General features: G+C 34.5%; 3 protein-coding genes across 4 annotated transcripts; 2 read left to right on the top strand and 1 right to left on the bottom strand.

Moving 5' to 3' along the window:
• The first annotated feature begins 28491 nt into the window (after positions 1 to 28491).
• Positions 28492 to 31424, top strand: LOC112706761 (sucrose transport protein SUC1). The gene is made up of 4 exons (XM_025758221.3): positions 28492 to 30332; positions 30475 to 30538; positions 30757 to 30800; positions 30969 to 31424. Exons 1-4 carry the CDS (start codon positions 29079 to 29081, stop codon positions 31146 to 31148), a joined length of 1542 nt encoding a protein of 513 aa, XP_025614006.1. The 5' UTR covers positions 28492 to 29078; the 3' UTR covers positions 31149 to 31424.
• A 5357-nt stretch (positions 31425 to 36781) lies between these two features.
• On the bottom strand, positions 36782 to 38466 carry LOC112706760 (dof zinc finger protein DOF2.1). Its single transcript, XM_025758220.3, has 2 exons — positions 38110 to 38466; positions 36782 to 38020 (listed from the first exon to the last, which is right to left on the bottom strand). The coding sequence occupies exons 1-2, from the start codon at positions 38137 to 38139 to the stop codon at positions 37079 to 37081; spliced, it is 972 nt and encodes a 323-aa protein (XP_025614005.1). The 5' UTR covers positions 38140 to 38466; the 3' UTR covers positions 36782 to 37078.
• Positions 38467 to 61886: 23420 nt separating this feature from the next.
• Positions 61887 to 70209, top strand: LOC112706759 (V-type proton ATPase subunit a1). Of its 2 annotated transcripts, none has more exons than XM_025758218.3 (18): positions 61887 to 62475; positions 63684 to 63728; positions 64182 to 64304; positions 64474 to 64581; positions 64846 to 64956; positions 65060 to 65233; positions 65372 to 65509; positions 65627 to 65734; positions 65851 to 65958; positions 66089 to 66237; positions 66969 to 67122; positions 67600 to 67760; positions 68124 to 68330; positions 68425 to 68608; positions 68700 to 68783; positions 69029 to 69222; positions 69312 to 69371; positions 69504 to 70209. In XM_025758218.3, the coding sequence occupies exons 1-18, from the start codon at positions 62317 to 62319 to the stop codon at positions 69706 to 69708; spliced, it is 2472 nt and encodes an 823-aa protein (XP_025614003.1). In that variant the 5' UTR covers positions 61887 to 62316; the 3' UTR covers positions 69709 to 70209. The 2 variants fall into 2 exon arrangements, with proteins under 2 accessions (XP_025614003.1, XP_072057053.1); XM_072200952.1 differs by having other exon boundaries at positions 62011 to 62475; positions 63564 to 63728.
• Positions 70210 to 72089: the final 1880 nt, after the last annotated feature.

Raw genomic sequence — 72089 nt, 5'->3', positions numbered from 1 at the left:
TTATTAATTTTGTCTACAACAAAAAATTTTAATAAATTTTTTCAAAATAAAATTGATTCAAAAATAGAGAAAAAAAGAACAACTAATAAAAATATTTATTTTGACATTGCCATCAAGAATAGGATAGCCATAGAAAAAATTCAACCAAATAAAAAGGACCTAACTCATACAATTAAACTACCATCATATCATCACAATAAACTATAACATCACCAACTAAAGAGACATATAACAAATATGAGAGAGATCATGCCAAAATTTCAACAATGCTTATGTTATCAACTAGTCTACGTTATACCATAATTATATTTTTGTCTTCCATCACATGAAATTGTCATGAATTATCTTGGCATTTATGATCCTGAACATTAAAATGGTGTGATGACATAAATATGTACGTATTTATTAAATAATTTTCATCAATATAAATAAAAGGAACATACCTAATTAAAAGTTTCATATTAGTTCTGAAAAAGGGATTGAAAGAGAACGAATTCTACGTGCGAAACGAAGAAGAAGGCAATAAAAGTAATTCAAACCGATTTTTTTAAATAAACTATTTATATAAAATAAACCGATTATTTTTAAACCATATAATAACACGTGTCAGCTATTTAAAAGTAAATCGACTGCAGGTGAATTTCTGCCCAAAAAATTACACGTCTATTATTATTTAACATTTTCGAACAAGTAATTTCGTAATACTGTCGTATATGATGAAGAAGAATAAACTTAGATGGCCATGAATATATCCATTTCTCAATTAGTTATACGATCCTTTTTATAATTTTTGGATGTGGTCCAAAACGAAGTACGTGCTGTGTATATAATAAATAAATATTTATTTTATTTATCGAGGTAGATTTGGTGTTGAGTACTAATATATAATATAATATAAGTATGATGAGTAGGTGAAAAAGCTAAGAAGGGTGGGATTTTGATGTGATACATTGACCTTTCAAGTGTGGTGGGATTGACTAATATCAACTGTAATGATGTCATTAGCAAATTTTGACCAGTGAAATTCAAACACGTGTAAGGTGGGACCCACGCCACGTAATCGCATACTCAAAAGATGATGCTCGGAGTCATCTGTAAGACCGACCTCCACTTTTTCAGTTCGCACTTTCCATTCTTCTTCCTTTTTTTTCGTTTTGTTCGTTTTTCCTTTTAATTTTTATATTAAAAAGTTAAAGGAAGCTTCTCTTAGCTTTTTCGGTTTTTCCCCCCAACAAAGTTTTTATTTTTCTTATGTGATAATGTAAAATGTGCTATTACTAATGATTCCTAAGAACTTAATTAGTGGAAAGATGAGTAGTCTCTTAATTGGATGAATTATAATATTAATATAATATCTTGTTTGTCAACTTCATCTGATTCTTCTCTCTCTCTTTTCTTTTCCTTTTTCTCTTTTTATTTTTAACTTTTTTTCCTTTTATCTGAATCCGATTCTATTCATTCTAGAATGAGACTATTACGCTCACAGCTTCCCAAGATTAATAACTAAATAAATAAACTTGCTTATTATTATCAAAGAATAATATTAGGTATATATTGTATATGTTAATAAAAATGTGAATTGTATGCAAAATCATGCTATTTTTTAAGGTAAAATTAGTAGTGCCAGCAGAGATGCAAACTATAATAATGAGGATCACATGTCTATTTTTTAATGAAAAATGTTAAAAGATTATCATTTAAAAAAATTACGTAAAATAAAAATATGAATTATTCATAAATTAAACACTACATTATATCATTTATTTCTACTTAACCATTTAACTAAAGAAATATGTAATGAATTAACAATTTAAATTGAAAAATTGTTAGAGGAGTAATATTTTTTTTATTATTTTTAGCTAATATTTTAGTCTAATATTTTATTTTATTTATATTAATATTAAGAATTTAAAAATTAGTTTTTAATGTCTAAAAATAATAAAGTGTTAGCTAAAAATGATAATTGTTTCGGGGTTTACCTAAAACCGGATGATGGTTGGGCTTGTTTGTGAGGCCCAAGCGTCTGAAGGAGGAAGCCTCTGACTAGGTTTGGGTTTGGAAGCCTCCGTCTGACTTGTGTGTATGAAAGAATGGGGGGTGGAACCTGCAAAGACACTCCGATGCCTAAGTCAGCATGGGGTTAAGCAGATTTAAAATGTATTAGAACTTAGGAATACTTGAGAGTTGTCAGTGTATTTATAATGGTGAACCCATAACCACCATTGGAGTAGTTCCACCTTTTACGGAGGATAACCGTCCCTTAATCTTAGAGAGTTTAGGATTTGACTCTTGGAAGTGAGTTGACAGATTTTAGGGGTAGTTACTTATTTGAATAAGTGCTATCTGCTAGCTAATCTGACTCCCGACTTCCTTTTAGTGGAGTTTGTGTAGAAACCGACCTCTTTGGTGGAAGTCGGTCGCGAGAGGGGGCCAACCTTCGGATTGGGCTTTTTGTCTTATTGAATCCTGGGCCATTAGTATTGGGCCAGGGTATGAACAGTGCCCCTACTCGAGCCCAAGCCATTTCATGAGTTGGGTTCGAGTATACAGCTCGGGGTCGTAGCCGACTTGTTGAAGAACCGACGTGATTTTCAGGAGCCGTCGTGATTCAAATTTTCTTAACCGTCGCGTCTCCTAGAGTTTTGAACATTTATGCACAGGGACGGTTACATTGGTAACGGTGCAACTCTTAAATGGTTGTATCGTTTTACCTTTATGTCCCTAACGTGCTTATAAATACTTATCCTCCTCTTCCATTGTCTCGTTTCTGAAAACTTATTTACGCACTCTGTACTGAAAGAAGGCTTCTTTTCTCTTTGTTCAACTGCTATCGTATCTCTGATCCCTCAAAAGTAAAGGTCAGTTTTTTCCTCCTATCCTCTTTTACAAATGCTTTTATTTGCATGTTTTTTTTTTAGAGGAGTGTTGACCGTAGGCTTAGTGATTTTGTTTTGTTAAGGATTTAACCCCAGGTCCCTTAGAGACCATGTTTTTTTATCCTTTTTTCTTTCACATTTGTAGGTTTTGGGATCCTTTTCTTTTTAGAAAAAAGATGTCTTTTGTAGAATCCCTCGTTCGATGGGTAGATGTTACTATTCTTGGGGAAGAACCCCTTGTGGATACTGACTATATTACCGATCTTCGTACATGCCATAGGATTTGTGCTTCTGATGAGGATGAGTCGAGATATGAACTGATAGCCCCGGGTCCGGAAGATCGGGTTTGTTTTGAAAGAGCTTCTGAGAAAGACCCTCATTTTATTTTTATGTATGAGAGTTTTTTCACCCGTTTGGGCGTTCTTATTCCTTTTTCCGACTTTGAGATAGCCGTTTTATCTCATTGCCGGATAGCCACTACCCAACTTCACCCCAACTCTTGGGATTTTTTGAAAATTTATCAATTTATCAGCCATGCCCTGGATTTTCCGACTTCTTTGAGGATTTTCTTTTTCCTCTTTCACATGACCAAGCCCTTTAGTGGGCAAAATAACAAACAACAATGGGTGTCTTTCCGGGCCATACAAGGCCGGAGAGTTTTCACCCTTTTTGACGAATCTTGAAAAGCTTTAAAAAAATTTTTTTTAAAGTGCGATCTGTTGAGGGTCACCACCCTTTCTTTCTGGACCAAAATTCTTTTTCCCGCTTTCCCTTGTACTGGCTGGAGGTCCCAAGTTATATGCTTGACCTCAGTCTCCTCAAAGCGCCTAAGATGCTCCAAGGTTTTGTCCAAGTACCTTTTCATGTTGGAATCTTTGGCCTGATACTCTCCGTTTATTCGGGAAGTCACCACCTGAGAATCGCTAAATACCATTTCTTTGGTTGCACCAACTTCTTCTGCCAACTTTAACCATGCAATCAAGGCTTCATATTCTGCCTGATTGTTGAAAGCTGGGAACTCGAACTTGAGGGAGACTTCTATTTGCGTTCCCCCTTCACTGACCAGTATTATGCCTGCACCGCTTCCAACCTTGTTGGAGGACCCATCTACATCTAACTCCCATGTAGTGAATTTTTCCTCTTGATCTCCTGCGTATTCTGCTATGAAGTCGGTGAGGCATTGGACTTTTATTGCCGTCCGGATTTCGTATTTCAGGTCGAGGTCGAATTCGAAGAACTCTATTGCCCATTGAACCATTATGTCCGCAATGTCCGTCTTCTGAAGGATCTGCTTCATGGGCTGGTTCATTCGCACCTTTATCGTGTGTGCTTGGAAATACGGCTGTAATCGGCATGAGGCTACTACTAAGGAGTATGCAAACTTTTCAAGTTTTTGATACTTTAGTTCAGGGCCTTGTAAAACTTTGCTGGTGAAGTACATAGGATGCTGCCTGACCTCATCTTCCCGTATTAGAGCTGATGCTACAGCTCTGTCTACTACTGACAGATACAGGACGAGTTCTTCCCCCGACTATGGGTCGGGGAAGAATTGGAGGCTGGCTCAAAAACCTTTTGAACTCCTGGAATGCTTCTTCGCATTCCGGAGTCCATTCGAACTGACATCCTTTTCTTAGTAGAGAGAATAGTGGAAGGGATCTTAATGCTGATCCGCCAGGAACTTGGAAAGGGCAGCGAGTCGGCCGTTCAATTGTTGAACCTCTCTTAGGCAAGTCGGGCTTTTCATTTCTAGAATAGCTTTGAACTTGTCGGGGTTTGCTTCAATCACCCTTTGTGTTAGCATGAACCCTAGAAATTTTCCAGCCTCCACCGCGAAGGTACATTTTGTGGTATTTAGTCTCATCCCATGTAACCTTACGGTGTTGAAAACTTGCGAGAGATCTGTCAAGAGGTCGGTCTCCTCCTTGGTTTTCACCAGCATGTCATCCACGTAGACCTCCATTAAGTTCCCGAGGTAGGGAGCAAACACTTTATTCATCAACCTTTGGTATGTGGCCCCAATATTTTTTAATCCAAAAGGCATTACCACATAGCAGTAGTTTGCTCTAGGTGTGATGAATGAGGTTTTTTCCTCATCCGGCTCATACATCGGAATTTGGTTGTATCCCAAGTAAGCATCCATGAATGACAAGTACTGATACCATGAGCTTGCATCTACTAGGGTGTCAATACTGGGAAGTGGATATGGGTCTTTGGGGCATGCCTTGTTCAGGTCAGTGTAGTCGACGCACATCCTCCACTTGCCATTTTGCTTTTTGACCAGCACTACATTCGCTAGCCATGATGGATACTTGACTTCTCTGATGAAGTCGGCTTCCAAGAGAGCTTGTACTTGCTCCTCCACCACTTGAGCTCTATCTGGTCTGAGCTTACGTCTACGCTGTTGTACTGGTCGTGATCCGAGGTGTACTGAAAGCTTGTGGGACATGAGTTGAGGATCTATCCCTGGCATGAAAGAAGCTTTCCAGACGAAGAGGTCGGAATTGTCTCGCAGGAGCTTTATCAGCCTCTGTCTTAAATCTCCATCTAGACTAGCTCCTATGTTGGTATTTTTTCCTTCTTCTTTTCCGATTTGAACCTCTTCAGTTTTTCCCCCGGTTGCGGCTGCAGCTCTCTTTAGCTTTTACCCCCCGAGCTCTATGGTGTGAACTTCAATGCCCTTTCCTCGGAGGTTCAAGCTTTCATTGTAGCACTTTCTTGCCAACTTCTGGTCTTCCCGTATCGTCGCTATTCCTGTAGGCATTGCGAATTTCATGCAAAGGTGAGGGGTTGACACCACTGCTCCGAGCTGATTTAGGGTAGTCCTGCCGATTAAGGCATTATACGCTGACCCGACATCGACGACGATAAAGTCGATGCTCAGAGTTTTGGAATTTTCCCCCTTTCCAAAGGTCATGTGGAGAGGAATGTATCCTAGTGGCTTTATTGGCATGTCTACTAGTCCATACAGGGTGTCCGGGTAAGCTTTTAACTTCCTTTCATCCAACCCTAACTTGTCGAATGCGGGCTTGAAGAGGATGTCAGTCGAGCTCCCTTGGTCCACCAAGGTTCTGTGGAGATTGGCATTCGCCAAGATCATGGTTATCACCACCGGGTCGTCATGCTCGGGAATGATCCCTTGCCCATCCTCTTTGGTGAATGAGATGGTTGGGAGATCGGGAGTCTCGTTTCCGACTTGATAGACCCGCTTTAAATGTCTCTTGCGAGATAACTTGGTGAACCCTCCTCCTCCAAACCCTCCTGAGATCATGTGTACATGTCTCTCTGGGGTCTGTGGTGGTGGGTCTCTTCGATCACTGTCATCTCGCTTCCTTTTTCCATGATTGTCCGACCTTTCTATGAGATATCTGTCGAGCCGACCTTCTCTGGCCAGCTTTTCTATTACGTTTTTAAGGTCGTAACAGTCATTTGTAGGATGACAATACATCTTGTGGAATTCGCCGTAGTCGCTATGACTTCTCCCTTTTTGTTCTTGATGGGCCTAGGGGGTGAAAGCCTTTCAGTGTGGCAAATTTCCCTATACACATCGACTAGGGAAACTTTCAGAAGAGTGTAAGAGTGATATCTCCTTATCCTTTCCACGCCAATCTCCTCTTTCTTTTTGGATTCTCTCTCTTTTTCTTTCGACAGGTGAGGGTGTCGAGGCCGCCAATTCGGCTCTCATAATCTAGCATTTTCCTCCATGTTGATGTACTTTTCAACTCCTTTCTGTACATCGTCTAGGGAGGTAGGGTGCCTTTTTGATATGGATTGGGAGAAGGAGCCTTCCCTGTGTCCATTTACTAGGCCCATGATTACTGCCTCCGTGGGCAAGTCTTGAATTTTCAAGCACGCTTTGTTGAACCTTACCATGTAGTTTCTCAAAGGTTCTCCGACCTCCTGTTTCACACCCAGGAGGCTCGGTGCGTGCCTTACCTTATCTTTTTGGATGGAGAACCGCATCAGAAATTTCCGTGAGAGGTCGTCGAAGCTCGTGACCGACCTTGGAGGGAGACTGTCGAACCACTTCATCGCTGCTTTTGTCAAGGTGGTCGGAAAAGCTTTGCAGCGAGTGGCATCAGAAGTGTCGGCCAGGTACATCTGACTCTTGAAGTTGCTCAGATGATGCTTTGGATCTGTGGTCCCGTCGTAGAGGTCCCTATCAGGGCTCTTGAGGTTCCTGGGAACTTTTGCCCTCATTATGTCCTCACTAAACAGATCGTCCCAAGGGTGAATCTTCTCGGTCACTGTGAGAGTTTCGGCATTTAAGGGAAGATTCTAGCTTCAAGAGTTTTTCTTCTAACTCTTTTCGTCGCTCTATCTCTTCCCTTAGGTTTCTCTCCGCCTCTCGTTGTCGTTCTAATTCCTGTTCTAGCTGCTCTAAACGTCCTTGGTGGCCGTGGACCAATCCCATTAGTTCAGCTGCATGGGGCGGTCCTTCCTTTCCTGATTCACGCCCTTCAGAAGAATTTACCTTTGGATTTTTTACCCCAGAGGTACCCTCTTTGTGTTGATCATTCGCTTCCTGGTGGAAAGTCATGTCCGCCTCATTGTTTCCTGTGTTCAGATTTTCTTGTTCTGAATCAGTCGTGGCGTGGCCATCTTCGGGTGAGTTGTCCGCCATCAACTGATGATCTCTCGGGTCTCCGGCAACGGCGTCAATGTTCCGAGCTTACCTAAAACCGGATGGTGGTTGGGCTTATTTGTGAGGCCCAAGCGTCTGAAGGAGGAAGCCTCTGACTAGGTTTGGGTTTGGAAGCCTCCGTCCGACTTGTGTGTATGAAAGAATGGGGGGTGGTACCTGCAAAGACACTCCGATGCCTAAGTCAGCATGGGGTTAAGCAGGTTTAGAATGTATTGGAACTTAGGAATACCTGAGAGTTGTCAATGTACTTATAATGGTGAACCCATAACCACCGTTGGAGTAGTTCCACCTTTTAAGGAGGATAACCGTCCCTTTATCTTAGAGAGGTTAGGATTTGACTCTTGGAAGTTGGTTGAGAGATTTTAGGGGCAGTTACTTATTTGAATAAGTGTTATCTGCCAACTAATCTGACTCCCGACTTCTTTTTAGTGGAGTTTGTGTAGAAACCGACCTCTTTGGTAAAAATCGGTCGCGAGAGGGGGCCAACCTTCGGATTGGACTTTTTGTTTTATTGGATCCTGCGCCTTTAATGTTGGGTTAGGGTATGAACAATAATATAATATTATTTTTAAATATTTAGCAAAACAATCAAATTGTGTATAAACTAAAATCAACTACTAAAAATATAAAATACATATTAAAAATAAATTAAATAATATATATATATAAATATAGATAATGACTAATTTTAATATATAAATAATATTTTTGTTAGTCAAAATATTTCATTTAAGACATAATATTAGAGTTTTTTTTTTTTTTGCATAAAAAGATTACCCAACAACTTAAACTTTTAAAAAATATGATTCAAAATAAAGTTAAATAATGATCATTTATTGGATATAAAAATTTAAAATTTCAAATAATTCAACTTATTTAGGATATTGTATTGACCATGTCAAATAAATATGCTAGGTTTTTCAAAAGAGCAAGAGATAATTCTGTCAAATCATTATGTTACGTGAAATAATTCCAATTTTTGTCTTGTATACTACCCGATTTTCTCATCACTCTTACCCCACGGCAAGTATTTCCTTGCAGTAGCAACTTACGGTGACCTATATATATTCCTCTTATATAATGACATTTCTGAAAAATTCTAACACATCATAACAATGTATAACTTACTTATTAATTTAATCAAAGCATATGTCAAAAGGATTTGGGCGGAAGACATGAAATACATTTATAAATCATAGCAACATGAGATTGTAAATAAAACATATAAGAGTACTGCTAGAGAGATAATAGACTATTTGTGCAATATGTACAATAAGTTATTGAGTTACAAAACGAACATCTTCTATATTATCTAGAATAACCATTCGAGTACTAGGATAATAAACATTTTCCTAAAAATTTAAAGCGATTTAAACTGATTTTGAAATTTATTAAGGATCAAACTCTTGACCTTTTGGATCTAGCGCTCTAATACCATGTTAAACTGATAGAAAAAAGTAACACTAATAGTTATATTTCTAATACTCTATAAATCTTCATTGTACAAATATTTCATTGGCTCCTCATACTTTCCCAACAATTAATTAGGCGAAAAATTAAACCTTGTGAACCAATAGAAAATTTTTAAATACTGTTAGCATAAAGATTTGACGCAGCATAGTGATTTCGACTATAATCAATAATAACATAAAATGTATTTTTTGATTGACATGATTTAGCTAGGGTCGAAAATAAATCTTAAGTCAAATAAGATTAATGCAAATAACACGTAAAAAATATAATAATTGATGAAAAAAAGCGTGAACTATTACTTGACCATCAAGATATGGTAAGAAGTAAGAACATATCTAGTTAATTAAATTTGTAAATTAAGTAGAAATAAGAAGGTGAGAAAGATGCAAATAACAACTCAGGACAATATAGCTTTTCTCTCTACAAATAAGAAAGTCAAAGGCATTATTCAAAAGACTTCAATTTCAACATCTCAAACCAAGCTAAATCTATACAAAATTCTCAATCATCATGCATGACGCTTAGAAAAATCATGGAGTGTTTGAAGTCAATTCTTTTCTATTTTCATTTATTTCTTTTATGTTATTTTTTTTTACAGTATTTTGTTATTTTGTTTACGTTCATATTCAAGCAATTTCTTTTTATTTTAGGTTCATAAGCAGCATTTATCTAAATTTGTTTGATCTCATTTTATTATCATTCTTTGTTTAGTCTTTGTTTGTTATGCATTTATATAATTACTAGTATTTTTACCTGTAATGTTATTATGGAAATATAATTTTTTTAAAGTTATAATCTACTTTATTCTCACAATGTAGATTATGCATGATACAAAATATTTATAAAATTAAATTATTTTTACAAAAAAAATTATAGGTTGACAAAAGTCTTTAGTTAAGAAGACTAAGGTCTCTGTAGATAAAAAAATCAAATTACAAAATTTTTTGTTATTATTTTTATATAAAAAAAGTTTATTTTTTATTTAAATTATATTATTTTGTTAATTTTGTTTTCTATAGAACAAAAAGGTAGAAAAAATAGAGAATGAGAGAAAAAAAGAGAAAGATAAAGATGAAAAATAAAAATAAGAGTGAAAGTTTGTTAATTTTAGAAGAAAAAAATTTATTTTAATTGTAATAAAAAAGTATCGGATAACATATTTTGATTTGTCAAATTATTAATATAAATTATATATAGAGTAAAAATGGTAGACAGAAATAAAAAAATGGAGAGAGATAGATGAGAGAATTTAGGAAGGGAGTTTATTAATTTTGGAGAAAAATATTTTCTCTCAATTTTAATAAGAGAGTGTCATGTGACACATTTGATTATTAAATTAGATAATAATATATATGATACATACATAATATAAGTATATTTTAATTTCAATTTTAATTTTAATACAATTAAAGAATGTCATGTTGCACATTTTGATTGTCAAAATAGTAATACTAATTAGTCATTGATATTGACAGTGATATATAAAATAGATAGAGTGATTGAAGGAATGAGAGAGATAGAGAAAAGAAGAATGAGGAGGGGATAGCTCTTTAATTTTGAAGAGAAATATTTGATTTCAATTGCAATGAAAAAGTGATGTGGCACATTTTGGTTGTAAAATTAGTATGGAGGAGGGAAGAATTTTCTTTAATTTTGGAGAAAAAGATTTAATTTCAATCACAATGAGGGAGTGACATGTTACACATTTTGGTTGTAAAATTAGTAAAGAGTAGAAGATAATTCCTTAATTTTGAAGGGAATGATTTGATTTCAATTACAACCAGAGAAAAAGTGACATGTAACACATTTTAATTGTAAATTAGAAATATATAATAGATAGATAATAGATTTTTTCAAGAATTTTCATTTACATTTTTTGGCAAGTCAATACTGACACTACAGTCCATAAATTCCAGATCAAGAACAAACTTGAACTGACCTGTGTCGAAGTATAACAAAGACACAAGACCAATGAAGTCAATAAGAAATTTAAGACTTCAAATTCAAAAAATTAGTTTTCAATAATGAAACCTTCTCCTCACATTTACCCCCACACATTCCGATCCAATCTATCATATGATTCCAACTAAGACAATGGAGATCTACAATGTAGATTACTCATCAGTACAGTAGTGAAGACCAGCAAGTAGTAACAAAAAGACATAATAGATTCAATTATATCATTGAATGCCAAAAAAAGACAAACCTAAAAGTGTGACTTATTTATTAATTATTAGCTACTTTGTCTCAAAATACTATTAACTGTGCAAATTGATCTCAAAAACTGCTACTAATAAAGATCAAGATTATATATCTTTTCCAAAAAAAATCCTACCTAGCTACATGATGTCATTTAAATAATAAAATTTAAAAAGATCTTATTATTAGAGAAAATAACATCTGAGGGACAGACATTATTATCAAGATGCAAGTTGGAATCGTAAAGCAATAAATAAGTGGTCCAGCCTTTGGTGTCGTGACCTAAACCATATTATTGTAGGTTTTTGTTTCATATGCATTGTGTCAAAAATGACTCCTGCGGTTCTCTTAAAGATTGGGTTGGTTTTCTTAACTTCATCTACAATCACCTTTTGTCTCTCTACTTAACTTCCAATTTCACTCAGCAAAAAAACAATTAAAAGTCCAAGCACATGTTCTTCCCACAGCCATATATATAGTCTTTTTTTGAAATGTCAAAGAAAATGATATTTATATATTATTATAGCAATATTCTTCTCTTACTATATTACTATATATCACTTTGTTCACACAAGCCATGATCATTCAAATTAAACCCCTCTTAGAATTGACTCATCTTCTTATTATTTGGACCGTCCAATACAATTTCATTACGGACAAATTAAAACTACTATTAGTAACACAAAATTGACTAAAAAATTTCAATGATATGGTAGAATTTAAGTCCAAGATCAAGTAAGTTCTTAGGAGACTTAATGTCACTAGGTAACTTTTTTTTTTTCAATTTCTTTAAATATAATTTCTAAATATGTCTATATATTTTGGTCAACTAGATGACCATGGATCAACCATATATAACATCCAAGTCAAAATTTAACAGCTATAGCTAAGTGGGAAGAATAAATTAAACTAAAACGGAAAGAATAGCATGCTAACTTCATTAGCTTTAGCAGTTTACAAATGTGACACACTGAAAATGATAACACAGTGTAGTCAATAGGAGAGGGACCATATAACATGTATATATAACTTGATAGAGTGTGAAATCGGCATTAATAAGCCATCCCTGTTTATTTAATTTCCAACTGGGTGGACCAGTTGATGATGTATGTATCTATCTATCTTTTCACTTGTAATTCTGCTAAGTAGACAATGAAAATTGTAAACAATGTGAATAATAGATTATATTTTAAATTTATTAAATATAAATAAATTTAATTAATTTAAAATTTAAATTTTAAAATTAAAATTATTTTTTTTAAATTTATTATTTATTACGTTATTCAAAAAAAATATTGTTATCCTATACTTTCTCTTTCATTTGAGGTTACGGTTAGAAAATTTTTATGGAAGGTATCTATCACCATCCGTGAACTTTGGTGGTGTCCACTACTTTTTTTTCCCCTAGCAATTATTTATTTTTATCACAAGATCCACCCATTAATTCGTATTTATTTGACGCCAAGGGAAGATAAAAGAGAATATTGCATCTACTTTACTTTGTTCAACCAAGTGTGGATAAAGGTATTTACAAATGGCAAATAATCTGTGTGTACTAATAAGATAAAATTTTGACTTGTCCATGAAAGACTTTTGTAACCAGATAAAATTAATTAGGATAAGTAAGCATCCATCTTATTGTGTGGCCTTAAAGAATAAGGAATTAATATATAGTATATTATATGTTTTCTATTTACAGCTTTATTTGAAATGTGTAAATCAATAATGGTTCTGAAAATAAACAAACATATTGTTATTAGTACTTTGCTTAGCCCACTCTAGATATAGAAAAATTTAGAAATGGGATAAAGTTTTGACATAATGTCCATGGAAACCTTTTTGTATATATAAAAGAAATTAAAACATTAGAATAAAGCACTCAATAGTGAGATCGTCAAAGGAATATAGATACACAAGTATTGATTCATTGCTTAGCTTGGTGAAAAGCTTGCATGTAATATATATAAAAAGAGAAAGTAACATTTCTTTTCTTTTCCTTTTCATGTAAGAGAGTTTTACGCTACTTAAAAAGGTTTATGTCGCATTGTTAAAAGATATAATTATTTATGTGTTTCTTTTTATTAATTTAAATTTTAGAGATAAATAATATTATAATATTATATCAAAACTTTTAAAATAAAAAAGGTGTAAAACTCAATTCTTGTTAGACCCTAAAATTTTTTTTAACATAAGATAAATTAAAAAAAATTATACAAAAATTTAAATAAACTCAAAAACATATTCTTATTTAAAGGAGCATATTAGAAATATAATTATTTATATTTTTTATTAATTTAAATTTAAAAAAGTAATATTATGTCTGCTCAAAAATATATATAGATTCCAAATGATAAAAAAGTTTCTGTAAGATAAAATTCAAACAGATAGGGCTTATATATATACATATGCATTATATTTTGCTTATCTACTTGACTTTATTCTTTTAACTTTCTACCTTTTTAATTATTATTCCTTACATGCTTTGCTTTTACTACTTTTTTTTAAAGAAAAATATTCTTTTTATCTACATAGGAATCCCTAGGAGTAAACTAGACTGTGTCTCGAGAATGATTATCCATACCAAGATTAACTGGTGTTTTAAAATTCTTAGTTAGCCAAACTCTTAAAACATTATGTTATAAGTTTAATTTGACTATTAATACTTGTTTGTATATATCCGTACCCGTAATAATGCAAGTGTGTTTATCAATTTATACTTCTTCCGCTTTTAAGGTTTTCTGTGTGGATCTGGACGCTCTGAGGTATAGCTCATTCTGTTGGAGTTTAGACCGGCTTTGCTTGGAGTGGCAGGATAAAACGTCGTCTGCTTGCTGAGAAGGTAGCGTTGGACACTTGCAAAGGGACTCAAACGCTCAAATAAGTAAAAGTGAAAAGTAATTTAGAGTAAAACTGAATGTATATTGTACCTGTGACTGAGTAAGTCATCTATATATAATGGAGATATTGAAAGTAGTTATCCGTATATTTTGTTATCGATTTTGATGTGGTCCTTGTTAGCGGCCCGAGATTAGGGACTTTAGCTTTTACGTGGAGAGATTTGCGGGGAGGTTATGTGTTGATCCTAATTCCGAAGTTTCTGGTATAGACTGTTATTGGGGTAACGGATCATAGCCCCAAGATTGACCTATTTTGGAAGTCGAGTTATAAACAGGTTAAGCTTATATGAGCTATAACTCGGGACCAGGACCTATGGTAGATTTTCTGTCTGCTTTTGGTAATTTTGGGACGTGGTTTTTTAGGTGTATCGAGGGGGCCGGGCTATGGCTCGGTGTGGTTGGAGCGCCCAAGCTTAATTTGTTTATTATTAAATTTGAAAAATAGGTCAATCTTTTGAATTTTGGTGGTAACCTGTGAAGAGTGTTTGTAGGAGAGAGAATATTGAAAAAGACAGGTGCATTTAATATGTATTGGTAACTGGAACGGTGGTGAGATCTGGCCATTGATTTGGGTGTTTTGTATTTTTTATCGACGGTTGGGGTTTGTTGCTGAAGACGTAATGTTTGCTGGAGATGTGGGGTAGTGGGCTGGTCGGTGGTTTTTTCGGGACTCTTTGAGTATCCATTTTGAGTTTTTACTTCACGTTTTTGGCGGAAGATGAGTAAAAATGGTTAGTTGCTCTTTTCTTGTTTTCTTTTTGCTTTTCTGTTTTGCATGTTTGTTTTCGAAATGGAGAAAAGAAAAAAAGTTGAGATAAGGACGGCTGCTAGTGGTAAAAAAGAGGCAAAAATTGTTGAAGATGTGTGGGTTTAAGATCCTGCAAATCCATTTGCTTAGGTTGCAGAGTCAGTCAAAGGGTATGCTTCTATGTTTGACAATGAGCAGAGTGTATCGTAGTTAGGGTTAGTGTCTTTATGGGTTAGGAAGGGTAGTGATATAAAACTTAGGTTTGTACCATGTACTGCTACTAATCGTGTCTTTCATCGCGGGGAAGGTTTTGAGTTATTCTTTATGTATAGTTGTGTTTTTGTTGACCTAGGTGTGAAGTTTCCTTTTTCTGAGTTTGAGCATGGCGTGTTGATGCAACTTAAGTGTGCACCATCTCAGCTACATCCTAATTCTTGGGCATTTGTTAGGGCTTTTCAGATTCTAATTGGGTTTTTAGAGATTGAGCCTTCATTGGAGATTTTTTTTGCGTTGTTTCAGTGTAAGGGGGTTAGACGTGGTTATTGGTTGAATCTGGCCAGTGCCCCTGGTCGTTCCATTTTCAGTTTTTATATGTCTTCTTATAAGGGTTTTAAGTCTACATTTTTGAAGATTGGTGTTGCTGAGGGTGACTTTTCTTGGTTTGTTGATGAATGTCTATTGGAGAGGTTTCCTTTATTCTGGGTTCTGAGGCCTAGACAGATATTGGGTATGGATAGGATGGAGTACAGGAATGAGATGATTGTAGAATTTTTAGTTAACCATATATCTTCTTTGGGCTTGTTGTCGGTTGTTGAACTTCTTGAGTTGGAAACGAATAAAGATGCATTAGCTGGATACATAGGTAATGGTTGTGTGTAGTTTGTTTGTATATGATTGGTTATGGTTTGTAATTCCTTTGCTGCTTATTTGTTTGCAGTTGAGAAAGCTCTGAAGGTGACTTCGAGTAACCTGCGAACTTATTTTCGGACAAAAAAGGTCGAAAAGCAGGGTTCTAGTAGTCATATTATGGTGGAGAAGGGTGCCGAGGTTGAACAACCATATCCTTCTAAGAAAATTAGTTTTAAACGAAGGAGTGAGGGAAAAAAAGAGAGGCCTTTGAACTTGGCCGAGGATAAGTTCGGCAGGAAAGATATTGATATGGAGGTGGTGAAGCATACTGAAAATCAGAGAGTGCTTCATGGCTATAGATGGGATGAGAACCTGACTTCCCTTTGGGGTGAACACTTTCCGTTTAGTATGGTGGCTGATGAGTATTGTCAAAGTTCGGCTGATGTGAAGCTCGTTCAGAAGGTTGGTGATATTGGGGTTTGTCAGTATCTTCAGGTATAATATCTTTACTCATCTCTCTTTAGTAGCGTTAGTTTGTGTTGGTTTAATTTGTTTTGCTGGTTATTTCAGGTGATGGGAGCTTGGCTGATGTCTATCGGCCGAACACAGGAGTTGAAGCATGCGAGGGATTCGTTTGATAAAGCTACGGTTGATCAACTGATGCAGGATAATTTGGAGAAAGGGAATAAGCTTTGTACTACTCTGGATTTGGTGGATTCTTTTTAAGAAAAACTGACATTCGCCGAGGATGCTAGTAAAAAGCTTGGCAAGGAGAAGGCTGCTTTAGAGGCTAGGTTGATAGTTCTCAGCGTTGAGAAGAAGCAGCTTGAGAATGAGAAGGAGGATCATGGGCTTGAAATGTTCGTTGCTGGTTTTGAGAGAGCGGTTGAATAAGCAAAATTTCTGGCGCCTGCTGCTGATTTATCTGTGATGGATCCGTGTAAGGTTGTTGTTGGCCATGAGTTGGTTGATGATGATGATGGTGTTGAAGAGAAGGGTGAAAACCCAAATATTTAGCTTATAGTAGATTGTTGTTTTTGCGTATGCATTTTGGAACTTTTAGGCTTATAGACGTTAGCTTTGTTCGATGTGTTTATTTTGAACTGCTCGCTTGTACTTAGCCAAACAAATTTGATAATGTTAAGATTTCATTGCATGTTTGCATTACATGTTTTATTTTTGTGAAAGATGTGTTTGAATACTTCGGATTTTTTGGATTATGATTATTTGTTGGTAGTACTCGGCCGAGTAGGATAGAGAGTGTAATATAGATAATAGGTAATGTTTGTATTGTAAGATAATGAATGAAAAAGTGCGGGATGGTGCGCCTCATTAAAACATATCTAGCAAAACCCTCTTTAGAGATAAAATTTGATAGTAGGAAAAAGAGTGCATTGGTGCGGAATTTATAAACCACAAACTAACCGACAAATGCATCGGGTCGTACCAAGTAATATCTCAGGTGAGTGACGGTCGATCTCACGAGGATTGATGGACTAAGCAATAATGATTAAGTGATTTACTCAGTTAGGCAAATAGAAAAGAGCGTTGAGAGAGTTCAAAAGCATTAACAGTAAATTCAAAAAATTTAAAAGCAAGCAGTAAATTGATGTGAATAATATATGGAGAAAACAGTTAAGGTTTCAGAGTTAGCTATTTTCCGGATTGACTTTTCTTACTAACTATTTTAATCATGCAAGATTTAATTAATGGCAAACTATATGTGACTAAATCCTAATTCCTTAGACCTTTTTAATCTCCTCTAAAATTCATCAACCGCCAATTCCTTGGTCACTTAATTCCAATTAGAGGGTGAACTTCAATTCTAGTTTATATGCCACAGAAATCCTAATTACCCAAATATAAGAGGATTATATGTCACGTACCTCGTTAAGTCCAGATAATTAGAAATTTAGGAGAATATATTTTCAAACTATTTTTCAAGTAAAGATCTTTTCCAAGTTATATAATAACTCAATTAGAAAAAGGGTCATACTTCCGTTCCAGCCAAATTCATAAGATAAAGAACGAAAACAATTCTTGAAATATAAATCAGTACATTAATTAAAATAGAAAAATAATAGTCTATACAATAGACAGAGCTCCTAACCTTAACAGTGGAGGTTTAGTTGCTCATGGTTCAGAAAGAAAAACTAGGATTCCTGAAAGCTGTAAATTGTGGAATGAGGTAAAAGAGAGAAGAGAAGAGAGACCGAAGGGCTTATTCTTTTCCCTTTTTTATCTAAAACTAAAATAATACCTTTTTCTATTTTAAAATAAAATACAAATTGAATCAAAATAAATTTAGCTTCATTCGCAGCTTTGTATGAATGCCTGGGGACCACTTGTGTATTGAGGGTCCACGCTGAACTTAGAAGTTTTCCAAGTTCAGCGTGGGATGGGTAGAGACTTCCTTATTGAGTTCTATTGAATCCTCGCTAAACTTGGAAATTCCCAAGTTCAGCGTGGAAGAGGCAGTGTCAATTCCGGGCTTTTCTTTTGAATTCACGCTCAACTTGGATTAACCCAAGTTCAGCGTGGACAAGGCCAAATTGAATGAAAAAAAGGGTACACTATTATATATCGTTGGAAAGCTCTAGAAGTTAGCTTTCTAATGCTGCTGAAATCATGTCAATTGGACCATTATAGCTCAAGTTATTTTTTTTTGAGTGCAAGAAGGTCAGGGTTGATAGAATCATTCGATTTCTTCCTTTTCTACTACAAAACTCTGTCAAATCAATCCGAATTCTACCTAAAATAAACGAAAATGCACACAACTCAAAGTATCTTTCATAGTGGCTAAAATATATTAAATATTGATTAAACTTAGCAATTCAAGTACAAATTCACTAGGAAAAGATAGAGAACATGCTCACGCATCATGCATCCCCTTGCCCGACTTAGAGACTAACTGAAGATATGTTCCATCAATCTTTTGTAATTTGTAGGCTCTTTTGCCGATAACTTTTTGGATCCGAAATAGGCTTCCCAATTGGCGCTTAGCTTGCCATGTCCTTGTAGTTTTCAGACGTCTTCTATTCTTCTGAGAATGAGGTCTCCTTCTAAGAATGTACTTGGTTTGAGTTTTTTTGTTGTATTTCCGAGCTATAGCTCGTTTAGCAGCTAGTTGTTGTAGTGCTAACTTATTTCGGCTTTCTTCGACGAGGTCGAGCTTGGTTCTTCCGTTTTTGATGTTGTCACTTTCGCTGACGTTTGTAGTTCTGGATTTTGTAGAGAGGTCTCAATGGGTATCATGGCATCACATCTGTATACCAACCTAAAAGGGGTTTCCTTTGTTGATGATTATTCTGTTGTGTTATAGCTCCACAGTACTTCAGGGATAAGCTCGACCCATTCTCCTTTTGAGTATTCGAGTTTCTTTCTAAGGCCCTGTAAAATTATCTTATTGGCAGCTTCGGCTAAACCGTTAGTTTGTGGTTGTTCGATAGATGAGAACTGTTGAACTATTTTGGAATTTTGTAAGAAGTTTGTGAACTTTTTATCTATAAATTGTCTACCGTTATTAGTGATAAGGATTGAGGAATACCGAATCGGCAAAGTATGTTTTTCCATACAAAAGTAATCATTTTTTCGGAAGTTATTTTTTGCCAATGGCGTTGCCTCTATCCATTTTATAAAATAGTCAATGGCAACAATTAAAATTTTAACTTGGTCTGGAGGAGGTAGAAAAGGTCCGAGGATGTCTAGCCCCCACCTGTTGAATGGCCAGCTTACCTCGGACGAGTGTAACTGTTCGGCTGGGTTGTCGATGATTGGTGCGTGACGTTGGCAATGATCACAATGTTTGACTTTATTCATGCAGTCTTGTTGTAACGTCGACCAATAATAACTTGCCCGGAGGATTTTGGAAGCTAAGCTTCGTCCTCCTATGTGTGTTCCATAAACGCCTTCATGAACTTCGTCCATCACTAGTTTGGCCTCTATCGTGTTCAGGCATTTTAGGAAAGGTCTTGTGAAACCTCTTTTTATAGCTCAGAGCCGTGTATTGTGTAGAAATTTGCTATTCTTTTGAATTTTATTTTATTTTGAATGTTATCAGGTATGACACCAATTTGCAAGTAACTCATGAAAGGTGTTCGCCAGTCATCTTCCTGCAAGATACTTGAAATTGTTGTTGGCATAACACTTGGTTCATCAAGTGTTAGTTGGGATAATATGGGTGTCTTAGTTTGACTTCTTGTTGTTGCTAATTTTGAAAGGATATATGCTCTATCATTTTGTTCCCGAGGTATGTGGGATATATTGAATTTTTGAAAACTGTTGACAAGGTTACTGACAATGGTGTTGTATTTTTCTAATAATGGATCATTTACCTGGAAATTAGTTGTTATCTGTTGTACAACAAGTAAGGAATCACATTTGATGCTTAGCTGTGTTATGCCCATTGTATGTGCCAGTCGTAGTCTTACTATTAGCACTTCATATTTTGCTTGGTTATTGCTTGCATGGAAAGTAAATTGTAAGGATTGCTCTAAGGCTATTCCTTATTCGTCCTCAAGTAGTATTCCTGCTCTGGAGCCCTTACTGTTTGAAGCTTCGTCAATGTATAGTGTCCATTTGTTATCTGTAGGGCCTGGTTCTTCTAAGGTGAGTTTTGCAATGAGGTCGGCTAGTGCTTGGGATTTGACGGCTCCTCGGGACTGGTATTGGATGTCGTATTCTAACAGCTCGATCGACCATTTGATTAATCTTCCTGCTAGTTCGGGTTTCGTCAGTATTTGCCTTAGGGGTTGCTCGGTTTTGACCACAACGGTATACCTTTGAAAATAATGCCGCAAGCGTCTGACTGTTGTTACAAGAACTAGAGCTAGTTTTTCTAGCTTCGGGTATCGGACCTCGACATTCTGAAGAGATTTGCTGACGAAGTATACCAGGTATTGTTGCTTTCCTGTTTCTATTACTAAGATAGAACTTATAGCATGATTAGGAACAGATAAATAGAGATAAAGTGGTTTGCCAACCTGTGGCATCTGAAGGTTTGAAGGTTCTGATAGCATAATTTTGAGTTCGGTGAAGGCTTCCTCGCATTCTTCGGTCCATTGAAACTTTTCTTGTTTTCTTAGACTTTTGAAAAAATGATGTGATCGGTGAGCTATGCGAGGTAAAAACCTGGCCAATGCTACAAGTCGGCCAGTCAATTATTGACCATCTTTGGGCTTCTCATGTTTAGGATTGCTTGGAATATTTCGGGGTTGACTTCAATACCTCGAGAAGTTAGCATGAAGTCGAGGAATTTTTCACTCTGAACTCTGAAAGCGTATTTTTCTGGATTGAGATTCATGTTGTACCTTTGAAGCTGCTGGAATATTTCCTTCAAATCGTTGACGTGGTCTGCTGTATGTGCCGATTTTGCCACCATGTTGTCAACATAGACTTCTATATTCCGGCCAATTTGGTTTGTAAAAATTTTGTCCATAAATCTTTGATAAGTAGCACCTGCATTTTTTAGTCCAAACAGCATAACCTTATAGCAGAAATTGCCATTGCCAGTGATAAAAGCAGTTTTATCTTGGTCAGTTGAATGCATTAATATTTGGTTGTAGCCAGAATAGGCATCTATGAAACTTAAACATTGAAAACTAGAAGAACTGTCAACCAGTTTATCAATGCACAGAGGGGGTATGCCTCCTTTGGACAGGCCTTGTTAAGGTCTGTGTAGTCCACACACATCCTCCACCTACCGTTGTTCTTTTTACCATTATCATGTTTGTTAACCAAGTGGAGTATCTGAGCTCCTTGATGAAGTCAGCATCGAAGAGCTTTTGGGTTTCCTCCAAGGAGGCTGCCCTTTTTTCTACGCTGAGATGTCTTTTCTTCTGAGCTATAGGTCGGATTGATGGGTTGATAGCTAGCTTGTGACAAATGACGTCGTGGTCTATCCCTTGCATATCTGCTGGGGTCCATGCAAATAGTTCGGCGTTGTGCCTTAATAGCTCGGCTAATTGATCGCGTTCGTCATTTTTTAATGCGTTGCCGAGGTATGTATGTTCTCCTTCCTCGGTCGTTAGCTGAAACTTAGTAAGGTCGTCTATTGGCATCGGTCGTTCTTGATAGTTGGTTCTAAGGTCCAGGTCGGTCAGGGGAGGTAATTATTTTGAATTATATACTGCCTGAACATACTGTTGTTTGGGATATCTTGATTGTTCATTCTTCAGGCTGGCGTTATAGCACTGCTTGGCTTCCTTCCTTCTGGTCTCTGTTCTTTGTTATCCTATGAGAGAAACTTAACACACAAATGCACAATAGAAACAATAGCATTAAATACATTTAAGGAAGGTCTTCCTAGAATGATATTATAAGGACTTTTGCAATCGACAATGAGATATTGTATGTCTATGGTTTTATTGTTAGGATAATCTCCAAAGGTGGTTTGTAACCAGATGTAACCTCGGATGGAGACTTGCTCACCTGAGAAACCTACCAATTCTCCGGATGATGGTTGCAGGGTTTTGTCGCTTAGTTTCATCTTTTGAAATGTTGAATAGAATAACACGTCTGCACTGCTCCCTGGATCCATCAGGATCTTCTTTACTAGTAGCTGTCCAACCTGTGCTGTGATAACTACGGGATTGTCCAGGTTACGATCGGTTGCCTTATAGTCTTTAGGGATGAACGAGATCTCTGGTTTGTTCTTGTTGACAGGTTGGGATGAGGTTGACTCTGTTATGGTCATCATAGCTCGGTACGACCTTTTTCTTGCCGATTTTGTCTATCCTCCACCTGCAAAACCATCGAAAATACAATTTATTACTCTGCGAGGTGGATTGATATCACAGTCTACGTTTTTCCCTTTATCTCGGAAATTGTTAGTTGTTTTAGATTGATGGCCGAAGTCTTCTATGTTCTGCTTCCGTCTGCGGCTATCGATATATTTGTCCAATAGTCCTTGGCGGGCTAGCTTCTCGAGGACATCCTTTGCTATTACACAGTCATCTGTGGTATGTCCTCACTTCTGATGGAAGGCGCAGTATTTGGATTTCTCTACATATAGCTGGTTCTTATATGTACCGGCCCTGTTTGGGGGTTTGATGAGTTTTGAATGCAGGATGTCTTTTATAATGTCTTTCCTTTTTGTATTAAGGGGAGTGTAGCTCTCGAACTTAGGTGTCAGTCTGAATGACCTCTGGTCTATTCTACTACTTGAGTGTTTGTTTCGTCTTTCATCCTCCCTATTCAAGGTAGGCTTTTCTGCTCTTCGCAATGCTCAGAGTTCCTCCATTTCGATCTGGGTTGTCGCCTTTTCTCAGAATTTGGACAAAGTCTTCAGTTTGGTTATGACTATGGTCTCTTGGAATTTTTCTGGGTGAAGGCCGCTCTTTAGAACGTGAAGGTGTACTTCAGGGTTTAAGTTGGGTATTTCATTGGTTGCTTCTACGAACCTGGTCATGTAGTCCTTCAGGCTTTCGTTCGGTCCTTGTTTGATGGTGCTCAGGTAATTGGAATTGTGGACATATATTTTGGATACAGCAAAATGGTTGACGAACTGGTCGGCCAGCTCGTCAAAATTGGACACAGAGCCTTCAGGGAGGTTGGAGAACCAAATCAAGGCGGCTCTATCCAGGAAGGTTGGAAAAGTGCAACACAGAATTGAGTCGGATTCTTTGTTCATAAACATCATGGTGTGAAATTTGGTGACGTGGATATTTGGGTCTCCTATTCCTTGGTAGGTGAAGTTTTTGGGCATTTCGAAGCTCATGACTTCCTTTATGAAGGGGTTAGTTCTCTTAGTTGTTTTTTTCGGGGGATTAGATATAGTGTGTTTTGTCTGCGATGTGTGCTCATCGTTGTTGTCTTTGTCTTCAGTGTTTTTGTATTTTCTCCCTTTGCTGTGGCTGTGTCGCTTCTGGCGTAAGAGTTCGGCCGTTCTCTAGTTCTCGATCCTGAGGGCCTTATTAACGGCCAGAAGCTCGGCCTAGTTAGTATTCGAAGGAGCGTGACTGTGCTCGTCCGCCATATGCTGTGATCTGCAAAAAATGGGTAGGAAATGTATAGAATAAAAAGTTGTGGGGTTAGAAGAAGTCGGGGCCTCACGGTGGGCGCCAAATGTTCCTGTGTGGATCTGGACACTCTGAGGTATAGCTCGTCCTGCTGGAGTTTAGACTGGCTTTCCTTGGAGCGGAAAGGTGGAATGTCGTCTGCTTGCTAAAAAGGCGATGTTGGACACCTGTAAAAGGACTCCAACGCTCAAGTAAATAAGAATGTAAAGTAATTCAGAGTAAGACTGAATGTATATCGTACTTGTGACTGAGTAAGTAACCTATATATAATGGAGATATTGAAGGTAGTTATTCGTATCATTTGTTATCGATTTTGACGTAATCCTTGTTGGTAGCCCGAGATTCGAGGCTTTTAGTTTTTACGTGGAAAGATTTGCGAAGAGGTTATATGTTGATCATAGTTCCAAAGTTTTGGTATAGACCGTTATTAGAGTAACGGATCATAAGGTATTCTTTTTCTTTTCCTTGTATTATGTTTTGGACCTACATAAATTTCTTTGTTATCTTTGCATCTATATATACTACTACACGTAGCTGTAAAAGTAGGAATAGTGATTGTGAATGTTCATTTAAATTCACATAGAGAAAGTTTCTTGTGTATAAAGTTTAGGTGAAATTTGGCGTAATTAACTAATTATCAAGATTAAGCTCCGCGCGACCTTAATTAGTTACTTCAATTCAAGCTTAAAGTGCATTATCTACAAAAGAAACTTAACAATTTGATTATCAATATAAGCAAAGTAAGCACATACAAGGGTAATTTTCAGGGAGTTTTTGGATCTACTGGGTCAATTGCATACAAGGCTCGCAGGTGCATGGTGGATTTTGAATATACAATTCAGAATCGAGTGTGTTGCATCCAGGGATTAAAATCTCTGTCTTGGTCTCCACCAGAACCTGGTGCTTGGAAGTTAAATTGTAATGGGAGTGTGAACTTGGGGGATGATTGTGCTGGTTTTGGGTGGGTAATTCGCGATAGCTCCAGTCAATGGGTAATGGGATGCTTAGAAAATTCCTTTGGATCTAGTGTCATCAAGATGGAGTTGTGGAGTATATGGAAAGGTTTGTCTTGGGCTTGGGAGGCGGGTCTTAAGCTTGTTGTCTGTGAGACAGATTGCGCAGCAGCTTTTGAGCTAGTGACTGGTTGGCAAGTTTCACTCTGGCATCTTGAAAAAGAAGTGATACAACTGATCTTTGACTTGAAGTTAAGAAGGGATTGGGATATTCGTTTTGAGCTTATCCCGAGAGAAGCTAATGTCGTGGCAGATCGGTTGGCAAAAATGGGATCTGGAGGTAGCGAAACTGATGAGGTTCACCTTTGGCACCAGCCACTAGAGGTGGTTTGTCCTCTCTTGTTGTTAAGAACCTAATTTTTTTTTTCTTTTCTGCTCTTTTGTTTTTCCTCTTAGTTGTTCACCAAAAAGGTAAGTACATACAATTATATTAAAATTAGAGTAGTAAGTAGTAACTAATCAAATCAACGTTCAAGAAAATTTTAGTAAGATATTACTTTAATAAGATATTACTTTAATCCCACACAAGTTTTAATTATTAAAATTTTTAATTTATTTTGTTAGACAAATCAATTTTACTGTTTTATATGTATTGCTAAATAAGCTTAACGAGATAAATCAATGATCATAATTACTTAATAAAATATAAAAATTTATAAATTACAAGATTTAAATATCAATTTTTGATGTGGACGAAAAATTTGATACAAAAATTAAATTATTTACAAAATAATAATTTAAAAATTAATTTGATAATTAAAATTTATGGGAACTAAAGAGCATATATATAATAAAAAATTATCTAAAACTAATTTGGGATTATTGCTCTCAAAATTATCATTGAGAAATGTGAAAAGGCAAATTAACCATAATGAAAAGGAAATAAACCCTAGTAGTGAGTATATGCCTTGGAATTTCATTAGTCATGCAGTGATGATGCTGAGACATAGGTTTGTTTTAGTCAATGCACATGCAATTTTGAATGAAGAAGGAGCAAGCCTCTTTTCACTAGGGTCACAGTGCTAGCACCCTTGTCTCCCTCTCAAATATTAACCTCTCATGGCATATATAGTACTTGGTCCCATTGCTTCTGTTTTCTTTTGCCTTGGTCTTTCCAATTGGCCTATTCTTTGAGGACAAGAAAATGATTGAGGTGGCTGTAATAAGAACAAGAAAATTAAACTAATTATAAGGATAGATAGAATAATATATCTAATGAATTAAATTAACACACATATCCTTTCAATACAGTGGTTTAATTTAGTTGATTTTTTTAAAAGAGGAACTCAACACAGAAAGTAGAGCAAGTAATAACAACAAATACTAAATAAAAGAAAAACAAAAATTCCAACCACCCATTAAGGTTGAAGCACTTTTATGTTATTTTTGATATTGTCATCAACAACTAAAAAGGTCCGTACCTAATCACTCAGAGTAGCTCTGAAATGACATGTTAATAATCTTCTTAATTCGTTTTTCTTTATTTTGAAAGATCCTCCTATTCCGCTCTAACCATATGTTCCACACAATGGTACAAAAACACATCATCCATCTCTTGCACTCCTCCTTTCTATATGATATCTCAGTCCAACTCTAAAAATGCTTCTTAACCGTACTCGGATAAGTCTATAGTACACCAACATATGATATCCAAGCACACTATACCTGTCAAGAAAATGCATCCAAAGAACAAGCAGTGACCATTTTTATCTCATCTATTGCATAAAACACATAAAGTATCATCACTTAATTATTTATTTCAATCTTTGAAGGAAAAGCCAATCAATTTTTATATAAGTCGGATCCATCAAAATGCAACTTTTTTCCTTTTCTTTAATTTTGGTGTATTGTATCATATATGGAATGCAATTTTTTCTTCGTTAACTCTAGCTAAATTGTTTAGTAAATCAAAGTATATTATGACATTTTAATATATGACATTTTAATAAACAACAAATATAAATATGACTATGTGGATGAACCATATTAATCTTTTTCCGTACAAATTTTGTGGTAAAGTTAAATTATGAAGCGAGAAACTAAAAGAATCAAACGACATATAAAATGAAAGGGAAAGGTACGAAGAAAAATGCTAGGCATTAGAATATGACACCACTTTTTAAATTCTACTAATATTATCATTATGCTTATGAACCTGAATGCACCCCAATACAATTTCATCGGGTTTTTTCATCCACAATATTCTCCTAACTAATTGCGTCCGTATATTCGTTCCACAATCATCAGTTTCATTATGTCACCAACTCATTTTTCCACCTTAATTAATATTATATCAATTTCTAATTACATTGCTATAGCCATTATCTTGCTTCTTTCAATTTGCTGCCACAACCTTTCTTCCATGATCAACAGAACTCGGTGTCACAATCCTCATAATTTCATTCACTTATTCAGTTTTTTATGATGATCATCATCATTCAAACAGTGATGACCGAATTTTATGATATATGCAGAACAAGAAAAGAAATCTTAATCATCGTTATATATACAAACATATATAATGTAGGCTTTATATACTCATCACATATACACATTTACTAATTAATATCATTTACTCAATGTAACTTTGTATATATTACATTAATAATTAATTACGGAACAACAAATAAAACTAAAAATTACATGTCACATATCATAATATAAATATATATAATAATGTAATTCCTATATATTCATATTTCATATAAAGTAAAATATGGTAATAAGCACTACCTAATGCTGCCAGAAAAAAAAAAAAAAAAAAAAAAGCACACTATGATCAAGTTCTATCAAATCCAATAAGATAAGTAAAAGTAACTATAATAGCACGCACGCCGGAGGTGTATCAAATTTTTAATTTAATTTTATTAATGTCTCTCGAGTCCAATAAATATAAACAGTGTGTGTCTAGAAATTGGGATCGTGTAACACACACACACACATAAATGTAATGATGATGGTGGATGAATTGGGAAGAAGAAATTCAAAGAGGGAATCCATGGAGGAGCAGAGGGAAAAAAAAATGGATAAGTGCAATTATAGAAATGCACGTTTATCAAAGCCAAGGATTTCATAAATCTGCGTTCCTCCAATACCCTTCAGTCTCAGTGGTCCTCCTCGTCAGCATACCTAGGTTCCTTCTTAATTCAAATTCATACATACACAAAAGTCAATGACTTTAATTAGTATATATATATAATCTATATATCTTTTTCTCAGCATTAAATTCTCTTCATTTATTTTCAGAGATTTTGTAAAGTTCTAGAGTAGTATTTACTTCCGTCATTGAAAATTTAGTAAACACTTTGAAATATAGGATCTTATTAATTAAATACTTATTAAAATTTAAAATATTTAATAATAACAATATTAATTTTTATTTAATATTTATTAATTATTATAATAATTAATAAATATTAAATAAGATAACTTTTTTTGTTTATTTAGCATTACTGATTAAAATTATTATCTTTTGTTAGATACATTATTATAAATCCATTTTAAAACATTTATATAATTTTTTAAGTTTAATTAAAATATTCTAGCTATATTAAAAATTTTAACAAATATTTTTAAGGTATTTGTTACAAAAAAAAAGGTTTATAATATATTTAAACATTGAATACGACAATACGTGTTCTAAACACGTCCGAAATTTTCTTTTCATATAGAAATTAAAAATTGGATTAATTAATGGATCATGTGAATGACCTTCTTGGTACTCATGAACATTAACCCTTGTGTTCAAGTTTCTGCCTCACTACTATTCTCCACTTGCTTTTATTATTTCAGATAAGGCTTGGTGGTTGGTGAGACCATTTTTTTCACCTAAGTATGAAAATATATAGATGTATCTAGTAATGTAGGTGCCGTAAAGGCAGAGAAAAATGATTCATCAGTGTATATGTGGAAATAATGACAAGTTAACAATAATAGAAATATATTTGACATAAAAGATAAGTATACTTAATTTTGTCAAAATAAGTGAGCTGTAATAATAATGCAAAAGATAATGTACCAAAAAATTGGGATGTAGAAAAGAAAAATGAGAAAGAGTGTGGAGTTAGTAGTGTCTTGGGCGGAGACTACAAAGAATGCATGTTATGGTAAATTAGTAAGAGAATTGAAGTATATGTTATTAATGATATATATGAATATATGACGCATGACACCATCATATAACTAACTATAAAGTGTATATAGTAAATCACTGAATAGTCACACACACGTTAATAAACGCAACATAACATAACCCCTCACCCTCTCCATCCGCTTATAAATTCACCAACCCCAACTCCCCTCTCTCTCCATTCAAACACTGCACGTACCATTTCTTCCATTATTCTCCTTTCTTTCTCTTGCCATGAGCTCCTCAAACAAGAACACCATTAAGAATGGTGACACCCAGAACTCCCTTCATCTGGAATCGGGGTCACCAGCGCAGCCAAGTCCCATTTGGAAGCTGGTGGCGGTAGCCTCCATCGCTGCCGGTATCCAGTTTGGCTGGGCTCTACAACTCTCCCTCCTAACACCTTACAGTCAGCTTCTCGGAGTGCCTCACCAATGGTCCTCTTTCATCTGGCTCTGCGGCCCCATTTCCGGCATGGTTGTCCAGCCAATAGTTGGTTACTATAGCGACCGATGTACCTCCAAACTCGGCCGCCGCCGTCCTTTCATTCTTGCCGGCGCCGCTGCTGTCGCCATAGCTGTTTTTCTCATTGGCTTTGCCGCCGATATTGGCCATGCCTTTGGGGACAACCTGAACAAGAAAACCCGCCCACGCGCCGTAGCCATATTTGTGATCGGATTCTGGATCTTGGACGTGGCCAACAACATGCTCCAGGGACCCTGTCGAGCGTTCCTGGGTGACCTTGCCGCCGGTGATGAACGGAAAACGAGGCTGGCAAACGCGTTCTTCTCGTTCTTCATGGCCGTGGGAAGCGTACTCGGTTACGGTGCGGGGTCCATTGACAGCCTCCACAAAGTGTTTCCATTCACGCAGACAAAAGCGTGCGATGTGTTCTGCGCAGACTTGAAAAGTTGCTTCTTCTTCTCGATCCTCCTACTGCTGTCGTTGACAGGTGTAGCTTTGTTCTACGTGCCGGATAAACAAGTATTACGTGAGAAGTCACCTGTGGGAGAAGAAGATGAGAGATCGGCAGCAGTTGTATGCTTCGGAGAAATGTTGGGGGCGCTAAAAGGGCTGAAGAAGCCCATGTTGCTACTAATGGCGGTTACGGCAATAAACTGGTCGGCGTGGTTTGCATATTTCTTGTACAACACTGACTGGATGGGTAAGGAGGTATATGGTGGAGAGGTTGGAAATCAAGCGTATAAAGACGGCGTCCAAAAGGGAGCTTTGGGTCTTTTGATAAATTCCGTGGTTTTGGGTGTTATGTCTTTGGGTGTGGAACCCATTGGACGTGCGGTTGGTGGTGCTAAGAATCTCTGGGGAATTGTTAATTTTGTCCTTGCGGCTGGCTTGGCCATGACTGTATATATCAGCAAGGTCGCTATGCACCAGCGTCATCTTAATCCCCACTACATTGGTCATCCCTCCACTGGCGTTCAGGCTGGAGCCTTGTCCTTTTTTGCTGTTCTAGGCATTCCTCTTGCGGTAATTAATTCATTATTATTATGGATAATACAAACTACATGCTATATCTATTAGGATATATTCTTATCTTAAATGATTATTTATTTTACTTTATTTCTTACTTTTATCCATATTAATTAACCGCACTTTTTTTTAATTTCAGATAACATACAGTGTTCCGTTTGCATTAGCATCCATCTATTCAAGTGAAACTGGCGCAGGACAAGGTATCTCACTACAAATACTAAGATGACATACATTACACTTTCAAAAAGAAAGTAAAATAAAATATATTTTATTTACAAATAAACCATAAACATTAAGCAATATATAAGTCACTAATATTCTTTAGAAAGGAGATTAGAAATCAATTATTTTTTAGTCAAAACCACCTGAATTGTAGAAAAAGAGAATTGACCCGTTCTTTTGTGTTAAAAATTTTCAGGTTTATCTTTGGGAGTTCTTAATCTTGCCATTGTGGTTCCGCAGGTCAGTATATATTTATTAGACGACATATAACATATATTATTAATTGGAGCAAGTGTGTTATTTATGTGGTGTATTTGAATATATTTTTATTTCACATATGAAAGTTAATTTTTTTATTTAGAATATGTAATTGAATTAGCTAACATGATATATATATTTATGATGCAGATGATAGTGGCAGCAATTAGCGGACCATGGGACAAATTATTTGGAGGTGGCAATTTGCCGGCGTTCGTGGCAGGTGCGGTGGCAGCCGCCGTGAGTGGTATAATGGCAATTTTCATGCTACCTTCTACAAAGCAATCGGAAGCGGCTAAAGCTGCTCTCCCCATTGGTGGTTTCCATTAGCTTGCAATATTTTTGTGAATATCAGAAGGGAGCATTTAATTTTCAAGGTTCCCTTCTGTTTTTCCTTTTTTGGGGTGGAAGCCATAGAGGACACAAGTCATGGGTGTCTTTTACTGTAATTTTAGACTGCCTTTGGTGCTTTAGTTGATTAATTAGGGATTGTGCTTGTTGTAATGTAGATAACGCTGTTCTTACAAGAGTTTGTGTTTATGTTCATCACTTGTTTTTGTTCTCTTTTTGGGTTCTCCTATCAACTAATAATGCACCTTATTACTATCTTCTTCTATCCTCTTCTTCATAATCCTCTTATCTTTTTTGTACATTTATAATTAAATAAATTTTATATCTGTTTCGGAACAAGTTTCAATTTTCAAGTTGTTCAATTTTCCTTTTCAACTTTTACCAATAATTTTTATTGATCCGTTTGGGAAAAAATTTAATGGCAATTAAATGACAAGATTCCCGAATCATCGGTTTCCATGTTCTAATATCTGACTATTTGCTACACAGAATTCAAAGAGTGATTGGCACCTTTTTACGCCTAAAATAGGGAAAGACAATTAAATTCAACCCAATCCGTTTATGTGTACAATATTTTGATAGGATTAAAATTTGACTAGTCTTGAGTTTAATAAAAGGGAATTATACAAGAAATATTAATTATTTAATTAGTATTCTTTAAAAAATATAATGTTGACCATTTTTATACGTATAAAAAACTTTTTAACTTAGCTATCTTTTAAATTTAGCTCAGATGTGTTCAATTCTAGTAATATGATTCACACTGATATATGAGGAACCAAACTCTCACTGATAAAAACTCATTTATTGTTACAAATATATTTCGACAAAAATTATATAAATTTCCTCTTAAAACCAGAGAGTGATAAATGTGGTGAGATGAGGTTATGAAGTCAAATGATAAAAGCTTTAAAAGGTAACGCGTTTTCTTTATTAGCTAACAAGTTACTATATTCTATATGTGTGAATCGTGGATTAATTAAAGCGCATCCCAGTCACCAATTCATGTTACTGTAACGTAATTACTGAGGTCTACATTAGTAATTCAGTTACATGCTACAAGGGCAGTTATGACATTTCTTGCTATATGGTTATTCAGTATTCACTGTGGCCAAATATTGGATCGGGTAGATCTGGTGGCTGTTAATTTAGCATGTTTAAGGATCATATTAGTGAAAACTCAGTTTAAGGGGTCATCAATTTGTGAAGTGACTTCAGGGATTTGGATTTATTTGTAGTAGTATCTCACACAGCTGTATATGTCTTCTCTATCAATAATTTCAAAAGAAAAGTATATTAATAAATAATGAGAATTATTTTCTCAAGTTTTTCCTTTTTCTTTTTTTCTTTTGCATGCATTTCAGTGCCATGTTTGACTGACTGATATATACGAGTTTGTGATTAATTGATAACATTTTGTGATTCCTATGTTAGAATTGTATGCTCCCTACTTTTATTATTTATTTTTTTTATTTCATTTCTATCCATAATCAAGTTAATATTAAAAATGAAAATATAAAAGAGAAATATATCCAAAGATGGCACACATAACATTAATCTATCTAATTTTATTAGCATTCACATGTGCGAATTCTTTGCCTCTGATCTGCATCTGCTATTGTGTATATATCTATATCTCTCTGGCTTGTTCCACATATGGTTGGATTTTGTTCATACAACACAAGTACATATTAAAGAGAATCATGAGTATCTTGTTCCATGCTGACCCTTATACGTTACTTACTTTTGCTTTCATGATTGTTCCTACAAAAATATATATAGCATTTTCATATGTAACCACTGTAGAATCACATGTTAGTTTTTCTAAATGCATCTAGTAAATTTATATTTTTGTTTAAGATAATTCTATATCTTGTAAGAAGAAACTTCAATTTTTTTTTCATGTAGATGTATTGAAGTTTGATGTTGTTGTAGACTTGTGGTCATTAAGCCCAGCAAATTTTCGGCATGTGATAGTAAATATTTTTGGGATGTTCTCGAACACATCTTTTCCCCTTTTTTTTTTAATCCAAATTAGGGGCACAGGCGTTTGAGAGGGAAACCGGAAATTAGATGTGAACAAGTCTCATTCAGTGTATGTGAATTTTATTTTTGTTTATTTTATTTTGGTCCTGCATCCGGTGTTTATGTAAACTATGCAATTATATATGTATCCACTAAGAGAACAAATTGTGTATAATAAGCCCACAGTAGAAACATGAGTTAGGTACATTGGCTTTTTTGGAGAGCGAATAATAATAAATGGGCTTTCTTAAGAGAAAAATCAAGGTGCATGGCTTTCCTAGATTCAATCTTCTAACTCCATGGCCCATTAAAAGAGGCTAAAATCTTCTACAATTTTTTTTCAGAGCCAAAAAAAGAAAGAAAAAGATTTTCCCATATGTTTTTGTAAATATCAAACATCCGTGAATAGAGAGTACAAACATACAAATACAATTTTCGGACGAATTATTTTTTAATTTGGCGAATTAGGAGATGTCGTAAACAATTAAAAATTTTTGTGGTATTTAATTTTTTTTGTGTTATACCGTGACTAAAAATTTAAAATGTAAAATTATTTTAATATTGTTGATTTTATTAAATTGTAACATTTTGCTATACGGAATACGATCATAACGAAAAGGAGAGAATAAAACAAAGATCACTCATGAAATTAACTATTTTTAATTTGAAGATAGCTCCGATAAGCGATTTATCTTAATTTATGCTTTGATTCTACGGAAAAAGTTTTAGTAAGACAAATAACGTATTTGATATAAGGAATGAAATCGGAGAAAAACAAATATAGTCCAAAGTAATCATAAAATCTTGTGAAGGAATAGAAGTTTCTTAAACTACTAAGAAAAAGAAAGAATAAAAGTTTGATTTATATATGTCACTTTGTTTTTTCATCCCCATGTATCTAGTGGAATGTTTATCTATAGAATGTTTGCAATATATTATATCGGCACCCGTGTGTGATTAATAATTAATTTGACGTTGCAACGTACGGATACAAAGTTTTTTCATAATCCAAAAATGGAACATGAACAATGTAGTATTGCTTCGGTTTCGGACCATATATGATTGAGGAAGACATGGCCAGACTGGTTCAAAACTAGGCATTCAAAAACGTGGCATAAGTGTATGTAGATGATAGTGTCAACACTCAACAGTGAATGGACAAGTGGATATGTGGATGTCAAGTTTGGAGGTGGAACTTGTCTGCATTTGTGATGGGTGCGATAGTGCTATCTAGTTTTTTTTTTATGTATATCAAAGTATGGGAAACATTCCAAGTGCATCGAGAGTATCGATACACCAGTTGTTTTAACCGTTGATTTGAATTATAAAAAATATATATAATATATATTAATTGAAATTAACGGTTAAAATAACTGGTGTACTGGTAGTCCCCAGTGTACTTGAAATGTTTCCCAAAGTATGTATCACTATGACAAAGGTCCAATCTTACTGTTCCTATTATTTCTCTAAATTAAATGTTCTATTTTTAAGAAAATCATATAAATATTATTTCTTTTAATTATCTCCAAACTTCATCCTTGGGTTGCTGGCAAACAAATCAGAACTTTCATTACCAATAAAAGAGATAGCAGTACAAAATATCCCATATATATATTTTGTATCACAATTCTTTTATCAAGTTGTGCATGCTTCAACTTTGGGTTTTGAATCTTGAGACTAGTAACTGGTCCCACTTAGCCCAGCAATAATGTGAGCCTGATTGGTATAACCCCCTAAGTGTGCTACCTTGGGCCGTTAGAGCTTTTGGATTTTGTAGAAAATTAATCACATGTTTTCTGGAATGTGGAATCTGAAACATTCTTTGCACAACATACTCAACATAGTCCTTTTTATGAGCTCTGTCTGGAATATTTTGTACATCAGCAAATCTTAGAAGGTGAGCAACCAATTTAAAAGACTATTATTTTGAAACCATGTAGATGTAAAGAATTTAAGCAACTAAACTAAGCATGGAAGATTAACAACCTTACAATAATAAGGGGTGTGTTTAAATATTTGATCTTGAAATGTGCTCCCCCATTAATACATGAATCCCAAACCTAAGTCCTCACAAAGTTGTTGAGGTGCTAAGAGTTTAAGACAAACACAATGACCAAAGTTTATGGAGTTGTATGATTTGTTGTTTTCCAAGTCTGGCCCATATGGTTTATGTGAGGACAAAACTCTGTGATCTTGATCTTATCTGAACTACATTACAACACGAGCCAAAAGATTTCTTCAACTTCACTGCTACTATTTCACACCATTAAGAAAATAACGACAAACCAAACAAAATAGTAAGTTGTCTCTTTTCAAACTTTAATATCTCTAAATCAAAGTAACCAAACAAAATAAAAGCAAAAGAAATTCTGAGTACAAATACGCCTTTTAAACACACAACAATTTGATTTAAGCATTAGACAACAATAATTGAATATCAGGAGAAGAGGAAAGTCCTATTATATAAAATTATTATGAAATAGACTTATAATAATATTACTTTATTTTGTGCCTCAAAATTTTGAATACGAATTCAAAACTGATAAATTAGATTAAAAATAGGACCTATAAGATATATTACACGAATATAAGTCATACTTTTGTCTGTTTTTCTGTATTTAACAGGTTACAAAAAATAATATGCATTTTCTTTTTTTCTAAGTTGTGAAAAATAGAGCAGCTCATATTCCTTGTACATCATTTCAGCTATCTTTTAGCAAAAGAATAATTTAAAATGAATTTTTATTATTTTGTGGATAGAGAATAAAATAGAATGTATTGAAATTGATAAATATATAAAAATATTGTGGTTGTGAAAAAGAAAGTCCATAGGAGAAGGGAGTGTGTAAGTGGTTGCAATATAATAGTGAGGCAGAGTCTGACATGCATATAATTTTGAAAGTGATTAGTGGCTGTGTTGTGTTATTTTTGTCACGCCCATATCCAACGTTGGATTTGGTCAGACATTAAAGCCAAAGAGAGATAAAAATCATTCCCGAACTTGCCGCTCATGCCTTCACTGAATTTTCTAAATTCCTTTTGGAACACGAGAAATTCTTGTATTCTCTCAAATCTGAATCCTACTTCTATCTAGCACCTACCACTGTCATGTCATATATACACTACTATACACACACCCCATTATTTCTCTCTTTTCTTATTTTCTATATCTATACAGTTTCAGTAAAATAGTAAGTTCTATTTCTCCATGCATGTTCATGGAATCTACTTTGGCCTAAGTAATTTGCTGCAGTTATGACAGAATTAGAATTTCTTGAAATACTATATCACCATCATCAATAATTCAATACCCGAAGCACCTGAAATAATATATCTGATTCGATTCTAACAGTTCACACTTCAAACACACCTCAGATTCACCCTGAACCAATTTAACTATTACTACTATATCAAAACATCACTCTCATTCTCTCTCTCTTACATGTCAAATGAGGAAAATGCTGCTTAAGGTAGTTTATAAATTATTAAAAAAAATGTTCTATTCTTATGTATATCTCTCTTATACACTAAAAAGAAAATCATATAAATATTATTTCTTTTAATTATCTCCAAACTTCATCCTTGGGTTGTTGGCAAACAAATCAGAACTTTCATTAGTCTATCCACCAATAAAAGAGATAGCAGTACAAAAAATCCCATATATAATTTAAGCAAGCTACAAAAGAAAAAGAAAAATAAAAAAACAACAAAAGAAAAGAGAGTGGATTGATCATTGGTGAGATCCAAATCCCTATTTAACTCAAACCTACTAATTAAAGATGATTTAAATTAACTAATTAAGACTGGTCTTTTAGTCAAAGCTAATAAGGTGAGAGGAAAATCATCATCACATACAGCAGTGCCTTCTGATTCATGAGCATCTCTTACATTAGAGGACTATGGAGAAGGCCATGCCAATTTGAAGATGTGAAACCAGCATTCCAAGTAGCTCTTGCTGAATCAAATTCACCCATGTTTGTGTCCCCATTACTACTGTTATGCCATGGAAAAGCGCCACCACCAAGAACCTTAGTAGCTTCACTGCATAGTTCTTGCTTCATGGTGCTGACACTCACTGCTTGAGTTGCTGCATTGCTCATCTCTGAATCATAATGATTAGGTAGCAACATGTCTCCAGCATTAACAGCACCATTGTCCACAACCTCACCCATGTCCCCATTCCCATATGAATAGTAGAGATTCTGATGATGAAGAGCGTTATTATTACTATTGTTTCCTTGGAATCCGGTTCTAAGTGCTTCCAAGAAGCCAGTTGATGAAGTGTTGTGGGTGTTAAGGCCTTGATTTCCAAGAATATCACAAAGGGAGCTTGTGGGGTTGCCCAAGATTGAGAGATCATGATCATCAAAAGGCATTGTTTGTTTCTGGAGCCTTGCAAGGGCTAAGGTGAGATCACTGGTAGGAGAAGAAGAAGGATGATGATCATAAGCCAAGTGAGGGAAAGAAGTGATAAGAGGATTATTAGGTGAGATGAATCCATGATGATCTTGAGGCCTCCTTGAAGAGGGTGCAGGTGAATTAGATGAAGAGGAAGTAGTTGATGAAGAAGAAGAATTAGAAGATCTCTTGTTCTTCCTGCATCCACCACCAACAGGAACATTCCTGAGTGTTCCACCTTTGGTCCAGTATCTTCTGCAAGATTTGCAGAAGTACCTTGGCTGAGAGAGGCTGTAGTTGTTGTAGTAGCAGAATTTGGTGTTGGTAGAGTCACATCTTGGACATTTGAGTGCTTGTTCTGGTTGTGGCCTTGGCTTTCTCTCTTGTTGCTGACTCTTTGTGGAGCATCCTATCATGTTCTCCAGTTCCTGAACCAAATTCAAACAATTGCAAGCTATGAACTATGATGCTATATACAATAATAATAATAATATATACATAGGGATCATTGAGGTACCTGATGGTGTTGTCCACTAGAAGGATCCATCCATACAGAGAGAGTTATAATATGTATGTGAAGGTGTGAAAGGGAAAGAGTAGAGAGAAGTGATAGAAAGTGATGATGAGGTAATGGAAGAAGAGGGTGGGGGTGCTTCTCTACTTATATATAAATTAAAGCAAGCAAGCAATGCAATCCAATCCCAAGAGAGATAATCATGGTTTCTGCCGTACAAGAGGGTCGATGAGGTTGCCTTGCACGCAGAGAAACCCCATTCTATCCATCACACACAAATAAATAAACAAATCAAAATATTCTTCTATCCATGCTATTCAATACTATTAGACTAATGCTAGAAGATAAACCGAAATTAAAAGAGAGAGACTATTAAAAAATATAAAATAAATTAAATTTATGTATTGTGTTTGTTATAAAGTGCATAAAATTGTTAATAAATTATAACTCAAATAACATAATTTTTTATTTTTATTTGGGATTTTGAGTTTCTTAACTTTGAAAAAAAAATACAAAATTAAAATATGTCTCAATATTCTATTAAAAAAATATGGGATTAAATTTAAAATTTAAAAAATTAAATGAAGATAATTTTAAAAATAAATGTTATTATATTTTTAGTTTCTATTCTTAAAAATTTTAATTTTTTTAGTTTTTATTTTTAAAATTTTATATCTTAAAATTAAAATTTTTATTTCAATCTCTCTCAATCAAATATAATACTGATTATTTGTCTCTCAATCTTATTTTCTATCCCTAATTTCAAGCATTACTTTAGTAATTGTATATCTATTTGTGTGTCAAAGCAAGGATTATTTTCTATCCCTACTTTCAAACATTACTTTAGTAATTGTATGTACCATAATTATATAGATAAACAAAAATATTATGTTTATATAAAAAAATTAATTGTCAAATTAATATTTATATATAAATAAATATTATTTTATATATTTTTTAATCAAATAATTAGTTATTAGAATAATCAAATTTAGGTCAAAACTCAGGTGCAGTCGATTTCATACGAAGTTAATAGTTGAAAACCGTTAAATGTCAAATTATTTAAAAACTTTTAAGTATCAACTTCACGTGAAATCTACACCTGAATTTCTACCTCAAATTTATTATATACAATAACTAAAACTATTTATAATAGTACAATAGAAAAATTTTATAAAATATTAAATATGTATATCCAGTAATTACCTGCTAATAGTAGTTGATGTTTGATATATATGGATAAATAAAACCTCAAAACTCACTATACATATTTGAACATACACTAATATTAAAACATCATATAATCTATGATAGATAATTACAATATTCTGTTATTAATTATAGATATGATGAATTCAATTAAGGGAAGTGAAATTGTATAAGAGTGGGGTCCAGGTGTGGAGTGGATGCAACTATTAGGTGGAGCCCACGGCGGTTGGACTGGGCAGGCCACCGGTGGTCCCCACTCATCCACCACTGTGTCTCCACTTCTTCCCCATTCATCAATTTGAACCTCACCTCTCTCTCAGCCCCCAAACATGACAAAAACCTCGCCAATCTGCATTTATTATATACAAGCAAGTAAGTATTTATTCAAGGACACGGAAGAACAACAAAGATTTGGTCTAAGAAGAGCAGAGTGGGTGATATGATCCAGGATGTTACATGTTTTTGGAAGTGTATGATGCATGGGGCCCAATGTGATATTAATTATTCTTTTCGTCGTTTCTTGTAACATACCATTAGGGTTTTTTTTAGCTTCCTCGAGTTTATCAGTAACTGAAATATTGATCTGTCGCAAATTTAAATTTTATTTAAAAATTTATTATTGACTAATAAATTAATATATACACAAAATTTAAATTTTCGACACTTATTTAAGAAGATGAACGAATTAATAACTCGACCAACACAATAATAAGTTGGTTACAATTAGGGTTTATTGCTTTATTACATATTATTGTTTCATGTAACACGTTGCGGCCTTGTAATTAAGTAAGTACATGTGTGTGTATGTAATGTAATAGGGTTATGATGATAATACATGGGCATGAATTCATGATTCATGTAACATAATATGTCATGATAGGTATGGTATAGCCACGTCACTATAGTCATAAGTATCATATATTATACACATAATATGCTTTGGTTGCATTGGATTTAGGGGTCCTTTTGGCCCTTCAAATTGGGGTACCTGTGGTCCCTTCTCATCCAGGAACCCCTGATCAGTGATCATCATCTTCATCGACAATTATCTGTCCATAGGCTTCTGACTTGTCTTACTCAACTTCCACTTATTCCATGGAACCTCCTACACTTTATTTATTTGCATTCTCACTCCTCACACATAATTTCCAATTATAGTCATTTCACACCATAACCAACCACTTTATTCACCAAATATTATAACCATGTATAATAATGGGTAACAAAACAAATTTTCTTTTTACTAACATGGCTAAAGCTCATCATGTCTGCCTCTACATCAATTCAAATTTTACTCGCAAAATATTATTTTATATATATAAGAATTACTCATATACGTGTAGGTCACAAGATATTAATTAATCATATGTATATAGATTATATAGACATAAATGAAACCTATTTTTCCAAATGATCCAACAACTATATATATTAAATTAGAAAAACAAAGGAAAAAAAACATGTATATAGAGGAGGAAATAAATAAAGAAAATATTACATTCTATATGACAATAATGATCGTTATTTGACGGTGCAGAATCAAATGATTAGTTTCGTCTAATTGTTTATTTGATTGATCAACAGCTAATCCCTTAGATTATTAATTACTATTATTAATATTCTTATTCCTCACACATGGACATTAATTTGTCGCTTAGCTGTTGGAAAAGAAAACAAAAAAAAAGGCACCCTCTGCGATCAGCGATCTGTATCCATTCTTGGTACTAATTAAAAAACTAAGATTAAAGTTAACAGCCATCATTACAGTTTCTGAAAATTTCAATCCTAAATTAATTAAATAAATCATAGGCCATATTTTTTTTTCTAGTTACAAAGAAGATATGAACATGCAACCAACCCAAACCTATCAAATCTTAGCTATTAATGTCCATATCCCCATAATTTGGATTTAAAGATAAGGTGATGAAATTAAAAATGAAAGAAAGAGTGCATGTGATTATATATGGTCAGCAATTCAACTAAATCCGACATATATTATCATAGGTGGCTTTTATAGGTTGTAAGTTTAAACCCTCTGAAAAAGAAAAAGTAGAACCTGTTACCTATGTATATGTAACGTAATGTGAGTATTCTTACTAGTAAGCTTTTGATTTGTTCCTAATTTGGGTGTTATGCCTCTCCACTTGATATATTTGCGGGGCAAGAATCTTTATAGTGGATGGCGGGAAAACTTATGTAATAATTATATCTATTTAATTTTGATATACTATTAATATAAAATAATTTTATATATGTATTCAATCACGTAACATCACATTATTAAAAATAATTATTATTTTTATTGATTGTAAATGATAATTTAAAAAGACAAATATAATTATACGATTATATAAAATATTTTATATTATCAGTATATTAAAATTAAACTCTAATAATATACCAACTAATATATATATACATATATATATGATTATGTTATACGTAAACTAAAATTAATCACTAAAATTAATTATTAGTATAAATTAAAATATATATTAAAATATAAATATAAATTAAAAATAAATTAAATTATATATATTTATATATAAATATATTAGTAACTGATTTTAGTAGTTAATTTTAGTTTATAAATAACATTTTTTATACAAGTATGATATTATTTCCCTACTAACTATATGATTTCGTGCTTTTATTATCTTTCTGGAGTACTTGACGGAAATTAATTAGCAAACAATGATTGATCTCTATTAACGCACTGTTAATTAGATATACTTTGGATCCTATGAAAGATTTTAATTAAGCCTTAATTGGTTTCCACCCTCCTATTAACTGATTGACGCATGAAACGTGTTTGAAAATGCATGGATGATGACGATTTTTAAGATATAATTAAGCTAAATCAAATATTGGGATTGGAGGGTGCATAATGTGTTGTGGTGGGTCATGGAATGTTGGTAGGGTCAGAATCATGTTGGTTGACCGGTCAAATTTATATCAGTCAAAGGAAACAACACTACTGATGATGAAAAACATAAAAGTAAAAGTGAGTAGTGACCATGGTGATGGGAACCGTGCCCAACATAAGACACAATACATAACGGTGATGTTGTGTTACTTGTATGTTTATTAGCATTTTTGTTAAGAAAAGAATATGAGATTTCCCACTCTCCTTTCTTCCACAGATTCCTTTGTGTATAAGGACTTCATCTTGAACTTCATAAATTTTTTTAACTAACTTGACACATGTTATTATATGATTTTTTACAAGGTTTGATTTTGGATTATTATATAAGATAATCACTTAGCATTAGTAGCATAAGTTAATCACTTTCTATTAATATCTAGAGTAATTAACAGACAGGAGGATTTATAATGCTAATAAATATAAGAATCAATAATTCTTCAATGTATCGTATCTTAATTTGCAAATTAAATAATTAATTTGAATTAGTCGAGTTAATACAATTTATGTGTTTAAAATAAGTATTAAATATTTAAATCACATTTTATATATGTAGTAACATATTTTTTTATAGTCAATGAATTATAACTCAAATGATATAATCTTTCTATACTCATCTAAAAAGTTACATATTTGAATTTTTCTATCTTTAGTAAAAAAAAAAAACACATTCTTTTATAATAAAAATTTTAAATAGTAACAAATTAGTCATTCACAAATGAAGTTGATACAAAAATATCATGAAAAATTCGAAAGGATTTACAACTTAAGTTGATCTTTCCAATTTTGTTTGCTTGAACCTCACAAAATATTTTCAACGCATAAATAATAAATTTGTTAAGAAGGATAAGAATCATCCACCTTAGAAAATAATTAAAAAGTTAAAATTCCTTTTTCTTAATCACTAATTTATTTCACTGTACTTTATTGTAAATTTGAATATTCTTCTCTAATAGTTCAAAGTCCCTAAACTTTCTATTTTTTATTTTTGGTAGTATAAGGTTACACATACTTTGTTTAGCAGAGATGATCTTTGTTTAGAAACGGTAAAGTGAACATATACACATGAATAATTATAATAATTTTCATGATTTTGAACATGAAGGAATTAGTAATTTGATAATCAATAATTCATGCTAGTTTAATTAGCGAAATTATAATGCAATAAACCAAAGTATTCCATGCACTTGCGTTTTGACCGCACACTCTATTCTCGCCCAGTATTATCATAATTATATTGTGCGCACTTAAGTTGGTTGATATAATTAATTATACTACCAAGACGTAATATTATTAATGCATCAAAGACTACTACAACACTAGTAGATAGTAATAAGTAATAACTATATCATTACAGGATTTTTTTTCTAATATAAATTATAAAAAATATTTATTTTTTTCAAAACTCAATTTTGAGCTTTCTCTTTATTTATTTGTATACGTTTGCATACTTTAACAAATTCTATGAAAATGAGCAAGTTCGTCTTCATAGAATTCGCGCAAACTCTACCTTAAATATATTAAATTGAGTTTAAAAAGTTAACTATGATATTATTATCATTGTCTCTCTAGAATAGATAAGAATACAAAAAATATATGAGTAGTATTTTATTTTTGAAAAATAGTTATTTTTTTAAAATTTATAATTAAATTTTTTTTTATTAAATATGACTTATTCCACTAATTAAACTCTATAAAATTTATAGAATTCATCCGAGAGTAAGACGAACTTACTAATTTTCGTAGAGTTCGCCAATATGTACAACAAACTTGTCCAAATACAAAAAAATACATTTCAATAAATAAAATTCAAAAATAAGTTTTAGGAAAATAAATATTTTTTATAATTTATATTAAAAAAATCGTATTATTGCATGCATTTATTGCATATAAATAAAGTAATACTGTTATAGCATATAGATACATTAAGACAGAATGTGGTCATCACACTAGGTTGAGTCCACGTATTGTCTTCTCTAGCAATTTAAATCTATTTTTAGCTACGTTAATAATATTTATACACATAAGTATTTAATTATTCGTGTGCTTGCAAATATTTATTAGAAAAAGGTTTCCTAAACAAATTATATTTGTAGTATTGTTGCATTTTAGCATAGTTAATTATGTTACTATTTTTCTGTGATGTAGTACCCTGCAAGGCTGCAGTTGCTTTATTTAATTAGCTTTGGACTGTTAGTCCACACTATCATGGCAATGACCTTCTGAACGTAATAAATAGAATAAATATTCGCAATATAAAATTTTACTTTGATGATGTATTATAATTATGATTTATTTGTTTTGTGTTTATATTAAAATTATAAATTAAATTTTTTTATTAAAAATATAAAAAATTTAAATTTTAAATTTATTTATTTTATATTTATTAAATAAAAAATTAAATTTCTTTTACTAATAATAAATTTATTATATATTTTTAGAGTACATGTTAATTAAACTCGTATAATTAAAAAAATAAAAATAGAAAATTATCTTTTAATTAATCAGTATTAATTAATTGTTTATTGTAATTTTTTTTATTCACATTTTAGAAAATTTAAAATTTTGAGTTAGATTTAAAATAAAAAATAATTCAAAAAAATTGATTGATAATAACTATAAAATAAAATATTAGCTCCTTAATCGAAGTCTAATTAATTAATGATGAGAATACTTGTCCTTTTGAGTGAATAAGCTAAGATTTGTTGTTGCATGTTGTATAGTAACTTTTTTATTATTTACTAAAATATACAGTAATACCTCGTACTAGTTTGTAAGAAATTTAAACCCATAATTTAAAATTCTGAAAGAGGAATTCGGGGGTGATGTTGAATAGGTATAAGAGGAAATAATAATTTTAGGGTTGAATGAAAGTAGATATTAGATGCCAGGAGATCGGAGAGGTCGGTGAGATGTGGGTCTCTTTAAGAAGGTGCGAGATGTTTGTACCGAACATGTGGCACAAGAAATGCGGCTGTGATGGGAATATTTCAGTTTAGGAGGAAAGAACAACCAAGCACCAATGGAGACAACACCAGCATAACCTAGCACTAGCTTATTTATAACAAGAATATTAGTTAATAGGGATTTGGATACATTAAATTTTAAATTTTATTTAAAAGATAAAGTGTGAGTTTTTATTATTTATTTTATAAATAGGATTTAAAAAAATATAAAAAAATTATTCAAAAATAAAAAATTACATTTTACTTTTTAAAATTTAAAAAATTTAAATTCAATTAATAAGAATACTTATGGTTCGAATCAGTCCAAATTTAAATATTTAAAGGTAAAATTTGTGTGATTTTATTAAATTTATGGTTTTAAAGTATGATAAAAATCTTAAAAATATATTCGATCATTATTTAGATTTAAATCCAAATTAAGATAAATTTGACTTTATCCAATTTATGTGCATTTCAAAAAGGGCAATTTACGTTTTTAAATTATTTAAACTCCAATTTTACGCAAATACATTGTTTCAAAAACAGATACGTAAATCCATTGTTTCACTATTTTATATAAACCGCTATTGGCAGTAGCGGTTTACAAGTGCACAAAAACCGCTAGTACCAGCCGCGGATTATGTATATTTTTGGTTGTTCATAAACCGCTGCTGCTAGCAGCGGTTTATGTTGGTTGGTATGCGTGCGTAAACCGCTGGTGGCCATAGCGGTTTACGTTTATTGTGTGTCATTGGGGTCCCTATATAAACAATAGAGGGGCCAAATGTGGAGAGGTAGAGTGTTATTCACAAATGGATGGGGAGGATAGTTTTGTGGCTCTGGTCCATTGCTCTAGAAAAATTCAAAAGAGCAAATGGCATGGTGTGAAATTCACAGATAGAGAACCGGTTAGTATTTTTATCCGATTTTCGAGTACATTGGCAGAAATTAAGCTCAGCATACTACAAAAGCTCGGTACCCGTGAGACGAAGCTGGTTAAAAAGTTGTTTTACGAGATTCCCATTATCGTTGTGTCAACCGGTGTTAGATATGAGACCTTTGTGATAGGGTCGGATGAAGACCTGCATGTCTTGTTTCACTGCAGGCGTAGTTTTCCGGAGGTGAGAATACCTGAGATGTTTGCGAAGTTGGAAGATCGTGTGGATAGCTCTGGGGCATCGGCACCGGGTCCTCAGTCGACCACAGTGGGTGGTGCCTCGACATCACTGCCTGTGGTAGCAGTGGTAGTTCCACCTCCCGAGCCCAAACGTGCTGGGGTTGAGTTTGAGGTCGGACCGGATCGAGTTGAGAATGCGCTGTGTGATGATGATTCCGATGAGGAGCCGGTCGATATTGGTGGGGACAGTGAAGATGATATACCGAGAGGTGTACGTACAGCCCATGGAGGTTCCGGTTCTGGATCACAAGAGTACCATCCCCACCTGTCGTCTTTGAACTTGGAGGCCATCGGCCAACACCAGAATGTAAAGGCAACATTCGATGGGCAGGGTATGCATGATGGGACAGGTTTGACTGAATTTCAGATTGGCCAATCGTTCCAGAGTAAAGAGGAAGCTGTGCTGAGCATGAAAGATTACAGCATTCGGCGTGGAGTTGAGTACAGGGTTATGGAGTCAGACAATCTAAAATACCAAGGGAGATGCAAGGAGTTCAGTAACGGGTGCACGTGGTTGATTCGGATAGTCATGCGGAAAAGGAAGAGCACATGGGAAGTAAGGAGGTACAACGGACCACACACGTGTATGGCCACATCGATTTCGAGCGACCACAAGCAGCTTGATTATCATGTGATTTGTGCAAGAATCTTTTCGTTGGTTAGAGCTGATGCGTCGGTATCGATTAAGGTGTTGCAAGAGGCAACAGAGGCAACATATGGCTTCAAGCCAAGTTATCAGAAGGTATGGTTGGCAAAGCAGAAGGCAGTAGCACAGATCTACGGTGATTGGGATGAGTCATATGCGAATCTGCCCCGCTGGATCCTTGGGGTCACATTCACCATGGACGGTTCCATTGCTCTGCTGAAGACCTCCCCGGTTAGAGTGGGTGACCAGGTTGATGAAGAAAGAGTCTACTTTCATCGCATGTTTTGGACATTCCCTCCATGTGTTGAGGCATTCCGCCACTGTAAGCCACTCGTCAGTATCGATGGGACACACTTGTATGGTAAGTATGGAGGGACCTTGTTGTCGGCGATTGCTCAAGATGGGAATTCGAATATTTTGCCTGTTGCGTTTGCACTAGTGGAGGGAAAAAATGCTGAGTCTTGGTCATATTTTCTGTCCAATCTTAGAAGACGTGTTACTCCACAGGAAGGTATTCTCGTCATCTCTGACAGACACAACGGCATCAAGGCTGCGCTGGAGTCACCAGATAGTGGTTGGCGACCTCTGCATGCTTATACGGCATTTTGTATTCGGCATGTTGCTGCAAATTTTGCCCTCACCTTCAAGGGGCAGGATGTCAGGAGGTGGCTGGTTAACGCCGCTTATGCGAAGACTGAAACAGAATTTGACTATTGGTTTGATATAATGAGGTCAGAGAACCCAGCCATGTGTGATTGGGCAAACAGGATGGATTATGAGATGTGGACACAACACAAGTACCCGGTTCGCACTCTTGTCCCCAAATAACTGAGTACATAAAAGCATCATGATGTAGGCACGTGCGTAAATGCGAATTGTCTCCTCGTTCGCATCTGTTGGTAGCACACTAAACCTCTCGTGGAACCATGTAAAGTGGACAGTCATCTGCTTGACCTTATTCGGTGGTGGCAACTCACCGAATAGGTCCTGAAACCACTCCCAGGCTGGTCGACCACCGTGCATGTATGTCTCAAACTCACCAAGGCAACCACTCACAACCTCCCCATCGACAGGCAACCCAAGCTGAAAAGCCACGTCCTGCAATGTCACTGTGCACTCTCTAAAAGGCATGTAGAACGTGTGCGTCTCAGGACGCCACCTCTCAACGACCGCACTAACCAATGGCTCATCCAACCAGAACCATTGGCTGTTTAGCCTGGCCAAATGATACAATCCAGCCCTCTCTAAATACGGGATGATCCTATCATGCATGGGCATATTCTGTTGCCGTCTCACACTGTATATACACATAGTGGGCTGCAAAAAACCGCACAATAAATGCAGGATACAATTAAATTCTCCAATCCATAAGGAAATTTCCTATCTAGTAATAACACATATCTTAAACCATCAACAAATTTTTTACCGGTAAACAAATTAATTCCAAAATCCTATAACTAAGTAGTCAATAATCCAGCGAGGTTCAATTTATAAAATACTTACTACAATAACACAAATGACAACACACTAGACTGATTACATAACACCCATAATTATAAAAGTATTACAAATCTTTAACAATAGAATTCAAAAAAAATTCTATATATTCTACCGTTCATACCATTTTTAAAACTAAAAGGGACTAATCTATAAAATCCGTATATACTTGCGTTCATATCATTTTTCTAGCTAAAAAAATCCTAAGCCTAAAAAAATAGCTAAATAATTAACCAACCTCGTCACCAATGGAACCGGCAACATGCGCAACACCGTTCAGTCGGTACATGCTCCTTCTGTCTGCCATGATATCCCGCTGGAATACCTCGGGCCCGTTCTCAACTTGCTCTGACCTCTCTCTAGAATTTCCTCTCTCTAACCAACCTTACAAAACCTCAAAATGAGTAATCCGCGGCTGGTTCAGCGGTTTATATAGACATTCATGCTCCACGTAAACCGCTATAGGCTCTAGGGGTTTACGCACACAAACCAATCCACATAAACCGCTGCTGGCAGCAGCGGTTTATGACCAATGCTTCTAAAACGTAAACCACGACAGCTCATCGCGGGTTCCATGCTGAAATAAACACACATAATCCGCGGCTGGTACTAGCGGTTTTTGTGCACTTGTAAACCGCTACTGCCAGTAGCAGTTTATATAAAATAGTGAAACAATGTATTTACGTATCCGTTTTTGAAACAATGTATTTGCGTAAAATTAGAGTTCAAACAATTTAAAAACATAAATTACCCTTTTAAAAAAACTAAAAAAATATATCTTTAAATTAATTTTAATATTATGTTATAATCATTATAAATTTATTATTTTTTTAAATCATATTTGTTGAATTAAAACATAGATTAAAGACGTACAAAATTAAAATTTATAAATAAATTTAAATTCAAATATAGATATTAATTTTTTGATAACTAGTATATTTTTTTATAAATATGTGTATTATAATTTTTTGATATAAAATTTATTAAAATTTAAATTTTATCTAATCTAGATTTAGTTTTAATGTGATTCAAAAATAGTGTAATTTTACCATATCTAAAACTGAATAAAAATCTGAATAATAAATTTAGTCGTTATTTAAAACCGAATTTAAGTCAAAACGAAACCCACTTTACCCTACTCATACACCCTATAAAAGAAGAAGAAGAATAGATATATCATAATTCACAAGTCACAACAACAACAAACTTCGTTAAATCTTCCAGACATGGGGTGGGGCCCACATTTAATACTTCTCCTCCATTCTCAAGCAAAGTATCATTCCTTCATTCATTCATTCACACTTTCATCGTAATAGTATGTGTGTAGGGTATAGGATTCCGATTATGTTCTCTTAGCTAGCTTAGCTTGTTATTTCCCTTCAAAGTTCACACACCACTTTTAATTAGTAAACCGCCCGGGGCCTCGGTCTATGTTTACTTCTTAAAATGACATGGTTAGTTTCCTAATACTAATTAAAGGGGAAAAGAATTACTTGTTCATATTCGTATTCGAATCAGTATGTCAATTAGTAGTAAACAAGCATACGTACATGTACATGTGTATTCGTACAAATCATTATATTCTTATGACAGAATAATGTTTTATCTTAAAATCAGAGATCACGAAAACATTAGAACACGGAAGAATTATAGTTTAGTGGAGCTTATACTATAATTAGTAGTTAATTACACAATAAAGTACATAAACTAAACAACGATCTTTAAAGTTTAATTCATATAGCTGGTGATAGTATAAATTTTTTTATAAAATTCACTGCTACTAAAAAAATTATTTTTGACCGTCATTTATTTTATTTTTAACAACAATAAAAAATAAATAACCAATAATATTTTTATAGAGAATTAGACATGAATTTCCTTATATTTTATCACAAAAAAAAGTTTTAGCGACAACTATATATATAAGTTGTTGCAAAAAAATATCTAATAATAGCTATTATAATATATAATATAATAACAATAAATATATAATTATCGCAAAAATATAAGTTAAACAAAATATATAGTGATTAATATATTACTACTATTAAAAATTTACTAGTAAAAATAATTTTTATTGTACTAACCATTTAATTCCATTTATATATTTAGATGACTTTTTGAGTTAACCATATTACGTATGAAAAACATTAGCTGCCAAATATAATTGATAATAGATTTTTAGTATAGGCATTAAAATTTTGGTTTTTTAAATAATAGATATAAAAATTAATCGCTACACCGATGTAACCCTTTTATACTAAGTAACATTGCAAATGAACTACATAAACTAAAGAATAAGCTTTATGAGCGAGCACACATATATTATAAGAGGAGAGGTGAAGGGTGATGAGATGGCACGTGAGCAAAATGATGGAAGACACGCGAGACACGAACCACGTCATGCTCTCTTTTGAATTAAGAGTTTGGTAATGGCAATGATGGATTATTGAAAGGAATATCATGAAAATGAAGCGCTGTATCATCATGTCCGTTATTCATTGCTAACTTAACTTCCAATTCCAAACTCCAAACTTGGTTCCTTTTTTCTAACGTATCCCTCCCTACTCTCAACGTGGCATGCCCTAACACACCAATAAAAATTCACACCATGCACTGCACACGTCACACAAACATTTTTGTAAACAAATATTTGTTTATAACTGAAATTTCTAAGAACAAATAAAAGCCCTCGATCTCGATCCCCATGGCATGAAGTGGATCCTATAATTACTCGCATATTGGTGTGCATATCAACCACAATGTGCCAAATCGCTTGATGGGATTGAACTTTAACAGGAATTGTACGATTATGGAGAAGGTTAAGGAAGCAAACAAAAATAGATGGCTGGGTCTATTCTTCATCACTAAGTCTTCTTCCATGTCCGCCACGTGGCAATGATGATATAAATACTATTACATGCATGCATACGAAATATGTAGAATATGGTTTAGTCGTACAAATTAATAATAAATTGATTGTATTTGTGTCGGTACAGCAAGTTGTTCCAAAATATCATTATTTTCTTATTTAGGTTGGTTTTGTTTTGCGCCAGTTCAAAATTTGTGAGCTGAGCATGCGTGCTTGTGTTGTCCATTTGGCTAGCTATAATAATATTAATCTTAAAATAAAAGATTTATGGAATGTTACAAGTGCGTGCGAAACATGCACGCATCTGTATATATCAACTCATAGTTAGGAGTTTTCTATTTATTTATTTTTTTTGAATGCGCCCACTTTATTTGTTCTATCATTTTCTAACACACAATGTGGTCATGTAGCTATAGCGACAGTAGATTACAATCTAATTAAGAATAACTTTTGGGCTGTCACTTATTGACGCTTTGCACTCTCTGCAAGCGCCAATTTAATTTAATACTAATCACTTTTTTTCCATGTGAGCGTTGCTCACTTGATTCAAATGGCTCATTAGTTAAATATACATTAAGACTACCAAACGTTAACACTTTTTTTGAAAAAAAAAAAAAAACTAAAATTGAGAAAGACCTAACTGTTATATTCTATTTTATTTTTATTTTTTTCTTTGGTCTTGACTGTTATATTGTATTTCCTTCACAGTTCACACATAAACGTCGCTAACTTTATTATTATGTGCATGTTTTTTTGGATGAAAATGGGTGTGCAAGTTTTGAGAGGCTCTATATATATTGGGCCTGTTAAAGGTTGCAGCCCGTATCTTCCCAAGACAAATGGGCTAAAGTTTTGGGAGACCACTTTGAGCAGGACATCAAGAGAGTAAAGCTTTTGGGCTGTTCTATAGTTTTTATGCGGGCTGTGTCGGTCATGTACAAGATCTACGAGACCTCTCTCTATTCTTGGCAGATTTGGGTTTTAGTTTAATTGGAATTAAGGTCCAGAACATTAATTGGGTATTGAATCTGTATTATTAGTAAGAATAGTTCAATCAGTACAAAAATAATTTGCATTGAGCCTTTGAACTTTCAACAAACGTGCTTGTTCAATGTGAGACTTAAATTCTGGAGCTCCAAAATTGTCGCCAGGGTCGCCAACTTGTGACAATTCCAACTTGTCAGACTCATGGTTGAGTTGGGGGCATGTTGAGACTCGTTTCTTCAGCTATACAGTCTTTCATAACAGCTTTTTTGGTTTACATTTCTCGTTTTATCATTTTTTATTCATGCTCCTCCAAATTTGCTTTGTCTTTTTTTGTTGCCTTAATGTTTTGGTTCATTTCCTCTTCACTCTCTTCCACTTCTATTACATGTACAGCATCCTCATCCTCCCTTTTTCTTTTCAGCTTCAAGCTATTCCTTATGCATCATATCTTGCTAATTCCACCTCATTCTCTTTTGCTATAGTAAGTGGCTGATTGTCGTTGCTATTCTCTTACTCATTCTCCTTAGCCAATTCCACAAAATATAAATCTCCATTGACTGACATGTGTACTTGTCTTTCTTGTGCCAATCTTGCTGATTTTTTACAGTTTCTTTGACTTCAGCCTATTTTTTTCTTTTTCACGTGTTCTCTTCTTTCTACCTTATTTTCTACTATGACTCCTTGCTTTTTCTGTTGATACACCATGTTGTTTTTATTTTTTTGGGACTCTTTACCCCACTGCTTCTTTAACATTTCTCCAATAGTTAGTCTTTCCTCATCTTTAGTCTGGTCCATTTTTTCTTGGACCTTTTTACATTCCTTTATCATCATGTAGTCTCTTTTTTCAGCTTGGCTCTCACTTGGGCCAAATTCTTTTCTCCTGATTATACCCATTCTCTCATTGATTACTTAGTGTATTGGGCCTTCCACTGTTTCAGTTTGACAGAACACCATGTTGGGTTGGACATTATTTTCTCCTCCTATTGGGCCTGCTCCTTCTTCATTCATTTCTTTACTTTTATGTCTGTTCCCCTTCATGCCTCCAATGGTTTTCTCTATATATTTACTGGGTCTCTCAATCTATGTACCATGATTTGATTTATCTTCTGATCTATCTCTTGAACTAGAGAATATTTCCTCAATCCTCCTTCCTCCTTCCTGTCTGAGCCCCATCACCTAATTCTAAGACAGCAGTATTTTCATCTCCCATCAGCTCATCCACATCAGTCCCTTGATTTTGTTCCAGATTTTTCTGCAATGCCACTTGTCTATTTGCCAATAGATCTTGTGTACCATCTACTCTGCCTACTGAGTTTACTAAGACACTAGCTTGAGAGCTCTTTACCCACCCTTTACTAGACTATCCTTCTCTCTCTTGGTGCCTTCTCTGCCATACCCTCTCCTGTTGGCTTCTCTCACGCACCTCGCATAGCTCCTCCATTCAGTTGTTTTGTTCTTTCCTCTGTCTCCTAATCCCAGCCTTTCTTGCTTTAACATATATGGACTTCAAACCTGGAGTAGTGAGCTCTGGACCATATTTGATTTGGGTATATTAGGATTAGCTAAGAACATAGCCATCTCCTCAACACAGGTCCTCCTATAATGACCAATCATGCCACACTTATAGCAGTAATCATACAATTTTTTATATTTTAATGATGCTCATGAATGACTTCTATCAAACTTTTTGAACCAGAATCCAGTTTTTAATGGAAGTTGAATATTAATCTCAACTCTAACTCTCAAAAAAGGCCTAAGCATATTCCTTTCAATAAAAGGATCTTCTGCATTTATAACCCTACCAGTATTGCTCCTATTTTCTTAGCATTACCTTTATTGATTTTATCATATGCTAGTCCATGAATTTGAATCCAAATAGAAAGTTAATTGTAATTTACCTCATCAATGGATAGATTTGAGCTCCACCACTAAAGACTAAGCATATGGCCTTCTATTCTCCATGGTCCGTCTTCATAAGCTCTTCTTGCTTCATCTTGACTTTTAAAGTTCAAAATGAAAGACTTGAAACCTGCAGTAGTGATCACCAGACCTTGCGGATCTCTCCACATCTGAAAGATGGTCTTTCAAATTGTAGTCATATTGAGTGACAATTACATTAAAGCTCGTATTGAAGACAAGAAAGGAAATATATGGTATTGTAATTTTGTATATGAAAATCCTGTTTTTAGAAGAAAAAAGGAGTTGTGAAAGGATATCACATCAAATAATAATCATAGAGACATGTCCCACTATTTATAGGAGATTTTAACGATGTATTAACACAAGAGGAGAAGGTGGGACTACACACGAAGCCACAAAATCAGGTAAGAGAGTTTAGAAATTTTGTTGATGCTAATGCTCTAATGGATATAGAGTTAAAAAGGAGGTAGATTTACTTGGTTTAGCAACCCAAGAAAATGAGTGATTACCAGGGAGAGAATAGATAGAGTGTTAGCCAATTGGGCTTGGAAAAGTATGTTTCAACATGCCACCTTGACAGCCATGCTAGCCATAAGTTTAGACCATTGCCCAATCATTCTAAATTTAGAGCCGAAAAACAAATTAGTGAGGAGCTTTAAGTTTGAATCGTATTGGGTTGATCACGAAGATTGTGAGAAAGTAGTTACCAAAAGCTGGAGCAAGGAGAAATCAAATGGAGATAATTGGAGTAAGATGATGGGAAAGATTAAAAACTGCAGAGAGAAATTCAAGACATAGAGCAAGATGACCTTCAAAAGGGCAGATAGGAAAATTCAAAGAATGAAAGAAGAACTTATAAGACTGCAAGCATTAGAAATTTCAGAAGAGCAATAGAAAAAGGATCCTAGAGCTAAAAGAAGGGATAGCAAAACTATGGAAGTAAGAAGAAAAATATTGGGGGCAGCGAGCTAGAATAAAGTGGCTAAGGTGGAGCGACAAGAATACGACATTCTTCCATGTGACTGCTATTCAGAGAAGAGATAGGAATCGTATAGAGAAATTAAAAGATAGTACGAGACAATGGCTGAATGGAAAATGGAAAATAATGGAACACATTGAGAGCCAATTTCGGAGCCTTTTCAATTAAACAAAAAGGCAGGATTTTGAAAAAACCATCAATAAGATTCTATAACAGCCCAGACCATCCGCTAGCACGATATTGTCTGCTTTGGCACACAAGGCCTCACGGTTTTGTCTTTGATGATAGGGATGATAGCCGAAGCCTCCCCACAAAAACGCGTCATGCTAGGGAGAGGTATCCACACCCTTATAAGGCATGTTTCATTTTCCTCCCCAACCGATGTGGGACCTTACAATCCACCCCCCTAAGGGAGCCCAGCGCCCTCGCTGGCACATCGATCCGGGTTCTGGCTCTGATACCATCTGTAACAGTCCAGACCACCTGCTAGCACGATATTGTCCGCTTTGGCACACAGGGCTTCACAGTTTTACCTTTGACGATAGGGATGATAGCCGAAACTCCCCACATTCACTCGTCAAAATGCGTCATGCTAGGGAGAGGTATCCACACCCTTATAAGGCATGCTTCGTTTTCCTCCCCAACCAATGTGGGACCTTACAATTCTGTAACAGCCCAGACCACCCGTTAGCACGATATTGTCCGCTTTGGCACACAAGGCTTCACAGTTTTGCCTTTGACGATAAGGATGATAGCCGAAACTCCCCACATTCACTCGTCAAAATGCGTCATACTAGGGAGATGTATCCACACCCTTATAATGCATGTTTCGTTCCCCTCCCCAACCGATGTGGGACCTTACAATCCACCCCCATAAGGGAGCCCAACACCCTCGCTGGCACATCAATCCGGGTTCTGGCTCTGATACCATCTAAGCTGTTATAGATTCCAAGAATGGTAACTAAAGAAATGAATGATGAGCTATTAAAAGAAGTTACAGAAAAGGTGATAAGAAAGGCTGTCTTTAGCATGGGAGGTTTTAAGGCACCCGGGCCTGATGGGTTGAGCGGATTGTTTTATCAAAAATACTGGGAGATCATTAAGAACGACGTGTGTGTGATAATAAAGCTCTTTTTCAATAGTGGGTATATACCTGAAGAGGTGAGCGAGACAACAGTGGTCTTAATTCCTAAGATAAAAAACCCAGAGAACCTCAACCAGCTGCGACCCATTAGCTGTTGCAATTTTGTCTATAAAATCTTAGCAAAAGTTCTAGTACAAAGAATGAAGAGGATGATAAAAAAAAGTTGTATCGCCAACTCAAAGTGCGTTTGTGGGAGTAGATTCATACAAGACAATATTATTATAGTACAAGAGGCTTATCATAGCCTTAACAGAAAAGGAAGAAAGAGTTCCAATAATTTAGCAATCAAGTTAGACACGAATAAGGCTTACGATAGGCTTGAATGGGACTTCCTAGAAAAGGTCCTCACAGCCTTCAGGTTTCAAGCTAGGTGGGTGAAGTTGATGATGGCATGTGTTACAAATGTTACCTATAGATTCAAAATTAATGGAGAGATATCAAGAAAAATCAAGCCATATAGGAAACTTCGACAGGGTGATCCCTTATCACCGTATTTGTTTATAATGGCAGCAGAGGTGTTAACAGTCTTGATAAGTGAGGCACAAAGGGAAGGCTGAATCTCAGGATTTAAAATAGCACCAACAGCACCTACTATCTCTCATCTACTTTTTACGGATGACTGTATCATTTTGGCAGAAGCAAAGGAGGAGAAGATTTTTCAGATCATTACAATTTTGAATGAATATACTGAAGCTTCGGGTTAGAAAATCAATCTAGACAAATCAAGAATCACTTTTGGATATCAAGTGCCTTTACAAACTAGAGTGAACATCGAAAAAATTCTCAGTATGGCATCATGGGATACTCCAAGAAAATATTTGGGGCTACCAGCTAACTAGGGAAGGTCCTAAAATAGAGTTTTAGCATGGATCGAGGAGAAGGTCATAAATAAGCTTGAAGGTTGGAAAGAAAATCTATTAATTCAAGTAGGTAAGGAAACTTTAATAAAAGCAGTTGTGCAAGCAATACCGTCTTATGCAATGAATGTGATTAGATTTTCAAAAGGCTTTTGTAGAAGGTTGAGCTCAAGAGTGGCGAGATTTTGGTGGGCTTCATCAGGAAAAGAGCGAGGCATACACTGGAAGAGCTAAAAATCTATAACAGCAAGTAAAAGAGACGAGGGGCTGGGATTTAAAAATGTTGAGATTCAAAACCTAGCTTATTTGGCTAAGCAAGCTTGGAGAATTATAAAAGATCTGAATGCAACATGGGTGCAAATCCTAAAGGCTGTCTATTTTCCGAGAGAGAACTTTTTGGATGCGAAGGCTTAAAGAAATGCTTCGTGGGTATGGAAGAGTATTTTACAAGGTAAGGAGCTGCTCCAGAAACAGGAAAAGTGGTGTATAGGAGATGGTACTCATGTTAGCATAAGGAAGGACAATTGGATAGCAGGGAGAAAAAAAGAACTTAATTTGGGGATAACGGACGACAAGAAAGTAAAGAAGCTACTCAATGAAAGTGGCGAGTGGGACAAAACCAAAATTTACTCAATATTTTCACAAGAAATAGCAGATAGCATAATGAGAACACCAATAAGTACAATAAAAAGACATGACAATCTATATTGGCCTTGGTGGGAAGATGGTATGTATACAATCAAAACTGGTTATCAAGCAGCAAGATTAGGGGCGCAGAAAAAACTAAAAATGGTCCTTCAACAAGCACTGATAGAAGGGACTATGGAATGAGATTTGGAATATGAAAGTTCTCCCAAAAATCAGAACGTTCTTATGGAAGGCAGCCCAAGATATCCTGCCCGTAAATACTAACTTATATAAGAAGAAATTAATAGTTAGTCCTATTTGCCAAGTGTGTAACACGGAAACTGAAACTACAGAGTATGCCCTGCTTCTCTGCGAATGGACGCGAGCCACCTGATTTGGGGCTGAATGTCAATGCACACCCACAGCAGATTTAGTAAAATCGTTTGGGGACTGGTTGAAGGAATATATAGAGAAAGTAAAAAAACAGGGAGGAGATCACCAAGAGATGAGAATAAGTAGAATAGGATTTCTAGCTTGGGAGGTGTGGAAGACAAAAAATCAGAAAATATTTCAGCAACATAATATTCAACCAGAATGGATAATTAAAAGAGCTAAACTGATAGAGAATCTATTTTGGAACACAACAGACCAGCAATTTGTAAAAAATAAGTGCGAGAAAAATAGAACAGCACACCTGATCAGATGGAGGGCTCCACCGGAAGACTGGTTAAAGGCTAATGTGGATGCTGCTTTTAGGAAGGAGGATGGAAAAAGAGCAATATCTGTGGTCATTAGGAACAATAATGAAAAAATTGTGTTAGACTTCTCTGAAAAAATTAGCACATATTCAAGTATAATAGTTGAAGCTATAGCTATTAGGCAAGCCCTTATTATTATCGATAATTTGAATTTGGGGAAAACATTAGTTGAATCAGACAATTTAAAACTAATCCAAACCATAAAACCAAATACTTCCATTGGAAAAACTGAAGCAATATTACAGGATATTAGAGAGCTAATAAAAAGATTACCAAATTGTGGTCTAACTTGGACATCCAGAGAAGGAAACCAACTTGCTCACACAGTTGTTAAAATGGCAGCATCAGATTGCCTTCGTCAGAACTGGAGTATGCAACCACTACTGGAGATGCGGCGTATTATCAACACAGAAAAGCAACGTTGACAACAACTCTTGGAAAAGGAAAATCAATAATAAAGATAGGAACACAATAATTCCAAAACGGTGGGAGTGAAATTTCAACGGCAGCAACAATTTGAATTGAGATAAGACATGCAATCAAATTGATATAACAAATCTTATTTTGAAGAAGTATGCAATGTAAGTCAATTACAAGAGAAAAAGGAGCGGACTCGATGCAGGGAACGAATTTCAAGACAAATAGGCTGCGAATTGAAAAACACGGCATCATCAAAATTACAAATTAAGAGGAGAGGAAGTGGAAGCTTCCATGTTTGTGCACCCTCAGTGTCAGAATTTCATTCGGAGCGCAGGCAACAGAGGAAACCCAATTAAAAGTCTCGGTCACAATTACATATCAATATACGTTTCGGAGAGAACAACAGCGGAGCAACGACTTCAACGTACTAATTGCCTAAATAGAAGAATATATCTACGATGGTAAATTGGAGCACCGGGCAGGGAAAGGATAGGAAGAAGATCTATATACTTCAAAATTGAGTGAATTAGAAAATTTAGATTGGGCTGGAGTTTGGTTGGATAAGTTGGGCCTTAATGGCCAATGTCCAAAAAAAAAATGTGAGACTTGTTGCCTTTTGTTATTTGTATTTGACTCTAATCAAACTCAGAATTTTTGTAAAAAAAAAAGTGATTACGTTTTTTTTTTTGAAAAATTATAAAATTCTAATATCCATGCTTAATTGATTTGATAGTAAGCTTAATCTTCATATTTAGTGAATTGTTTACAAAGTATATGCAAGTTATTCACATGTGTTAAGAGTGGATCACATATGAAATTGTTGATCAATCAAATCAATTGGAGATTTGAATTAGGGTATGTATAATTGTAATAAAAACTGATGTTTGTCAGAAAATGACAATATACAAAGGTGTGTAATGTGTGAGGGGGAAAAATTAATAATAATTTAAGAGTAGTGGTTCTTTTTTTGAGTGCTAAGATTATTGGTTCGGAATAATTGGAGCATTTAAAGCAAAAAGGAGAAAATGAAAGTAAACTTTTGCATATCAAGTGTTAGGATAATTCCATGACAGATGCTAGATCAAATGTTGACCAGGTCATCAGAAAACTAAGAAGAAAGACTTGTTGAGGCAACCCTGTCTTTTTCATCACCAGAAGCAAGATAAAGAGTCATTAGATTAATGGATTCATGGAATTTTAAATATTTCACTTGTGAATTCTTGCTTTTAAAACACTCGTGATTTTTTAATTTTTTTTGCCCTTGATAATTATTCATTATTTGTTTATGCCCAAAATCATATTAACTTAACAATCTTATACAGCAAGGAAAATGATCTTACCATCCTACAAGAAAATCTTATCAGTCATTACCAAAATAAAAGTTGAGTAGATCTAGATCAAAGAAAGAGAAAGACTATATTTATGGTGCATTTTTTAAAAAGTGCGGTACACCACGCACTATTTTATTTAACGGCCAAGATCTAATAATATATTTATAAATCTATGATCTATGGTGGATTGTAAATTACTCTTCCTTCCATTTATGACAACGTTGTTCGACTTGAGCTAGTGTTTCATGCAACGGCCCCAAAAAGGTTGAAGGTGAAGCATATTTGGGTCACCGACAAAGCCTTATTCTTTCTACACATGTTTTGAATTTGATCACACACACATTTTTATTTTGAATATCGTATAAATCAATATATTTATTTAGAATATAAAATCACAATGTATATTGGTGCTTGCACTAGGTAACAGATTGTAATGCTGGTTTTGGAATGCACCACTACTCAGTTTTAAGTTTCAACCATAGGTTTAATGGTTTATTGTATTGGATGGATGAGATGAAAGTGGTGCACTGTGGTCTGTGCACGTGTGTTTACTAAGTGCACCCTAGATTTGGCTATGAATCTCCCTTTTGCATTAGGGTGGAAGCAACAGAAAGAAGTGGATTAGAAGCATGCACATAGCAAGAACTATTTGTTTGGTCAAAGCCATTATTTTGATCAATATTAAACAAACTCGATCAATTAAGTTCATTGATATTAGACTATTAGAAATTAACTAACAAATAGTGCCGGTAGTCGGTAGAAAACTAATATCAATACATCAAACTATATAAAAAGTTAAGGAAAAGTATATGCAACCAACTAATAATCAGACAAGAATGAACAACATAATTAATTATAATTAGTTTTATTAATTTATAATTTAATTTGTTTTTTAAATTCAAAACATGTGGAAAGATACGTTAGTGATAGGAGAGAATCATGGAGCAGATGCTTTGATCATTAATTAGTTGGATCCATATAATTAATTATGTTATTAATGCGTAACACATGAAATATAGAAATCATATCCAAAACCATCCAATTTACAAGAAAAAGAAACATATGTGTGCCTATCTGTAGCAACATCTGGTTAAACTTACCGGTGCCTCTGGTTTACCAGTTGGCTGATTCTTGACTTATATAGAGTTGGTTCCCTAGCATTATCGAAAAGTTAATAACTATATAAATTGCAGTAATGTTCTATAAATGGTGCTTCAATGTGATAAATCATTTTAGGTGGAAACTCAGGTGCAGTGGCTCTCAGTTATCAACTTCACGTGAAGTCGACTGCACCTCAATTTTCACCATCATTTTAATATTTTGAAATAAAGACATAAATCTTAAAAAAAAAGCTATTATTAAAAATCCTGAGAGTTTCCATAGTTTTTGAGAAAAATCTGTTAATTTTGTTATAATAAATAATTACAAAAGTCAAATATTTGGTACTAATATAATATTCTCGTTACTTTTTAAGGATTTAAATAGATTAATGTGAAGTAAATAGTATGTCAATTCTTTGAAATTAAAAATTGTTATTGTGATTGCGCCATGGATAGGTAAAATTACAGGCTGTTAGATTACGATATATGAATCACACCGTCACCGATTGCATGTGTAAGTGTATCTACGAGCCTTGAGGAATTTTATAGAGAGAAAAAATACCACCACCACCACCACCAAATAGCGTTGGTCTCATTTTATACTTGTTCCCACTTATTTCATTCTTTTTTCGATTCCAATGGCAGTTGGGAAGGGGAAACTGGAAACGGAGTCTTAAACTTCACCTTCTTCAAATTAAACTCTAATTTCCCACTCCCTACGCCACACACATAAAAACTCGCACGAAGAACGCAAGCCTTCAGAATCAGATCTATATATAAGAGCGTGTGAAGGCTAGATCCATTGATTTTTCTCTGCAATGTTTCTCGATAAAATGGAGAAGTTCCTCGACAACTTGACGCCGATGGATCTGATGCGATCGGAGAAGATGACCTTCGTCCAGCTCATCATCCCCGCCGAGTCCGCGCACCGAGCCATCTCCTACCTCGGCGAACTCGGACTCCTCCAATTCCGCGACGTGAGTTTCTCGCTCAATCTCTCTTTTTCTTCCAGATCCGAGCTTGCTTCTTTCAGATTTTCTCCATTTTCTCGCTCCTCGTGTTGCTTATTCTTTTCGGCTATTATTTTTGGTGTTTTGAGGTGTTCTCCAAGTCTTGTGTGGCGTTTCCCTAAGTTGCATGGTTTTATGAGTTGTGCTACTGCTGCTTGAATGAATTAGATGTGGTAATTGACATAGGTTGGAAATGCGGCGATACTAGATTCCATTTTGAATGCGTTTTTGGATTTTGGATCCTACATGCCGAAACAGTTTATGCAAACTGATTCGGCGTTTAAGTGTGTCTTTATGTTAGATTTATGAGTTGTTGAATGAAATTATAATTAGAGAGTAAAGAGCTTCGAATTTGGTCTGAATTGTTGGTTGTATGGATTATGGATTGTTCATAACAATGTAGAATTGTAGATTGCCGAGCTAAGTTTAGTAGTTTAGTCAATTAGTCAATTACTAATTAGGTTCTCGAGCTGTAGTTTATGTTTGATTCTTGTTGAAGGTCGTCAATACCGGGTTGGATCAGGAGGTGTTGAAAGTGCTGGGTCCAACCTCCAACAATCTTCAACTTCCAATACATATTTGAGTATAGTTGATAAGGGTGAATGCTACTGGTAATTTTATACCGAGTGGCCTCACATGCAGTTGACTATGTTTTTCCAGTCATAATTTAACTTGTTGGAGGGTATTTTTGGTGGCATTTGTTATTTCGTTAGCAGCTCTTTTAGAATGTTAGAAGGAGTTGCTTAAATCTGGTGGAGAACCAGCTACACTGCATGTGATAAATACGATTCATTTTAGGAGCTATAGCCTTAAGCCTTTTCAGGTCCAAAATCAAGGCTCTGATTATCTGAATATGCTGGATTTTCACACGAAAAATGATTGTGTTACTTCTGATTCTGGTCTGTTCTATCAGACACTTGCAGTTGGAGAGAATAACAACTGTGTGTATTACGTGGATAATATTTGACCCTTCCAAATTGTATCTTCATAATATATTAGGTGGGAGCTTTGCAGATTCAGAGTTTATTTGAACATTTTTCTTTCCCTCTCTGTAGGCTTGTTGGTCGTAGCAGTACCGTTTGGCTCTGTAAAGTTTATTGTTCATAGATTGCTGGCTTAAAATTTTTCTATCATCCTTCATTGTTTACTTTTGAACACTGTTTCCTTGTCTGCAGTTAAATGCTGATAAAAGCCCTTTCCAAAGAACGTTTGTTAATCAGGTAACCTTCATTTCATTAATTAGCGTCCTTTATCATTTTGAATGGTCTTGTCTGTATTCTGTAGATTTTATTCTGCTGTTGGGATATGAGTCTTATCTGTATGGCCAATTCTCATAACAAATATCAATATATGTCGCCAAAAAATATCAAAAGGCAAAATCAGTAACATAGGTTGTTTTGTGCATGCCAGGTAATCCTCACCCTAATTATCATAATTTGATTTTAGAACACTGAAAAAACTGGTCGGACTTTGGGTGTTAGTTTTTCTTTGGGAGTGCATTTACTAAATTTTGTACCAAACAAGTTTCCTGTAATTTTGTTTATAATTTTATTGAACTAGATATATGTTATCTATCTTCAGAAGTAATGACTTTCTTTTTTCTTTTTTTAAATAACATCTTTTATTTGTTGTCCATTCTGTTATTAATGGGTAGCACATTCCACTTTTGGCAGGTAAAGCGATGTGCGGAAATGTCACGGAAGCTACGATTCTTCAAGGATCAAATCAATAAAGCTGGCATAATGTCTTCTTCTCATACTGCATTGCAACCAGAGATTGACTTGGAGGATTTAGAGGTGTCTTTCTATGTCCCTTTTTTTGGTCGTGTCTGTGTGTGTATAATATTCAATTATTTCCAAAGATTTTGTATTTGATGTTCTCAAGCTGCCAGCAATGACATGCTGCTGCTATTTAAGTTGGTGGGTGTGCTCTGATTTAAATTCTATTTGATTTCACTTTAACCAGATACAACTTGCTGAGCATGAACATGAGCTAATTGAAATGAATTCCAACAGTGACAAACTTCGGCAATCATATAATGAACTCCTCGAATTCAAGATTGTATTGCAGAAGGTATTTATTTATTTATTTATTTTTCTTCTTGATGTTTTGTAGCAAGCATATTCTCAGTTTAATTTCAAAGTTTAGGGGTGTAGATATGCACCTTATTTATTGTCATTGACATATTAGTACTCTTTCCTTATTTTTACCCCTCCCTTTTTTGGTTTTTAATTTGTTAGCCCAAAAAATGATATACCATTCTTCTTAGCAAATAAAATATTTTCTATATGCTTTATTTCATGTATGTATTGATATAACTTTGTGGGTAAATTTTAGGCATGTGGTTTTCTTGTTTCAAGTCATGGCCGTGCTATTCCTGACGAGAGAGAACTACAAGAGAATGTATACTCAAATGACTTTGTTGAAACAACATCTTTGCTTGAACAGGTTCCTTGTAGCAATTGCTTAGTCTGAAAATTGCAAATATTCTCTACTAGTTTAGTAAATTTATTATTTCTTGTCAATCCACTAAATTAATTTTAATTTGCAGGAAATAAGACCTGGACCATCAAATCCATCTGGTTTAAGATTTATCAGTGGGATAATTTGTAAATCCAAGCTACTTCGGTTTGAAAGGATGTTGTTTCGTGCTACAAGAGGCAATATGCTTTTCAATCAGGCACCAGCTGACGACCAAATCATGGATCCTGTTTCAGCTGAAATGGTTTTCTTCTTTCTTATTACTTTTAAGAAGATAGATTTGGCTTTCTCCTCCACCAACACCCCCTCCCCCTCTTTTTTCCCCCCAAACACATCATTCTGACCTATTCTGTTCCCATACCCCCTGGCCCTTTCTTTTCAGATTGAGAAAACAGTGTTCGTCGTGTTTTTCTCTGGGGAGCAGGCAAGAACTAAGATTCTGAAAATTTGTGAGGCATTTGGGGCAAATTGTTATCCTGTTCCAGAAGATATAAGCAAGCAGAGGCAAATAACTAGAGAGGTTGGTATGCTTTTCTAGTTTTCCAAGGAAGATGTTGTTTTAAAGTTTTAACTGTTGAGTTTTGCATATTCTTGCAATGATGTTTTAGGGGTCAAGAATTTGCTTTTTTGGATATAGGTTTCGTCGCGCCTTACTGACTTGGAGGCAACTTTGGATGCGGGGTTGAGGCACCGCAATAAGGCTCTAGCTTCTGTAGGGGAACATCTATCAGACTGGATGAACATGGTATGATTTTCTTTTTGTCTGTCTTGTTTCAACTGCAAAGCAGTCCTAATATATCTTATCCTGTGCAAGTAATCAATTCTCATTTTGAACCAACTGCTCTCATCATCTTGTCCTAGGTAAGAAGAGAGAAGGCCGTGTATGATACACTGAACATGTTAAATTTTGATGTCACAAAAAAGTGTCTTGTTGGAGAGGGATGGTGCCCTATATTTGCAAAAACACAGGTGATTTCTGAATCCTTTAAGCTGGGTTGCACACTTACCATTCACTTATTATCCTTTTAATATTTCAGGAGTTAAAAACATGTTTGATGTACATTCTCTAATAGAGAGCTTGCACTTAATGATTTTTCAGATTCAGGAGGCATTGCAACGGGCAACTTTCGATAGCAGTTCACAAGTAGGCATAATCTGCCATCCAATGGATGCAGTGGAATCACCACCTACATATTTTAGGACCAACAGTTTCACAAGTCCATATCAGGAGATTGTTGATGCATATGGGTGAGCTTTATATTTTGTGTTTCTGTGAATAGTTTAATCTCTTAATTATTGTTTGGAGTGCTTTCTATTGCATTATTTGTCCATATACTTCGGTCAATAAATGGTAAATATCTGATTAGTATATGTAGAATTTCAGAAAGATAATTTAGGATGACATGATCTTGCCTGGTTTTTGTAATTTCTAACCTCAACATGTAGAGCTATTTCTTTTTGCTAGTTAAACTTGCACTAAGATGTCATTGAATTTGTAAATTCGTGATAAAATGTTTCATAGAAAGTGTCTTACTTGTCCATGGAAAACCAACTGGATTTAGTGGTTTTTGACTAAATAGATAATTAGAGAAGGATAACAAAGCTTTGTATACTGGGAAGAATAGGAAAAAGACTGAAGTTTCGATTTTCAACCTAATCAGTATTTTACAAATCACAGATTCCTCTGTACACTTGGGTGCATGAATCTTTATGGATAGAAAAAGTGGGCGAGTTGTCCCGTTCCCACCTCTTTCTAAACTTCTTTGTTAATCTCAACCTGTCTAAGAGAATGTATAATTTAGAAGTTATGAATCATGATACAATTCCTTCATATTGTTTGAGCTTTTTGACTCTGCATTGTTATTCTAGGAATATATAGTGCCTTGAGAAATTTTTTTTCTAGTGCATTAGCTATTACTTCCTCTGTTTATAATTAATGAAGACTTGCAAGATTCCTGATTAGCCCTTCAACTTGGCAGTGTTGCGAGATACCAAGAAGCAAATCCTGCTGTTTACACAACTATTATATTCCCCTTCCTATTTGCTGTGATGTTTGGGGATTGGGGTCATGGAATTTGCCTGTTGCTGGGAGCATTGATTCTTATAGCGCGCGAAAGCAAGCTCAGTACCCAGGTAATTTTGTTTTAGCTGTTTTATAAAACCAATCAGAAACTTAATGATTATGCCAAATATATGTAATGGGCTATGACCTATATAGTTGATGAATGGATAATCTTATTTTTGAGATGTGCCAATTTGAATTTTCTTCCTTTTCGTTGTTGGTGCTCAAAAAATGAATGCTGTCTAAGCATTTTATTGTTAGATGTGGCGTGTCCTGTGTTTAATATTATTTTGCTAATAAATACAGCACTGGCAAGGTGGCATTTTCTTGGAACTACAATTTTTTTTTCTGTTTAGTATCTTGTAGACTTTGTACCAGAAAAACCTGATTATTTTGTGTTAGAAAAATATTTGAAAATTTTTAAGTGTTCTATTGAAAAAAATCTGTTGTAGTACATAGAAGTTTAGAGAGGGATAAAGCATGTCCTTTACTTTTGGTGTACTTGGCATGGCAGTTAATTACCTAATAGTTCTATTTATTTTCTGCAGAAGCTTGGAAGTTTTATGGAGATGCTATTTGGTGGACGCTATGTACTTCTTTTGATGTCACTATTCTCAATCTATTGTGGATTAATCTACAATGAATTCTTTTCTGTTCCGTTTCACATATTTGGTGAGTCAGCTTACAGATGCCGAGATAATACATGCAGGTATGTTTTTTGTTTCTTACCTCTAACTTTGATGCACTTCAATGTCTTGTTTTCTTTTTTTGTTTTTTAATTTTATTTTTTTATTACCTTGATAATATAACACCTTGCTTGCTTGTCATAATTTCTCCTCATAATTTTGAGTTCCATTGTACATTCAATGTTTATTACTTGGAATTATTCTTCTTCATTACTACTACTACTACTATTGATGGATCTAGGTGAGTTTCCATAACATGGTAGATTAGTATGTGGTCGTGATTTTTCATTAGATATTAATATATTCTGTGTGTGTATTTCCAGCGTATATGTTACTATATTATTCTTTGACCCTTTATTTCCCGTAACACCATTACCTCCTATCAGGGATGCACATACTATTGGCTTGGTCAAAGTCCGAGATCCATATCCATTTGGTGTGGATCCCAAGTGGCGTGGAAGTCGTTCAGAGTTGGCTTTTCTGAACTCTATGAAGATGAAGATGTCCATTCTGCTTGGTGTGGTGCATATGAACTTGGGAATTATATTAAGTTATTTTAATGCTCGGTTTTTTGGGAACTCACTGGATATAAGGTGTGTCACTCTTCCTGGCTCATTCAGTTATTATTATGTTATCTGTTTCATTGAAGGTTTTACCTCACTCAGTTACTCTTCATGTTGCTGGCAGGTACCAGTTTGTGCCGCAGATGATTTTCCTTAACAGTTTATTTGGGTATCTCTCCCTCCTCATTGTTGTTAAGTGGTGTACTGGTTCTCAGGCGGACCTTTATCATGTAATGATATACATGTTTTTGAGCCCCACAGATAATCTTGGTGATAATGAGCTGTTCTGGGGTCAAAGGCCACTTCAAGTATGAATCTGGTTCTTTTATTTGTTGTTGCATAATTAATTGTTATGTTTCCTCAGTTTTCATCATGCTGAGTTTTGCACATGATTTGCAGATTGTATTATTGCTTTTGGCACTGATTGCGGCTCCATGGATGCTCTTTCCAAAACCTTTTATACTAAAGAAGATTCATACTGAGGTGCCATTTTTACCTCCGTTGTTTATGATTTTCTTTATCATGCACATATTTGTATATTTATTCTCAACATTGTTGAACATCAGTTCTCCTGGAAAACCTTATCAGCATTCTACTTGAAAGTCCTATCAGCTGTGCAGACATCTTTTCCAGCTATTTGTTCTATACTTTTGTCTTAGCTTGTAACTAAGGAGGCCATGACAATGAGTTTTCTGAGACTCATATTTTATGTTGCTGGTATTAAACAGAGATTTCAAGGTCGTAGTTATGGTATGCTTAATACCTCTGAGATGGATCTTGAGGAGCCAGATTCTGCCAGGCAACATCATCATGAAGAATTCAATTTCAGTGAGGTTTTTGTTCACCAAATGATCCACGCCATTGAGTTTATTCTAGGTTCAGTTTCAAATACAGCTTCGTATCTTCGACTTTGGGCACTTAGGTCTGCTCAGCCATGATTTTCCTCTACTCTGCAAATTCCTGCTTTAGAGATTCTTGTTCCTTTATTGAACTTATCTAACCATTTTGCAGCTTGGCTCACTCCGAACTTTCTACTGTTTTCTATGAGAAAGTTCTGCTTCTTGCTTGGGGGTGAGTTAAACTTATAAGTTATAACCTATCTTTTTATATACCATTGGCCCATCTGCATTTCTTTGTCGTGTTTATTTATTTTAAATATTAGTTTTTAATCGTTAATGTCATTCCTGGTTGCAATTGTTACAGGTATGACAATCTTATCATTCGGTTACTGGGGCTTGCCGTGTTTGCCTTTGCAACTGCCTTTATACTGCTTATGATGGAGACTCTTAGTGCTTTTCTTCATGCCCTGCGGCTTCACTGGGTCGAATTTCAAAACAAATTCTACCATGGTGATGGCTACAAATTCAAGCCTTTTTCCTTTGCAGCCTTAACAGATGACGATGAATGATCTATTCGTATACGTCTTGGTTTTTTTTGCAAAATATATGCTAAGGATATTTACACAAGTGGAAGCACAGTGAGAAATGGTTGGAGTTGGAACCTAATTTGGAAGTTGTGAACGTTAGGAGCACAAATATATGCTAAGATTATGCTACTCGATATTCTTGGTCATTTTCCTGTGGCGATGCTGGTGTAGTCATCGCTGCCAATGGTCATGGAAAGCACCTGTAACAGATTATTCACTTTATAGTTTTCTTTTTCTTAGTATAGGAAAAGGGGGAGAGATAAGGAAAGGGAAGGGAGTGGTTAGACTAATTTTGTAAAGATGAGCTGGGGATCCATTATAGTGTAGCAATTGGATTCACATATAATATATATACGATGTAGCGCGGCTTTGCTGGGGAACTTTTTCTCTGAATTTTTCTGTACTCATAACTGACGAGTTGATAGAGTCCCATTTTTTTGTAATGATTAAACAAAGTAAAATACAAGGCTGAATAATTTTGTATGGAACCTGTGTAATGCTGTTAAGTTGGCACTTGGTACCTGTTACCCTGACGTCGTTCCGGATTATTCGGGAGCAATTTAGTGTTTTATTATGACACAATATTCATTTGAGTATAATTGAACGAGACGTTTGTAAATGACAAAAGCTATTAGAATTAGAAATAAAGAAAGCATAGAGAGCCAAAGGGAGCTGCTAGATTCATTTTTAACTTAGGTTTTTACTATTTTGCCACGTCAGTTTTAGTGGCTGATTTTTTTTTAGTGGCTGATTTACACAACTTAAAATACAACTTTTCTAACTAAATTATCTTTTAATCTTCTTATTTCTATTTGAAATACTTTTTAATCTTTTTACAAAATAAAAAGTTTCTTTTACTATTCTTATAATTTATTATGTTATGAATGGATAATAATGTAACTTACACCTTCTATTATGCTATAAGATTTTTATTATATCTTTATCTCTTCATAACCTTCTTTCTTTGTATAATATCATAGAATTTTTTTATAAATATTATTTTTTATATTTTCTTATTCTTTAATTTTATATAGGTTATTCTATGCTTTTAATGTTAATAAATTACTTTTAATAGGTATAAATTGAGTTAAATTATAATTTCATTCTCACCTTTTATATTTATTCTTTTTTATATCTACTATATAAATCAACATTTATTTTACACATTTTTTTTGATCTCTTCTCACATAATTTTATATTTCTTTTTTTTTCTTTCTCCCACTTTTGCTATGTATATATACTAAGTGATTATGTGATTATACTTATTAGGAAGAAGATGAAAAAGAAAATGATAATGACCCAACTAAGCAAAAAGAAGATTTGAATTAACATAATCACTAAATCAAGGTAATAACATTTTTTTGTAAGTATTGGTTGACGAGTTATCTTAATGTTAGTTCTCGTATATTTCTTTATAGTTGGATTAGGCGTGAGACTTATCATGTAAATTACCTATCTTATACAATAATAAAGGATGCACTTTAAGGGGTGTCTCTAATAAAAATGAGTAAAACAATGTATTTTAACCTTAAAGTTATTTTAACTTTTAGCAAATGACTACCGTAGTAATTTATAAAATTTGTTTGCAAGATTTTTTGGGATTCAAAATGAAGCAAGAGGACAAGTGGATCATATCAAGACAACAAATATTGAAAATAAAAGAATATTTCTTTTCTGTTAGTGTGTTGTGATGAATAAATTTCATGTATTCTTACATGAAAAAGTGTGAATGACTTTCAAGTGACATAAATGTTTTTCATAAATAAAGTTGTATATCATGTATTTATTTTTCAGAGTATGTGAGTGGATATCAGGATATGTATATGATTTTTAAGTTGTTGAATGTTTTTATGAATAAAAATTATATGTAGTTTTATAGGAGTGTGCTTGTGTTGAAGTTGTAAGTGTGTTGTAAGAATAGAGTTTGTCATAGAAAATAGATGTATTTCTATATAAAAGTGTTCTATGAATAAGGTTGATCTATATTTCTATGAAAATATATGTATAATTTTCGAAAATTATATGTAATTATTTCTCTATCAACAAACTTTTATTTATTCTTGATCAAATATAAATAATCTCTTTCGAATAGAAAAACTTACATAATAAAACATGAAAAATACATAATTCAAAATGACATTTGTCTATTTAGTTTTTAATCTCAACACAATATTTTTACTTACGATAAAGATGTGCATTTTTTTCATTCTTACAAAACATGAGCTTATTCATAAGAACATAGTAATTATGTTGGTCGAAATCCGAATGAGCATGATTAAAATTTGGTTAATCACATTTGCTTAATTCGCATTTAGGTTATAAGTTATAATGAGTAGACTTTACTTCTTCTATTTTTGGTCACA

The sequence above is a fragment of the Arachis hypogaea genome, chromosome 8 (assembly GCF_003086295.3).
Source record: "Arachis hypogaea cultivar Tifrunner chromosome 8, arahy.Tifrunner.gnm2.J5K5, whole genome shotgun sequence".
Taxonomy (NCBI): Eukaryota; Viridiplantae; Streptophyta; class Magnoliopsida; order Fabales; family Fabaceae; genus Arachis; species Arachis hypogaea.
The sequence above is the reverse complement of the archived record's forward strand: the minus strand, read 5'-3'. Positions and strand labels throughout refer to the sequence as shown.

Bases quoted from the DNA above. Each gene is read 5' to 3' on its own strand.
- LOC112706759 (XM_025758218.3), top strand. From the start codon at position 62,317: ATGTTTCTCGATAAAATGGAGAAGTTCCTCGACAACTTGACGCCGATG. The intron at 68,331-68,424 runs GTGTGTCACTCT...TGTTGCTGGCAG, and splicing joins GGGAACTCACTGGATATAAG to GTACCAGTTTGTGCCGCAGA. The intron at 68,784-69,028 runs GTGCCATTTTTA...GGTATTAAACAG, and splicing joins TAAAGAAGATTCATACTGAG to AGATTTCAAGGTCGTAGTTA.
- LOC112706760 (XM_025758220.3), bottom strand. From the start codon at position 38,139: ATGGATCCTTCTAGTGGACAACACCATCAG. The intron at 38,021-38,109 runs GTACCTCAATGA...AATTTGGTTCAG, and splicing joins CTAGTGGACAACACCATCAG to GAACTGGAGAACATGATAGG.
- LOC112706761 (XM_025758221.3), top strand. From the start codon at position 29,079: ATGAGCTCCTCAAACAAGAACACCATTAAGAATGGTGACACCCAGAAC. The intron at 30,333-30,474 runs GTAATTAATTCA...TTTTAATTTCAG, and splicing joins TTCTAGGCATTCCTCTTGCG to ATAACATACAGTGTTCCGTT. The intron at 30,539-30,756 runs GTATCTCACTAC...AAAAATTTTCAG, and splicing joins TGAAACTGGCGCAGGACAAG to GTTTATCTTTGGGAGTTCTT.